Genomic DNA, 72,089 nt, shown 5'->3' with positions numbered 1-72,089 from the left:
CGGCTGATTGCCGCAGCCCCACTGTGACCCTCCTACACCTTGGGGATTGGCCCCTCGATGTGCTGCTAACACATATAACACATACGAAACAAACTCCGCTCTTGGTACCAATATTATATCATTCTAGGAATGTACCATTCCTCACTTACTTGTCCCCTTGGACCCACCGTCTAGACCTACAGCTTGGGTGCCTTACTCTCTCTCCAACGTGGGTCATTTATACTCCAACCAAGTGCTATGCATGCCAGGAATAGATACCATGTGTATAATTCATGCAATGGTGTATGATTTATTTTGTGCACAAACAATTATGGTTTAAAATCAGCCTATGTGTCGTGCAAAAATAGCCCTTTTAATGAATTTCCGCTAATACGCAATGCTTCATTATAGGAACCTAGCACCAAGGCAAACCTCGTGCTGCTAGATCCATTATTTTCTAATAAACCGCATCCTAAATGTTATGCATAAAGAGAACAATCAAAATTTTATTATTTCAGTGTTTAAACTATTGTATAACATTATCCTCCCCCTCACCGTTTAAATTTTGCTGCGGTGCATAGGTGTAGAGGGTTTTTTATTCATTTTTTGTATGTAAAACCAATAAATATGCACTTTAACAAAAAGGACAAGGCAAAATTGAGGCTTAACCTCATGCTTTAGCCCCGTCAGACATTCACATACACAAATCTTATTTTTCTATTTTTTTTAAAGCAAAAAATTCATTTTTTTCCCCTTTTTTCTATCTTTTCTATTTATTTTTAATGAAAAATTGATATTTTCTTGTTTTTTTAAATGATTGATAATTTGAAATGAAACTCAACATTTTCCCTTATCTTATCTCATGTCCACTCATTTTTTCCCACTCAAAATCAAAGAAATTATAAATTTTCATCAAAATTAGTGATTTTTTGGGTTTTGAAAATTTATAATTGCTGTAAATCAATACGGGTTTTGCATAACAGTGATTGCAGCCCTCAAACATAATGCAAGGAACATTCAAATAAAATTTCAACCCATATGCACACCATTTAGACCATGAATGATAAAAAACAAGCAAAATTCTTTCATAAAATAGAGCATACCATCTTTTTGCGTGTTTCGGGTTTTTTGAATATTTAATTGGGACTGTTTATCGACCAATCAGCCATGAATTTCAGCATAGATTTTTAGACTTCATCCTCCTCAGCCTCTTGGAACAATCCGGTGCCTCCCAGACAAGCATCCATCACTCGATTCTCTTTTTTATTCTTGCCACATGAAGTGCCTCTATGTAGGAGAGAGAAAGAGGAGAGAGAAATATTGAATTCTGATCTCCACAACCAGGCAGCCATTTGATGAGCGGTCTGGAGTGATGAGGAGTGAAGATAGAATGCATCTCAGCCATTCGGTCAATTGAGGGGTTGTTTACAGGCCCCATAGCCCCCTCCTTCAAGCATGGACATGATGGTGCCCTCTTCATCCTATCGCCTAAAAAAAATGGATCCCCCCCCACAATTTTTGAGTTTGCTGGGCTCCCAAAGGGAGCCCCCAAAATTCATGACTTTTGGGACTTCTTAAGTCCTTTCCCACTTGCCCTTTTGGGTCTTGGCCTCTCGTCTAGCCTATCTCCCATGTCCGATGTGCGAATTGAAGTTCGAAAAATCTTGGGCATCCGTCTTAAACTCCCATACTACTGGGCATCTCCCAGGGTCTTGTCTAACATGCCAAAAATTTATGAAAATTCACCAACTTTCATCTAGTGGGTCTTTTAAGCACTTTCGGGCATTGCTGCTTAAAATCATACTGATTGCAACCGCCACCTTTGACGAATTATATTTATTCCCTCAAATTCAGATTTTTTGGCTATTTTTAAGAACTTCTTGGCATCAAAAATCATATGTCTCATTGGCGACCCCATGGGATAGGGCGACTCAGCCCGTCGAATCCCATGAACAAATCTACACATAAACACAACCACAAAGAGCATCAATCTGATACAAAAAAGATACACATCAAATCACAACACAGCTCTCACCCTACCCCCTTGTCAAAACCAAGGCATGAAATCCACAAGGAGTAGGTCTAACATAATCTGACAAAAAGTCTAAAGCTAGTCGCTAACCAACCACTCCAACACAGTCAAACTAAAAAGAACAAGCAAAGAGGTCATCCTTAATGGTGGTCTAAACTATCTACCTAACTAAGGACAACTCAACTAGGAGCTTCCACTAGGTGAGAACTCCTATAGCCTGAACAGTAATAGTTCCTTTTAGCACATTGGGTCTATAGCCTCTTATTTTCTATACTCGGGCGTGTAAAAAGGAGGGAGCTGAGCGTAGTGACCCAAGAAGAACAGGGCATCGGCCTCAAGTCGTTCTGTCTCGGTACCCAAGAACCTACCAAGCCCTTGCAAGGTGACACTTAATCCTTTTCTAACACTCACTTTTATTTTCGCTCCAACCTTCTTGTATTCTTTGTTTTCTAGCTAGATGCCACCCCTAGGAAGACAAGGCATCGGCCACCCAGGTCTTGTCTCGTCCCCAAGAACCTACCAAGCCTTCGCAAGGCGATAAACAACTGCTCAAGGATTTTTCTTTCTGTCCTTTTCTATTTTTTTAGGGGTTAGAACCCCTTTTTGCACACCTCCGTATATTCATATATTGTCTTTCAAATATTTATGGTTTTGCCTCTTTCCATCATTATTTTAGTAGGCTTCTCTAACTGTCTCACAACTAACAGGAATTCCTAGAATGGCTGCCTAGCAGGTCAGCAAAATAGGGTCACTAGAATTGCCTTCTAAAACAAATCTTTTAATGCCTAACAATGTCTTTGCAAGAGGCAATGACTACTCAGACCTCCCCCAAACATATAGAGCCTAAACCTGGGACTTCATGCCTTGATTTTGCTGTCCCCAACAAACAAAAGAAAGTAACCCTTACCTGCACATATATCATTAATTGCTTAAGGGAAAAGAATCGGAAAGGGGACGAAACCACCTGGAATGGCCACAAGAAGCTCCTCCGTAGCAAAGACTCCCTCCAGGGACTTCATCAACCTATATGATGCAATCACTACAACAAAAACCATTAACTTTACCTGCACCAAATAGACATAGGGCTCTCTTGGCCTAAAGAAATAGCACATTTCACTGCAAACTAGCTGGCCCTCTTGGCCTAAAGAAATCAAACATGACATGACAAAATTAACTGGCCCTCCTGGCCTAAGGAAATAGATCATTAAGACCTAAAAACAATTGGCCGTCTTGGCCTAAAGAAATCAAGCAAACTAGCTCATATAAATCCCTCCTTGGAAGAAGGCAGATATACGAAAATACGCTCCCTTCCAAGGAAAAAAATAGGGCTCTCGGCCCTAAACTAAATGCATCAAGTTGTGACCCGTACCTCCTGCATATATAGCAAGAGGCATATGCATAACATGTCATTTGATCAACCTATGGGTCCAAGATAATAGTGGTAGATGGTCTTGGCCACTCTTCGCATTACCCATATCAACCATTGCTTGCCATATAACGCATGGTCTAATAACATTCCCCACAAGCAACCAGGTCCCATCTCATTATCAAGAGTGACATCTGGACTAGGACCATAGGTGAAGAAGAGATCCTCTTCATAAGAAAAATTAGCTTTCAGCTTATTACAGCCAAACAGCTCAAGAAAGAGTTCAAGAAATGCTCCCAAATTTTTGTGCTGCAATTAAATAAGGAAAATGCATATCAGTCCCGAAAAATACATTATAATTCAGCCCTTAAGGCTCTACTTGCAGAGTATGGTGACTTGTTTCAATTACCTACAACATTACCTCCCAAGAGAGCAGTTGATCATCCCATTGATTTGGAGCCCCACTCCAAGCCGGTCAATAAACCCCCTTACAGGTTGTCCAAATGTGAAAGAGAAGAAGTGGCCAAGCAAGTCAAGGATTTAGTAGATATGGGATTCATTGAGCCTAGCTCATCCCCTTTTGCATCACCTGTCTTGTTGGTCAATAAGAAAGATGGCACTTTCAGGATGTGCATAGATTACAGAGATCTGAATAAGATCACTATCAAGAATAGATAACCTATTTCTAGGTTGTATGACCTGTTAAATGAGTTGAAGGGAGCTAAGTATTTCACAAAGATTGATTTGAGATCCGGCTACCATCAGATACGCATGCGTGAAGGGGATGAGATAAAGACTACATTCAAGACTGGTCGTGGGCTCTATCACTTCTTGGTCATGCCCTTTGGCTTGACTAATGCACCAGCCACATTTCAGAGCCTCATGAAAAAAATACTTCAACCTTACTTATTCAAATTTTTATTGGTAATTTTGGATGACATCCTCATTTACAGTCGCTCAAAGGAAGCTCACCTTATGCACATGAGGCAAATATTTGATATACTTAGACAGCATAGACTCTTTGCTAAGGAGGCAAAGTGTTCATTCATATAGACTGAGGTTGAGTACTTGGGACACATTGTCAGTGAGGCAGGCATTAGAGTTGACCCAAAGAAAGTGCAGTGTGTCAGAGATTGGCCCACACCTGCAAATACTACCTCTTTGAGAGGATTCTTGGATCTCTCCTCATTTTACCTCAGATTCATTCAGCACTATGCCACTATTGCAGCCCCTCTCACTAATAGGCTGAAGAAAGAAGCATTTTTCTAGGATGCATTGGTAGATAGAAGCTTTAATCAGCTGAAACATTTGCTTACTTCAGCCCCTATCTTGGTGTGCCCTGATTTTTCTAGGGAATTCACCATTCAGTGTGATGCCAGTGGGAGAGGAATTGGTGCAGTCTTGCTGCAAGAACATGGGGTCATAGCTTTTGAGAGCCGAAAGCTGGCTGAAAATGAGAGGGTTATGAATATCTATGATCAGGAAATGCTGGCCATCCTTCATGCCATCAAGAAATGGCATCATTATTTGTATGGCAGTCGGTTTAGAGTGAAAAGCGACCATAGAGTACTCAAGTACTTCTTGTCTCAGTCAAATCTGACTCCGAAGCAGAGGAGATGGGTAGCCACCTTATAGAACTATGACTTTGACATCACCCACACTCGTGGGAAGGACAATGTAGTGGTTGATTCCCTATCAGGATGTGGGCATGTAAAGTCTCTGTTATCATGGAGTTACACAGTGATTGAATACATGAGCTTCAGGAGGCTTACCTGTTAGATGCTGATTTCAGCAATGTATTTTAAAAATTACAGCAAGGACAATGTGTGGAAAACTCTTTGTATCAGCTAAAAAATGGGCTTTTATGGTATAATGGCCGAATTGCCATCCCTCATGCTTCCCCATTCAAGCAAAAAATCATGCAGGAGATGCATTTAGCCCCTATAGCTGGTCATTTGGGAGTCTTTAAGACCTATGACAAAATTGCTAAAAGATTTTACTGGTAGGGCCTTTAGAGAGATGTGAAAGACTTTGTCTTAGACTGCATGCCTTGTCAGCAAAACAAGGACAACACCTTAAAACCGACTGGTTTACTTCAGCCATTGCCTATGCCTGAAGGCAAGTGGACACACATCACTATGGACTTCATTACCATCCTACCAGTGACCAAGAAAGGTTGGGACAGCATCTATGTAGTTGTGGATAGAATCACAAAGGTAGCCCATTTCATTCCACAAATACTCAGTATAATGCTTCTCAAGTAGCCAGCCAATTCATGGAATATGTTTTCAAATTACATGGCTTACCACAGGTCATTGTGTGTGACCGAGATGCTAAGTTTATGAGTAACTTTTGGCGGGCAGTTTTCAACTCTATGGGTGCTCAGTTAGCCCCTTCCGCTACTTACCATCCACACAGACAGATGGTCAAACAGAAAGGGTTAACAAATGGTTGGAAACTTACTTGAGGCATTTCTGTCATGATGTGCAGCATGCTTGGGACTCATGGTTGCATTTGGCTAAGTTTGCCTATAATAACTCTACACATGCTAGCATTGGAGTTTCACCTTTTGAGGCCCTGTATGGCTACAAGGTGCCCCTTCCTGTGGTTATCTTCAATGATAAAATAAATCCACAAAGCAATGCAGGCCTTACTTCAACAGTGTAAAGCTAACTTGAAGAGAGATCAAGATCAAATGAAGCTTTATGCTAATGACAAAAGACGGGATGTGGAGTTCCAAGGGGATTTGGTGCTCTTGAAAGTGCCTAAGTCTAGATATGCCTCCCTTAAAGATGGGTCCAGTAATAAGTTGGCACACAGGTTCTATGGACCATACCGAATTATCAAGAGAGTGGGAGACTTGGTATATCAATTGGCATTACCCCCATCTACGAAGATCCATAATGTCTTCCATGTGAGTCAGTTGAAGCCCTTCATTGGCTCAGCAGTGGACTATGTTGAGGAACTCCCACCGATAGATGAAGAAGACATCATTCAATACATACCCGAAAAAGTCATAGGACAAAGGGAAAAGAGGCTTCGCTCTCGCTCGATCATGGAATACTTGATTAAGTGGCAAGTTTTACCACTTGAGGAAGCTTCTTGGCGGCCAGCTTCAGTTTTGGAAGAGTTTCCATGTCTTTTAGAAGCAGATTTGGCTGAAATCTAGCTAACTATGGCCCTATTTTCTCCCAGACTGACTACAAATAGCACTTTATTTTAAATCATATTTTATTTTCTACTATGGATAGCAATGCACACCATACATGGGCTGAAAATACTTCTCAAGAGCTCCATTTTGATGTATAGCACACCCTGTTCGAAGTCTCCCATAGAAAGTTATGACAGATTCACTACAGCAAGGTCCTGTAGTAAAGAGCTTGTTGTCCACTATCTGCAGCCCGCATTTACTCCAGATATTTGGGTCAAAACTCATCTTTATAACTCCCCAATAAGGCCCATGTATCGTACATACCCCATGACCTATCATACACAATAATACGTCTCTATTCATCAGTATACCCTTATAATAATGCAGCAGAGTAGTACTCTGATCGGCCCCTCCTAGTTACCACACGTACCCAAATTGTTTTTTAGGGCAAAAACCTTCAGGTGGGGATGGAATGTAAGAGAGGGGGACTTAATAACAGGGAAATACTAGCTACATTGGCTAGTATATAAGGTGAGAGAGACTTAATTTTTCATTATCAGATAATTAATACAAGTCTTCTTTCTCCTTCACCTTGCTCTCCAAGCTTCCATGTCTTCTCTCTCTCTTCCTGCCTTTCTCTCTCCATTTCTAGTCTTTCTCTCTCCTCGTACTTGTCTTTCTCTCTCTTTTGCTCTTCTTCTTCTTCTTCTTCTCTGCAATCTTCTCTCTCTCCCAGTCCCTCTCCTTGACATGTAGAGGGTTTTTTATGTCATTTTTTGTATGTAAAAGCAATAAATACGCACTTTAACACAAAGGACAAGGCCAAACTGAAGCTTAACCTCAAGCTTCAGCCCCATCAGACATTCACATACACAAATCTTATTTTTCTATTTCTTTTAACACAAGAAACCCATTTTTTTTCTTTTTTTTCTATCTTTTCTATTTATTTTTAATGAAAAATAGGTATTTTCTAGTTTTTTTTATGATTGATCATTTGAGCTGAAACTTGGCATTTTTCCTTATTTTATCCCATGTCCACTCATTTTTCCCCACTCGAAATCAAAGAAACTATCAATTTCCATCAAAATTAGTGGTTTTCGGGTTTTGAAAATTTATAATTGTTGTAAATCAATACGGATTCTGCATAACAGTAATTGCAGCCCTCAAACATAATGCAAGGAATATTCAAATAAAATTTCAGCCCATATGCACACCATTTAGACCATGAACGATCAAAAACAAGTAAAATTCTTTCATAAAATAGAGGATACCGCCTTTTTGCGTGTTTTGGGTTTTTTGAATATTTAAATGGGACTCCGTATTGGCCGACCAGCCATGGATTTCAGCATAGATCTTCAGCCTTTAGCCTCCTCAACCTCTTGGAACAATCTGGTGCCTCCCGGACAAGCATCCATCACCCGATTCTCTTCTTGATTCTTGCCGCATGAAGTGCCTCTATGCAGGAGAGAGAAATACTGAATTCTGATCTCCACAACCAGTCAGCCATTTGACGAGTAGTCTGAGCAATGAGGAGTGAAGATAGAATGCATCTCAGCCATCCGATCAGTTGGGGGGGTTGTTTGTAGGCCCCATAGCCCCCTCCTTCAAGCGTGGACATGATGGTGCCCTCTTCATCCTGTCGCCCGAAAAAATGGAACCCCCCTCCCACAATTTTTGAGTTTGTTGGGCTCCCAAAGGGAGCCCCCAAAAGTCATGACTTTTGAGACTTCTTAAGTCCTTTCCCGCTTGCCCTTTTTGGTCTTGGCCTCTCATTCGGCCTATCTCCCACGTCTAGTGTCCGAATTGAAGTCCGAAAAATCCCAAGCGTCTGTCTTGAAGTCCCACACTATCAAGCATCTCCCAGGGTCTCATGTGACATGCCAAAAAATTTTAAACTTCACGAACTGTCGTCCAATCTTTTAAGCACTTTCGGGCTCTTTGCCGCTTAAAATCGTATTGATTGCAACCGCGGCCTTCGACAAAGTGTGTTTTTTCCCTAAATTTTAGACTTTTTGGCTATTTTTAAGCACTTCTCAACATCAAAAATCATGTGTCACTAAGTAACATTAATAACTAATTATTTTTATTTAATTAAAAATATGTATTTAAAAAATGAGTCATAAATCTGATATTTTTCTCAAATTGACAAGGACCGTAGCCACCCTTCATGGAAGTTACAACATGAACAAGACTTATGAGTCATATTAATAGCTCGTATTGATGTGTATAGTTTGGATGGTCCAAAAATATTAGATTTTGGGAAAAACTAGCATATTTTAGATATTATCCTAAAAAGATATGGAGATTTCTAGAACTAGATGTCATTTCAAATAAAAGACAAGTGATGTTTGAGTTAGTTTTGGAGATTTTATAAAAAGAAAAAAATAAAGAGAGAGACTAGCAAAATCGTGCACGCCGCGATCGTAGTCTACAAGCAATAGACAGCACTTCGAACAGAGAGAGAAAGAAGGAGTGATCAGAAAGATTTCTAAGCAAGTATCTTGGAGTTTTACCCCCCTTTTGGAGCCAATGGAACCATCAGATTTATTATTTGAGCATCAGATCACTAATTTTTCCAAGATCCCCCTCCACAAAGAGCTCCTCTTGTTAGCCACAACCCTTCTTCTCTAATTCACTGTAAATAGGAGGCATAGGAGACACAAGGGAGCATAAGAAAACTCTAAGAGGCTACGAAAGAGAGGTAGAGAGAAGGATACCCCTCCAAGAGATTGCGAGAAGGAGCTTGAGAGAGAGAGAGAGAGAAAGAGAGGAGTTATCCCAAGAGGCTACGAGGGAGAGAGTTAGCTCAATTCTCCCCTATATCGTTCTTCGACTAAGCCATCTTCTCTTGGGCGTGTTGGGAGATCCTATTCTAGATAAAGGATAGAATTTGTGGTGCCATGTGATTTGGACCACTTACTTCTGTTGGACATAAGGGATATATAATTTCTCCTGTATGGGCGGGAGACAAAGATTGACGTGAAGATAACTTAAGGAATTTGTTTGAACTTGTTTTGCTTGCTCTATTTTTGTGTTTGTGATGTAAGTTACACGAAAAAACCCTATTCCCTAAAATTCTTAATTAATGAAGCTGACTTTAAGTGTTGTACATAAATGTGGTAGGACCTAATTAGAAAACTAAAGCTATTGAGGGAAGTGGGTGGGCAGAACCCCCGATGGGTCCATCCTACGGCAGGGTGGTCCCAAAGAACTGGGAGGCTTCTCACAAGGTTTTATCGACGACCCCTCCTTAGAAATTGTTAGGATAGAACCCTGATTCATGTCATTTTAGGGGACCAAAATGGGACTAGGCCTAAGAGGTCGATCAATGCATCCCTCTCGTTTCCCATTCTCTTTGAACCAAGTGTGGCATGAGTCTACTTCAGCTTGGGTATCTCTGTGTAAAGTAGGATGTCCAGGATCCAAGGCTAAAATGATGTTAGAAGACCTTGGCCACTAGGAGCCTAGATTTCAGGTCGATCCTAGTGGGTTCGACAACGAACATTCCATTGCGAGGCGGACTCGGGAGACCCTAGGCGACAAACCCCAAACATTCCATGGGAGTGCTGGGTGATGACACTTAGATTCGTTTCTCGATAGACCGCTAAAAGCGTGCCTGGACTGTTGATATGTGGGCACGTTACAATTGATCATGTCAATTTGCAAAGTTTGAAGCAAATACAATCAAGACAGATAGTTTGTGTTCTACCGCATTTTGGATATGTGAATTTTGATCATGTATGTGAGTCTTGTCAATTTGGCAAGCAGTCCAGATTGCCATTTCCAAAGAGGGGGAGAATAAGCAACTATCCTTTGGAAATGGTACACTCAGATATTTGGGGCCCATGTCAGAATGATTCCATGAGCAGAAGATGTAGATTCTATATCACTTTCATTGATGATTTTAGTAGAATGACTTGGGTGTACTTTATGTAGCATAAAAGTGAAGCATTAGAAAAGTTCTTGGAATTTAAATCTATGGCTGAAAAGCAATTTGGATGCTACATAAAAATTTTGAGGTCAGATAATGGTGGAGAGTACATGTCATATGAGTTTTGTGACTTCTTGAGAGATCATGGTATCAAAAGGCAATTGACATGCAGGTACAAACCTCAGCAAAATGGTGTGGCTGAAAGGAAGAATCGAATCATTGTTGAGGTTGCAAAGGTAATGATGAACCAAATGAACATGCCATTGTCATATTGGGTAGAAACAGTGCATACTGCAGTTCACATTATGAATAGAACACCTATAGCCTTGACTCAGAATATGTCACCATATGAGAACCACTATTGCATACTTTAGAGTTTTTTGATGTGTTTATTATGTTCATGTTCCGGATAATTTGTGAAAGAAGATGGAACCAAAGGCTATAAAATGGTTTTTCCTTGGATATCCTGATGAGAAGAAGGGATACAAATGCTATGATCCAGTGAGTAAGGAAGTATACATAAGCACGGATGTCAAATTCAGTGAATATGAATCATGGTACAAGCCCAAAATTGCAATGGATGTTGATTCCTATGAAAGCAGTGATGATGATGGCTATGGAAGAAAAATTTCAGCAAACAACAAGGCTAAAAATTAGCATGATGAAGATGCTTCGAGGCCTCGAGAGAATGTGGAAAGCAATGGCAGGTACATTCCATGGAGTGGTAGGTTGAGAAGTGCACAAAGTAGTGCAGAAGTTGCGAAAGGAAAGAGACCTATGGATGAAAGTTCAGAATATGAATCTATAGATGATGAATATGGCATTCCGCATGTTAAAACACCTGTCACTAGAAGTGCATGAAAGTATGTTCCACCACATGCTAGATCAGTTGAGACAATGGTAGTGCACCTCAATTGAGAAGGTCAAAAGGATAAGGTATCCAGTTGATAGATTGACTTATAATGGGTTCATGAAGTTGCATTATGCATACATGGTTTCATATGTACAACATGTGGAGCCTACTTGTTTGAAGAAGCAGTAGAGAGCAAAGAGTGGAGACAAGCAATGGATGAAGAGATGGATGCATTAAGGAAAAACAAGACTTGGAATTTGGTGAAATTACCTCATGGCAAGAAATCCATTGGATGTAAATGGGTTTATAAGGTCAAACATAATGGTTCCCTTGAGAGATATAAAGCAAGTCTGGCTGCAAAAGGATATGCACAAACTTATGATTTGGACTATGCAGAAACATTCAATCCAGTAGCTAAAATGACGACAGTGAGATCCGCAATTGCCTTAGCTTCTATCTATGGTTGGAAGCTTTATTAAATGGATGTGAAAAATACATTTTTGAATGGCAATTTAGAAGAGAAAGTGTACATAGATCAGCTAGAGGGCTATGTAGATCCCAAATACCCACATTATGTATGCACATTGAAGAAGGCTTTATATGGATTGAAGCAAGCACCAAGAGCATGGTGTGATAGAATCAAAAAATTCTTATGCAGTATAGGATTTCAGTAGAGCAAAGAGATTATTCATTTTATGTGAGACATACAGAAGATGGTATGGTTGTTGTTGTCATCTATGTTGATGATCTCATTATTACATGTACACCTGAGAAGGAGATTGCTGAAGTCAAGCATGGGTTACATAAAGAGTTTAATATAAAGGACCTTGGTTTGTTGAGATACTTTTTGGGTATTGAGGTTATTAACACACCTCATGGTATATGACTGATACAAAGGCAATATGCATTGGAGATGTTGGAAAAATATGGCATGATAGGATGCAAACAGGTTGATACACCATTGGATCAAAATGTTAAGTTGATGGATGATGGACCTTATATTGAGAATGTCACTATGTTCAGAAATATGGTTGGTAGTCTTATCTACTTGACTATTACAAGACCAAACTTGAGTTATGCCGTTGGATTGATAAGTCAATTTATGCGGAAACCATGCAAATCACATTTAGTTGTAGTGATAAGAGTTCTTAGGTATGTGAAGAAGACAGTTGGCTATGGCTTGTTTTATGAAAAAGGAATCAAGCCTACATTGTTTCGATACTCAGATGCAAAGACTGGGCAAGTAGCTTTATGGATAGAAGATCTATTAGTGGCTATGCATTCTCATTTGGTTCAGCCATGGTAAGTTGGAGCAGTAAGACACAACCTACAATTGCTCTATCAAGCACTGAAGCAAAGTATAGAGCCATTGCATTGGCAACATGTGAGTAGACATGGCTGAGATTGATCTTATATGACATGGGGATAGAGATTGATGGTGGAGTCATTATGTATTGTGACAATGTTAGCAGCATTATGTTGGCAAAGAACCCAGTCTACCATGAAATAAAAAAACACATAAAAGTGCACTATCACTTCACTAGAGAAAAAGTCATTGATGGAGAGATTGACTCGGTCCATGTGAAAACAAATGACCAAGTTGCTGACATCTTTATTAAAGCATTAGGTAAAGATAAGTTTGAGTACTTTAGGAGTGCACTTGAAGTCTTTTGTGTGCAAGCTCATTATGAGCTTGGAGTGTTGATAAATATAACATATCCTAAGTCATATCCTATGGATATATGTATCTAAAGTAGAAGCATATGTAAAGTGCCCCTAAGTTGAGGGTATCTATCACTAGAGGATACCACTTGTAGTAGTCTATGAGAATGAAAGAAAGAAGAGAGATAGAAGAAGATGAACATGATAAATGGTAGAGCCTCCATATCCGATGTTGTCACTCTCCGTTGCGCATCTCTCCCCCTCTCTTTTCAATTAGGTGTTCCAATCTCATAAGTAGTATTATTGCGATCCATGTTTGCATCGCATGATCTTGTTGTTGTTGTTGGCCAATCTTGTGCCAAGAATTTTTTTATAAATGCCCTATTTTTAGAAAAAAAGTACAAAATGGAGGATGGTCAGACATTAATTGTGAAGACGTCAGGCATGCAGTAGCCACATAGCCATAACCATGGCACTTACTGCACCAAGTATTTGATCTAGGTGGGTTTGAGGTCGAACTGCTCTCAAAGACTGTTGCACATTAGCAGCTTCCATTGTTATTGAGTAAATTTCTTTCAATGGTTCTTGGACTGCACCCATTATTTTCTCTTTTAATTTTCCTAATGATTTTGCAATAATTTCTTCTAGTGTACCCTCATCTAAAGTGGATTGAGTCTGAGGCATAGAAGGCATGCATGTTTGCATCATGTAAGCCAGGATTTAGGTATATGGATTTAGAGGTCCACTTGCCACGTTGGAATTTGTCATTGCAGATGGATTCAAGGGAACGGTCACATAAGACACATTATTAGGCACCCCGCTTGAAGTACTGGCAAGGTATTCCATTTTAAGTTCTTTGAATAGATCCTTCCGCCGTTGTTGGCTAAGTTGCACTTCTTCCCACCATTTAGCATGTGTTTTAGCATCCGCTGGTGTAGTTGGCCTTTGTAGGCTAACATGCTGATGGACTTTAGGATTAAGCCCCTCAATAAATTTACACTTTTGTGTAAGCTCATCAAGGGCTGGATTCATCTTTTTGATAATCGTTTCCATATGCTCAATGCAATGCTCAACACTTTCAGCTACCCCTTGGGATAAATAGTCCAATTGAAGAGCAAACCGATCTTGGAAACCTTGCAATTGAAACTTTTCTAAAACATTGATAAGGCAGCATAGCTCCCTTTATTTTGAGCATCAAGGTTACCGTACCATCTAGATGATTCATCTTTTAGCATTGCTAGAAATATATGCAACTTTTGATCATCAAATTGAGTAAAATCAACTAGACTTACGAGACTACGAGCCATTGTCTCTTTAAATAACTCCCCTAGCCTGAATTCTTGAGTAGAGTCAACCCACGCGATTTCCTTAAACTCCTTGAATAGGGATCTCAACCCTAGATCAAGTATGTCTTGAAATGAATCTTCTTGGCAAGGAATCCTAAATAAGAATTGTAATACAAAATCTACTACTTGCTCTATCCACACGAAGCCTCCACTGGCTCTCTAAATAATTGGTGAAATCCAAAATTCGACTCTAAGTCCCAATCAATGGATGGCTTGTTACTTCCTATTGAAGCATTAGCTTCACTTTTAATACTTTTGCTACTTTGTTTACTCCCTTCTCCAGTGGGACTACTAGTACTCGAAATTGCCCAGTTCCATTGATATGAATCTTCTTCTCTTGCTTGTGACGGGGTCCTATCAAATGGTATGTTAGGACGAAGCAACTCCACGTTTGAGCTTGACACAACGTCTATTCCCAAATTCAACAAAGCATTCACCTTTTCTAACCTCTCTAGTAGCCAAGCCTCCTATCGAGTGGCTCGTTCCCTTGCACGTTGCTCTCGATATTTTGTTTGTTGTCTTCGTCTCTCCTCAAAAATCATCCACCACTAATTTAGTACCCACTAATGTGATTCTCTGCAAATTTCTTATGACTCATATGTTTTGCCGTAAGCTACAAAGTTAGGGTTTTTGTGGTTGCATATGCACTCAATAATTTGAGAATAGTCGACAATTCTGGATCTTCTTCTCCATATGGTAGTTTTTCCTTCTGCTCAGGAATTAAACCTAAAATTTTAGCTACCTCTCTCACGTCTTTTATGTCAAAAGAAATTTTTAAACCTCTGGATACACGTATCCAAGGCAATACATCACTCCACTCAATCCGTCTAAACGTCCGGATAAGCTATGCAATAATATCAATCATAGTGGTATGACACACTAATCATATTTATTTCAATTGTCTATCAGCCCAAAATGTGCCGCTAAGAGAACAATGGTTTGTGCACATTCATTATAGCCCCAACTCCAAGAAGATAACTATTCAACATCTACCATTAACTATGGACAAAAATATTTGCCACCCTCTACTAATTCTGTGTCTTTTGCCCAATCTAACACTTGCATTTGGCAATCCTCGAAAAAATTCATAAAATAGAGACTTTGAAATCACTCGTTAACTTCACAAAAATGTGCCTAGGATTTGAATACCTTAGGGAGATTCACCACCCATCTGAGTGCACTTGACTCCGAGAAAATGCATCAAAATAACCGGGTTGCCAAGACAACTCCTAAGAGTTGTTGCATTGGATAGGTGATTTTTGCCACTAACTGCAATAACTCTATCTAGCCTTCCATGATATTTAGATATTTACAACACTTGTTTGTAGTAGTCCAACTATTTCCATACAAATATCTAGACTTCAGTAAGCCTACTTAGACTTGCACTTCACTTTTTCAACCTTCACAATTGGGTCTCTATATTGGGCACTAGGATGCTGAACCTAAGATAACTATGGTTTCCCCCATGTTTCATGGGTGGCTCCTTATAATTTTCTCCTGTCATACTAGTGGTGATTTATCCAGGAAGTTTTGGTTTTTAACTTTAAGAAGATTGGTTTTAGGGTATAGATCCAATAGATCTATTAGCACACCTCCATTTAGGTTCCTTTTAGGTTATTTCTTCTCCGCTTTTATATAATTAATCTAATTTTCCTTTCCTTTTTAAATGTTTTCCCTCTCCGTATTGTGCATTCTGTCATTGCTATTAATGTTTAGATAATTACTTTTTTTTATTTTTTGATGGTAATGTCCTTTCTCTTCTCTTCTTTAACTGAACATCAATCATGACAAAAGCAAGTTCTTTCCACACTCTTACACGTCCACATACACATTTCATTTTAATCCCAGTGTCTCCCCTTAATTAACAAATTATCCTAGTGAGTCTCCACTCTTGATTCTTTTGATCGCTCAAGAATTTTTTATAGAAAAGAAAATATAGAGCTCTGGTTTAGATACTGAGGCTTCCCCTCATGCCATCATATAAATCAATTGTTAATTTCAATATTATTCATGAATTTTTACGATTGCAAGTATTCCTTGCTGCGTTATCTGTTTAATCAATCTTAACAAATTTATCAACCTTAGCAATAATCAAGAATACTCTTACGCTCCCCTTTTCCCAAATGATATAACTCATCACTTTTGTGAATACTATTAATTTGCATAAAACTGGAAACACCATATTTTATATGAATATTTTCTTAAATAAATAATATTAAATTAATTTTCTCTTCCTTTAACTTCAAGAAAATTTAATAAAACTTTAGAAACCATACTTTCAAATTTCCCTTAAAATATTTTAATTTTTTAAATATGATTTTTATCAATAAATATTATAATTTTCATTCAAAATAATATTTTTTTATTTTTAAAACATGTTAAATATCTTCCAAGAATTTTGAAAAAAAATCAAAAAACTTTGAGTAGTATAGAATTTATCAAAAAAACATTATATCTCATTATTATTTAACTGGATATTTTTAAAAATTTTATCTATGCCATGTTAAAGCCATTTTAAAGCATTTTTAGCTATTTTCAATTTTTAAAATATATAACCAAGTTATTTTTGTTATATGGGTCAGGTGCTTACTTGAAAACACACAAGTCAACATCCTATCTTTGGAGCCGTGCATCCCACAATCTATCTTGCCTTCCACCCAGTCATCTCGAACGCGAGCTCTTCACTTTTACTTATTCCAAAGACTACCAACTCGCCCATGTCTTTATTGCAATATGAATGGTCTTTTATGAGTTAGAATTAAGCTTTTTAATTAAGGCTTAATTACTATGGCTTCTCTCTTGAAAGAAATGGCGGCGTATGAAGGGGGAGGGGAGTAATTCAATATCTTAACAATCTAGGCACCAAACTACTGCACGCAAGATAGAGCGATTGAAAGCCGGAAATTCCTTCTATCAGTTTGCCACTTCAGTTTTCTTGGTTGTATTGAAGATCCATGTTGGAATTTATCACCAAGAGAAGACAATGGAAGAGAGGAAGAAAAATTGGGATCACATTGATGTCTATCATGATCTATGTGTCTTGTCTAAGCCTTCAAAGAGTTGATTCTGCATTCTTCTCCACCAATCGTTGAGCTTTTCAAGGCGCCTCTCTTCCTTGCTTTGATACAATTATCTTTTTTTTTTTTTGAATTTCTTCTTTATACAATTATACACTAGATACAAGACTCATCATCATGATCTACATTAGCAAGATTCTTTTGAACATAACCAGGCTTCTCTTTCCCTCTCCCTCTTCTCACCATTCGTTGGCTCTCTTCTCTTCTCCCCCCTTCTCCCAATGGACTGATTCCCCTCCATATTTGCGCCCCCTCTCATCACGCCCCTCATCCACCTCCTCGTTTGCAATGGTTTTTTTTCCTCTTTTTTATTATTTTCACTAACTCCCAACAATTCATTATTGATGGGAAAGGGTTGATACAATCCCAAAATGGTATAAGGAACAAGGATCCTATTAAGACTGATATTTCTCAATATGAATTTATTGCCACACTATTTCTCTTGCTTATGCTTAGGTCGGGACTTAGTCTTTCTTCTTTGTCTGTAAGACTTCCTCTCTCATTATCTAAGATCCTCATTGTCCAAATGTGGATAAGGAGTTGGTACTTAAAATCAAGTATCCTTTGTATATTGTTTTCAGTCAAGCAAAGAATATTTACAAAGTGAAGATCCCTTAATACTTTTTACTTTGATAATTTGACTATCTTATTGAAAGATCCTATATTGGTTGCAAAAATGTTAAAACTTTCCAATGATTCAAATTTCAATACCTCCCCAAAGGGATTTCAATAATAATCACTGATCTAATGATCACCCCTTAATCATTACGACAATTGAGGCTTCTTGTCAGGTAACTGCATATCATATCACATGATCATGATAATCATGATGTTGTATGTGGTCTTGAATTGTAGTACCCATATGCTCCTCCATGAGAACACCCCCCCTTTTTACTAACGTTAATTGAAACTTTTTTACTTCCCCCCTGTCATCGCCAACGACAAGTGGCAAGGGGGGAAGAGAATAAAAGGATGACATGGCCGAAGAAGACGATTGAGATCACAAAGAGAAGATAGTGTGGATGAGGAGGCCGCCAAAGATGACTGAGGGAGGGGAGGCCACGTGGCCAAGCACCCCCCCTTGGGCATAATGGCCTTGTTGGGTGGCTCCAAAAAGCCCCACCACCATGCAGAATGGGTGGTGGTCACCGCCACCACCACACCACCTTCTCCCCATGTTCCCCCCTAATAACACCCCCCCCCCCCCTTCCCACTATAAAACCCCACCCCCAATTGTAATGAAAAAGATATGAAGCCTTAGAGGAGGCCACGGCATGCTGAAGGAAGACGGGGAGAGGGTGATAGACAAGGTGAGAAAGAGAGAGAGAAAGAGAGGGTGAGGGTGATAGAGAGAAAGGGTGTGACAAAGAGGGAGAGAGTGAGAAAGAGAGAGAGAGAGAGAGAGAGAGAGAGAGAGAGAGAGAGAGAGAGAGAGAGAGAGAGAGAGAGAGAGAGAGAGAGAGAGAGAGAGAGAGAGAGAGAGAGAGAGAGAGAGAGAGAGAGAGAGTGTGTGTGTGTGTGTGTGTGTGTGTGTGTGTGTGTGTGTGTGTGTGTGTGTGTGTGTGTGTGTGTGTGTGTGTGTGTGTGTGTGTGTGTGTGTGTGTGTGTGTGTGTGTGTGTGTGTGTGTGTGTGTGTGTGTGTGTGTGTGTGTGTGTGTGTGTGTGTGTGTGTGTGTGTGTGTGTGTGTGTGTGTGTGTGTGTGTGTGTGTGTGTGTGTGTGTGTGTGTGTGTGTGTGTGTGTGTGTGTGTGTGTGTGTGTGTGTGTGTGTGTGTGTGTGTGTGTGTGTGTGTGTGTGTGTGTGTGTGTGTGTGTGTGTGTGTGTGTGTGTGTGTGTGTGTGTGTTGTCATTAGCAACAAGTGGATCTTCATTAAAAAATAATCAAGTTGCATGAGCTTTCATCCTAAAACTAGATGGGGTTGTGAGTAAGGTCTTCCCTATGTATTTATGAAACGAGTGTGAGACATGTGGGGGAGGGGGGGTGAGTGGACCAGCCCTTTCCTTCAAATAAAATAAGAGGTGAAATGTACAAATAATGAATGTTGTGTGTACAAGATAGGCACAATTCACCATCTATTTGCACATATTACTATGAGACTCATTGGCCTTATATTCCTTGCACTATATCCTGGCACTAGGTGGGATGCATGTTTGCATCATCAAATGCACATACGGCATACAAACTTTGCATAGACGATTGTGAGTATGAATCAATGTATGTAAGGAATCAGGTTTTCCCACAATATCTTCTCAATAGAGTGTGAGATCGATAATGGTGGTTGAGCATGACCAGTCCTCCTTTCAATCGATTGAGAGGTGAGGTTTGAGAAATGTTGCAACAATTGTAGTCGACTAGTTCTCATTTCCTATTGCATACAGAGGACGGGCCTCTTCAATCATGATATGATACTTTTATTCTATGCATTGTATTATAAGGCTTCTTGGCCTTCAATCTTGCGCCTATGCTAATTGGGTTGGATTATAATGGTATACCATCATATGTGCACACTAGCATACTCCTCTTATACCCTAGAGCTTATCAATTTCTTTTTCAAGTGTAAGAATAGATTTATGTCAAATTCCAAATTGAGTGTTGTTAGTAGTGGGTGGAGCAAATGAGTGTTCTATCATTCAATTTGAGTGATTAGTGAGGTTGAGATGTTTTCTTGTTGAAAAGGACAATGTGATCTCCTTTAACATGAACTATTCTCTTCGCTAGGCTTATGTAGTTCAATTTCTTATCTAAGTGCTCAAATTGGATCTAACACATAGGCACACAACTCATTAAGATCCTAGTTGATGTTATGTGGTCCCTCCCACACCTAGTGAACATTGTTGCACATTGATAGACACTTCATCTGTCTTTTGTAGTCATCATTGACAATTACCAAGCCAAGTTTTTCTAACCATGTTCCGTGCCATCTATGCATGTGTATGTCTATCATCTTTAAGTGTGGGGATGTATCACTATGCTTAACTTGTTATGGCTTATTCCATGGGGATGCCCCTTTTTCAAATGCTATTTTTGGGGGGCCTATGTGGCAGCCCAAAATAGCATCCATGGGAGGCGATGAAAAGAGGTCATCAACTTTGGCAACAGTGGTGTAGTAATACAAGGTGGCAGATTAGCCGAGGAATATGCTAGAAGGATTTTATGGTAGCAAGGGGACTACAAGCTATATAAGGATGAAGAACAAAGTGTTGTGTTTTGAGACATTCACTCTCTCGACTCTTCAGTTTATCACATTTCTCTTGGTTCATTGCATTTCTCTTTACTCTATGCCCCTGTGCCTCCCTTTGTTCTTCCTCTCTCAACACTTTGTTTGGGCCTAGACTCCCTCCAAGACCTAATAATTTCCCTAATATCTCCTACTTCTATATAATGTTACTGAGAGCAGCCAAGTCAATCCAATCCATTAAAATAACTATTTTTGAGTAGTTGTCTTACAAGATGTAATTTTGTGTTACAATGTTTGTAGTCTCACTTTTGTACACATGTTATCAGAATATATGAGCATATATTTTTAGCACAAGTTGACTATAGCTCAAAATGGTATTCATTACTATCAATATGCTTTGTAATTAAGTCAAAAAATGTCAACATACCCTTGTGTTGGGTCCAGTATGGAAAGGCTTTACTATTTTAGAAAGCTAGTGCAACAAGTTTGCATTAGGAAACCACACACAAAATATGGACCTGATTACACATGGTGACTACACTAATCTTTCCTACGCATGCTAGTTTGCATGTGCATGTGCTCGCAAAGGTCTATCAGATAACATCCACTCTATGTTCTAATGGTGATTTGGGTGTGAGCAAAAGTGTCAGATTCCATCTCCTACGGGACCTTGTTTTCATAGTGATGATGATTATTTTCGAGTGGAACAGTCCACTCTACAACCTATCAAACAATGCTCACTCTCTGTCCCTCAACCCCTCGGGATGTGCACCTTAGTCCACTAGTTTCCCCTATCATGCCATTAAAGCTAGCAAGGTGATTGCTTGTGTCAACTAACCCAATCATGGATTTATCTATTCTGCTATGTGATATCCTAGTTAATACTTGAATGGATACTTAGGGTGTAGGTTCCATTTTTGAAGTTTGTTGGCTCAATAGATGAGAAACCAAATGCCTTCCTTCAACAATTCAAAGTGCATACATGATAAATTTTCTCACGTGAGTGGATCCTACCCCACAAGTAGCCAAATTGGAGTCAAAAAGAGGCAGCAACTTGGCTTACTACGGAAAACAACTGGGCATTGTTTAACGATGCCCGAATGGCATTCCGTTCACAATTCCAGCCAAAATGGATGCATAGAAGCTTAAATGATTGCGTAGGCTAAGGAAAAATAGGGCACATTCTAGAGCTATACCACTTGATTTTGAGTCCCAAGAGGACCCATGTCCCCAATTTCCCAACCAGATGGCAAAATGTTGCACTCCTTGTATGTACAAGGATTGAATAGGGAAATCTGTAAGGCTTTAGCCACAAAAGACCTCTGTAGTCACACTTCACATAGAGATGTTTTTAGCCAAAGATAAAACCGAAAAAGGTAGAAAGTTGGCCAAACCCACCCCATCAAATGGAACCTAGTGACTCTGATATGGATTCAAACACAAAGGAAGTAAGTAGCATTAAGAAAGAGGACTCTTAGGAAGAGGAATGTTGGAAGTCAACAAAGTCCAAGAGAAAGGGCAAGGCCCACAAACCCTTAGAGGCCGCTCAAAAACTTGCCATCAAAACCCTCTAGTGTAACAAGTGTAGTAATGTGGGTCACTTGGCTACCGAATGCAGTCTCAATTAGTGGTGGTGTGGCATTTGCCACATATCTACCCACAATAGTGATGTCTGCTATTATAATGCCCACATTCAAACGGGTAATACATGGTCTTGGCATGGTGCCCAAGGAGTGCCATTCAGTTGGAATCACCTAGACCCTCTACTCTATTGTGACCCCAATCGTCTCCTATATACAACAAGATTATCCATCCCTTTACATAGATCATGGAGGATGAGGACAAAATCAAGGAGACTCGGGATGATATTATTGGTCCCCCAAATAAACAATATTTTTTTGCCACTAGAGATGTGAATGTCTCAAGGCCCCTAGCAATATGATGCCTAGAATTGGTAGAGTCAAGATCAAACTCAATTGCTAGCTATCAACATGATGGAAATCAAAGAGCTCCATGAGCTATAAGTCAACATGGCCACCAATTCTAGAAAGAGAACCAAAGGCAAAGTTGACAAGCCCACAGAAGCCTCTTGGAGTGAACAAGAGAAGGTCCATCACCAAGTGGTAGCGCAGATGGTAATAATGCTGCCACATTTATAGTCATTGCCAATACCCCCCTCCATACTTGTAGGAGCAAAAGGGGACTACAGGAACCTTAACATTGTAGCAAAACCTACAATTGGTTTCAGGCCTAACACCTTCACATTCAAAATAGGAAGCAACTACCAGAGTATTGGTTGTGATGCTGTGCTTTTTCCGCCAACTATTGATTCCCCAAAACCCACAAGGATGGAAGGGAACCAACCTATTCACCATGCCAAGGCTTTGACCTCCGCAAAGGAGGTTCTAAAGGCATCCAACACCCAGACTTCATGGGATCTTATTTCCATCAAAATACCACTAGGAGATTTGTTGAGTTTGGTCCCCGCATTCAAGGACCACCTACTAAAGATAATCCAACCAAATTGGCCTATTTTACTAGAGCCCAAAGTAGCAACAACTGACTACATTTGCATTAGAGGAAGAAGTTTGGAAGGAGGAGCCCATCCCTTCAAGACATTGTCTTGACCCTACCATTCCAATAATCTCTCTTAGATTCTAGAATCAAGTCATCAACAATGTCCTATTAGATAGTGGATCCAAACTCAACATCATTACAATGGCTAGTTGTGCAGAGATTTTGGGCCGATGAATTGGGAGTCAATCCCATTTTTGGTCCATATGGCCAAATAACAACAAGTGCGGCCAGTCGACATCATCCACTCAGTTCTAATCGAGGTTGCAATTGTGCCATTCCTCATTTCTCTAGTAGTTCTCAAAATGGGATATGCAAGTGAAGATTACCACCTTTTCTCGAATGACCCTTGTTGCGGCAAGTCGTTGACTATACACTGAGGTCATAATAAAATCCAAATCTTTTTTAACAAGATTCTGCCTTCATCAATAGCATACTAACTAGTGGTCATAGAGATTATCAATATGTTGGATGGCCTAGATGATGATGAGAAAGCTACATTCCTTACAACTAATGCCCATTTGGGACCATTTTTCCTATTGCATGTGATGTAGATTAGCCAGCAATACCTAGATGACTTGCACTCCCCACTCAATACTACCTAGGATTTTGTGACTCAATCCACAAGTGAAATCCTAATGACACATGCAGTCAAACTCTAGATTCCGAGGCAAAAGTGGCTCAGGCTAAGACTATAGACGATTCCAAAATTTTGGATGTGCTCTAATAAGAAAGAGAATATGAAGCCCAAACACAAAAAGTTATCCAAGTCAAGGAAGATGCCCTCAACACAATTTACCTTGGTTCAAATGAAACAAAACTAATCAAAATCAATGCCCACTAACTTCCACAACCAATTAGTTGCCCTGTTGGCCAATTCAAGGGTATTTTTCTGTGGGATTAGCTTGAAATGAAATGTTTCAATCCCAAATTCTAACAGCATTAGATTCCTCTTAAATCAAATGTTGTACCAACTTGCATGCAAAGAGATAGGATGAGTCCCCACATAGCAAAACTAGTGAAAGAAGAGTTGGACCGACTCCTTCGAGTTGGTTCATCACCCTAGTGGATTGGGAAAAATGGATATCATCCATTGTCATGGTTCCAAAGAAAAATAAGAAGCTTCAAATCTATGTAGATTACCGCAATCTCAATGTGGCAACAATTTTATATCCCTTTTCTATCCCATACCTTAATTGCATTCTTGATGAAGTTACTAGTCACAAGATGTACTCATTTTTGGATGGATTCAATGGCTACAGTCATGTTATGCTTACTCCAGAGGATCAAGCTAAAACAACATTCATTATAGCCTAGGGTGTCTACGTTTATACACTCATGTGTTTTGGGTCGTGAAAGATGCACCCCAGCTTTCAAGAAGATATGCTAGAACTTTTTGGCCCCTACCTTACCAACTTCATGCTAGTCTTATTAAATTACTTTAGTGTCTTTGGAGCACTCTTGCTCCACTTGCATCACCTCCAACTCTGTTTCACCACATGCTATGAACTCAGTCTCAGTTTGTATCTTATGAAGTGTGTCTTTGTAGTGAATGGTTGGGTCATATCATTTTCGACAATGGCATTGCTGTGGATCCTAGCAAGATAGCTACCATCATGCAAGCCCTGATTCCTAACACTTGGATTCTCATACTACACTTCCTAGGGAAAGTCCAATGGCATAAATGGAACTTGCACCTTCTAGCCCATGTAGCTATCCTCATGAATTAGCTCCCACACACTCCTAAGGCTAACTGGAATAGTTGATCTCACATGTCAAGCCTTTCGCTACTATTGTCTAAGGCCTCAATACTAATTCTCCAAGACTAGAACAAATCATTCCATGTCTTTGCCAATGCTTCTAGTATAGCAATCAGAAGTGTGCTTAGGCAATAGGATGCAAACAGCTAGTTTTGCCCCATTTTCTATCCCAACAAATGGTATCCTACTACTAAGAAGAAATACTCAATGAAAAAAAGACAATGCCTCGGAATGATCTATTCCATCAAAAAACTCCACCACTACTTACTTTTCCACTCTTTTGTCTTCCATGTGGATCACTCTGGTCTATCCGATTAAGCAACAAAATGTCACAAGTTGACTAGCCCACTGGATTCTATTACTACAAGAATTTGATTTCAAGGTCGTATAGCATCCTGGTACCCAACATGTGATCACACTAATTTCCTATCTCCACTTGATTTCAAAGAAGCTCTGATGGTCATAGATGATGGCTTTTCTTATGCTCACTTGTTTCATAAAAAATACTAAGAGTCTCCCAAATGTGACCCACCCCATCTATCCTAGACCTAGTATGAAGAATTGCTGATTTTCCTAGACTTAGGACAAGTCCCATATCAATTCCAATGGACCAATACAAGTGACTAGCTAACTAGAGTCAGTGCTGTCAATCCATCCTAGGCTAGCTCTACCATAGAACAATGTCCGAATTGATGCAACATGTGGTTCCACTCATGGAAAAGGATGTAGTCATGGAAGAAGCTATATTTATAAATAGACCTTGAACGCACCTGATGTAGAGGATATACATATAGTAACTTCCCCGATATCAAAAGCCATTGACTAATGAAGTTAGAGTAGAGCAATTTCATTCGCCTACCCAATTGAGCCTTGATCCTTCGTGCATTCCTTGAAAGAAAATAGCCTTGCACAAATAGTATTCTTCACCTTAAATATCTTCGACTCTCTCAGTGGATTATGGAAAGACCTATCTCATCTTAGGCAAATAATGGTTTATGATTCAGCGTTTCTTGGGTTTTTATGGTGTTTTTTATCAAGAGTTTGTTATCTTCTTTGTACTATTGCGAAGATTTTTTGAGATTCCCAAGAGTAGTTGAGTAAAATTCTGATAAGAGCTAGGTTCAAACTTTCAACTTAAATCTTAGTGGATTTTGAGAAGAGTATAGCAATGTATGAAGACTGTACTTATTTTTCATTAGTGGATACATTTGATTTTTATTTTCTATCTTTGCTCCTGCGTATTCTTGTGAACCCCTATAGTTAGTGGCTATTCATGAACCCCTTCGACAAGCAACACTTCTGGACTAAGATAGTTACTACTGCTCCCATTAATAGATTCCCATGCGCTACTCTTGGTGGTAGAGTCATAAAGGAGGTATGGTATAGTAAACCTCCCTCATGTTGTACACACTTTAAAGCAATTTGATGTGAGGTTTTCTTCCATATTCCCAAAGACAAGCACAATAATTTGGATCCAAAGTCCATCAAGTGAATCTTTCTTGGATATGGTGATATAGGAGAGAGGGGCTATTGCCTTTGGGATCCACACACTTGGAAAGTCATCCGCACCCAAGATGTTATATTCTATGAGGAAAAGATGCACATAAGACCAGAGTAGATGATTGAGATATTTAAATGCATGGGAACCTACATGAGGATATTTATATATAGCAACCTAAGAGCTTTGTGGACAAATACAAGGAACATCTAATATGCAAATGGAAAAAGAGTCTTTATGGGCTTAAGTAGGCACCTAGGGAATGGTACCATAATTTTAATACTTTCATGCATTCACAAGAATATTCATATAGTGATATGGATTCGTGTCTATACACACGAAGAAGGCCCATGATGGTAGCCTTTTTATCTTGGTGCTTTCTATCAATGGCATGCTTATTATGGGGAGTGCTCATGCTGAGGTGGATGCCTTAAAGACTTAGCTCAAGAAGGGCTTTAATAATATTAAGGGAATGGGGCAAGACTCACACATACTCGATATGTGCATTATGTGCAATCACTCTAAGAGACTTCTCTACTTGTCCCAAAAGTAGTACATTCACAAAGTACTTGAGTGATTCCATATGCAAGATGGTAAGCATATTGGTTGCCTGTTACTTCTAATCCTAATGTAGAATTTGCAATGGAAATTGTGGTACATTATATGGCTACACCTATTGGGCAACATTGGGATTTTATGAAGGATATCATGAGATACATTAAAGGCATTGTAGATGTGGGCATTTGCTATGGTTTCCAGGATATAAGAGTCGTGAGTTACACTAACTCAGACTATACAGGACATGTAGATAGTAGAAAGTCCACATCTAGGTATACCTTTACCTTTACTAGAGGTGCTATCTCTTGGATGTCCTAGGTGCAAAAATGCACAGCCTTGTCTACTACAAAGGATAAGTACATTACAACAATTGAGACTTGCAAGGAGGCCCTATGGTTAGGCCATCTAGTTATAGGTCTTGGTATGACTATGACTTCTACATTGCATTTGAATTTGATGAGTACCATTAAATTGGCCAATAATCCATTCTTTCATGCGAAGAAATAGTGCATTGAGATGTGCTATAACTTCATCAGAGAGGTGATAGAGGATGAGTCCATTGAGCTTGTCAAGATCCCTATGGATAAGAATCTTGTAGATCTTCTCACTACAAGTCTCCCAATGGAGTGTTATACCTCGTTAAGAAGATGATGGGCATAGGATGAGATTATGTTTATTCCGCATCCTATTGTACTTCTATGTACACTTTGTACTTCATCACTTCTTTCTTGTTTTCTCCACACTCATGCACATTCGTCTTTAAGTTAGAGGTTGCTAGGGGCTAAAGGCTGCAAGTGCCTAGCTATGATATTTACTTATACATTGTATCTGCTCACCTATACACTGCATGTCGTGGATGCCCATCATTGTCACTTAATTATTTATTCTTTCGATGGCAATAAAAAAAGGGAAGGCAGGTCACATATTGTGACTATTGGAGTTTGATGGGACCTAAAATGGGCCAGCACTAGCTCATGCACTAGCCGGATCTCTATCATGCGCTCAACAACCCCACGGCCTTACGGCCAGGAGCGTGGATGACACATATATCATCTTCCTAATCATCTTGCGTTTGTATCACGTCTCGTAGTCCAACTCTAACCCAATTAACACTCCTCAGAGGGAGTCCCTAGCACATTGCCAAATAGCACGAAGTACAAACATAGGAGGTCCTCCCACGGCTAACTGCCGCTACCTCACTGCGACTCTCCTACATCTTGGGGATTGGCCCCTCGATGCGTCACTAAACATATATAACACAATATCGCACATATTTCCACTCAAGGTACCAATTGATCGTATCCAGGAATGTACCATTTTCCTCACTTTTTTTCCCCTAGACCCAATGCCTAGCCTACAGCTTGGACAACCTTACTCACTCAATGTTGGTCATGTTCCTCTAGAAAACAATTGCCATGCATCCAAGAGGTATTGTCTGACACCCTTTAAATTTCTTTATGATTTATGAAAATTGTGAATGCCCACGTGCTCAAACAATTAAGACAATCATCATTGGTGCACATGTGGAAAACATTTCTTTCAATGAATTTGACTATTGCTCATATGCGGCGTTGCATGAACCTAGCACCGAGAAACCCTCGTGCTACTAGGTTCTTAATTTTTAAATATCGACCAACCTAAATGGTACGCATAAAACCAGCAAGCTTTTCATCATTTCATTCAGCATTTAAACACCTTTCATACACTCTACCCCCTCACCCGTTTAGGTTGTGCATCGTGCATAGGTTTAGGGTTCATTTTCCACATCTTTATTGTATAAAAAAGCCATAAAAACTCACTAGAACATAAAGGTAGGGCTGAACTGAGGCTAAACCTCATACTTCAAACCCCCCATACATCCACAAATATGAATCTTATTTTTCCTTAATTTTCGGCACTCAAAATCCATTTTTCCCCTATTTTTCCTATTTTTCTTGTATTTTTTCGCAATATTAAATGATTGAAAATACAAAATGAGTTGTGGGATGTGGCCCTTAGGTTCATTTGCAGCAAAAACACAAATTTAATTGGTGTGTCTTATTATATTTTTCATTTATATCTCAAAAACACCCAATTTCCCCATATTTCGCGTGTTTTACGGGTTTTACACTATTAATTTCATCCACAACACTTAAGATTTTCTGATTTTCTGATTTCAAACAGTTGGAAGACATTGCAAACAACATTATAATGCATAATCATCCCATGGGAACAAATATTCATGAAGCAAATTGCATAAAACATCAATTTCCTTTGTAAAAATGAGATTACCGTTCTTTGCGGGTTGCGGGTTGCGAGTTTTTATTTGTCATATCTCGGGACTGATTTCCAGCCACCATTAATGCTCATGACAGTCCACAATCAACAATCTTCCTTCCTCTTGCATCACGGAGCAATCCGGTCTTCATTGGACAAGCATCCATCATCCATTCTCATTCTTCTTCTTCACCACATGAATCTGCCTTTAGGGGAGAGAGAGGGAGGAGAGAGAAAGACTGAAATCAGAATTCTTCATAGAGACCACCATTTCTCGGGCGAGAGGCGGCGATATGATTGGCATCCAGGAGGGAAGCAAGGGCAATGATCAGTGATGTGGGTTGTTTGCAGGCTAGAGGTTGCCTCCTCCCATCCATGGTGTGATTTTCGGCGCCTGTTGTTGGTGCCCTCTCTCTCCACGATTTTTTGCATGCCCTTTGGTTGGGGGGTTAAAATTTTCCCAAAGGGCACCCCCCCTTTGGTCCATGTTGTGGCCACCCTTTCAAATCTTGACCATTTCTTGGCCATTTCCCCATCCGGACTCCGAATCGAGCTCTAAAAAATCCTGGGCGTCCGACTCGGCATCCCGCACTGGCCGATAACTCATGTCAACCCGCACGATAGTCTGAAAAATTATGAAAAATCAACAAGTGTTGCTTAGATGCCTTTAAAGCACTTTGGCGCTTAAAATCATCCTAGATCGAGCCGCCGCCTTCAACGTTGAATATTTTTTCCTTGATATTCATAATTTTTAGCTATTTTTAAAGCACTTCTCGGCACCAAAATTTCGCTCTCATTGGCGACCACGGGATAGGGCGACTCAACCTGCCGAATCCCACAGTAGATCTACACAAAAACAACCAAAGGAAGCATCAAGCTGATACAAAGTAGATACATACTAAACACAGCACAATGCTCACCCTACCCCCTGACAAAACCAAGGCATGACATCCCCAAGGAGTAGGCCTAGCATAATCTCATAAAAGATCCAAAGCTAGTTACTAACCAACTGCTCCAACACAGCCAAACTAAAAGGAACTATCAAAGAGGTTGCCCTAAGTGGTGGTCTGAACTACCTACCTAACTAAGGACAACACAACCAGGAGCTCCAAATAGGCAAGGACTCCTATAGCCTAATCAAGAGATATTTTCTTTTAGCACATTTCTTCTTCTTTTAGGGTTTTATTTTATTGACATACTCGGGCATGTAAAAAGGAGGGAGCTGAGCATAGTGACCCAAGGAGAACAGGGCATCGGCCTCAGGTCCTGTCTCGGTACCTAAGAACCTACCAAGCCCCCGCAAGGCGACACTTAATCCTTTTTTAACACCCAATTTTATTTTCGCTCCAGCCTTCCTTATTTTCTTTTTCCAGCAAGAAGCCACCCCTAGGAAGACAAGGTATCGGCCCCGGGTCTGGTTCGTCCCTAGGAACCTACCAGGCCTTCGCTAGGCAATGATCAATTGCATACATATTTTCATTTCTTTCCTTTTCTTTGCTAGGGGTTAGAACACCTTTTTACACACCTTTGTATTTATTTATTTTCTTTTAGGATATTCAGGGTTTCTTTTCTTTTATCCTCATTTTTCCTTTTTCAGCAGGCTTCTCTAACTGCCTCACAACTAACAAGAACTCCTGGAATAGCTGCCTAGCAGGCTAGCAGGACAGGGTCACTAGAACTCCCTTCTAAAACAGGTCTTTCGGTGTCTGACAATGTCTTTACAAGAGGCAATGACTACTTAGACCTCCCTCAAACATACTAAACCGAAACCTCGGAACTTCATGCCTTGGACGCCGGTCCCCAACAAGAAATGAAAAACCCCCTTAACAAGTACACAAACACATATAACATGAAAACCACAGTACTTATAAAGGAAAGATATCACCTGGATAAGGCCACAAGAAGCGTCAATGCCGTGACAAAGGCTCCCTCCAGCTCCATGGAATCTGTCAAGCACAGGACTCAAACAAGAAACCATTAACCGCACCTGCACTAAACAGACAACTGGCCCTCTTGGCCTAATGAAATAAAGCACTTCACTGCCAAACTGAATCGGCCCTCTTGGCCATATGAAGTAAAGCATTCAAAACCTCGCAACACTGGCCCTCTTGGCCTAACAAGAACAAACAAAATAGCACCTACACATCCCTCCTTGGAAGAATCCAAACATACAATAATAAGCTCCTTTCCAAGGAGAAAAAACAGGCTCGTAGCCCTAAACTAAATGCATAAGGTTATGACCCATCCCTCCTGCTTAAATAGTAAGAGGCGTATGTATAACATGGTGTCTAATCAACCTATGGGTCCCAGATAATAATGGTAGATTGGTCTCGGCTACTCTTTGCATCACCCATATCAACCATCGTCTACCATATATTGCATGTTCTGATAACATACCCCACAAGCGACTGGATCCTGTTTCATCATTGATGACAATATCCAAACTAGGACCACAATTGAAGAAGAGGTCTTCTTCATAAGAAAGATTTGCTAATGAATCGGAAAACTGATTCCAGTAATGTGGGATCAGCTGAAAAGACACTCTCTCAAACCCCTCTAGTAAGGTCATAGCAGTCCGATGATACATACAAAGAATGGGATTCCGCACTGTGTATATCCCATCTAGCTGATTTAGGATCAACTAGGAATCCCCTTTTACTAACAACCGATGGATACCACCTTGCTTGGCAATATACAGTCCCATAATCAAGGCTTTATACTCCGCCATATTGTTAGTGAATCCTACCCCGAGATAAGCAACTAACTTCATCGTCACTCTTTGTCGGGGATCCCGGATTACTACTCCCACACTTCCTTTTTTATTAGGGCCCCTGGACGCTCCTTCAAAATATACTGTATACGTCCACAATGGGGCCGGCCATCGGGAATTCCTCTATTCGTAATTATGGTAATCAAAGTTTAGCATGTTGAGAGGATGAACTGACGGCTCCATCCCACCTTCTTCATTGAACACAACAGGGATACTCGTCAACAGTTGTAAGCAGTGATGGTAGAAGACTTTGATCTCCCACACAAAGGTTCCGTATTCTTGCTCAATCACTTTATACCCTTTGCTCCACCAGATGAGTTTCCCCTAATGGTATCTTTGCTCCAGATATGGGTGCTCCAAATATAGGATTAACTGACCCATCAACCAACTTTAAGCTCTTTTCCGCAGGTCTCAGATCATCCCCAGCATGGACCTGCAATGCATTTCTTTGTATTAGAATACTTAGAAGTAATAAGGTTTAATCTTATTAAGATTAACCTTATTCTTAAACTCTACTCCCTGTAGATCAGCTAATAGAGCTGTAAACCTGTTCTTCCCTAACCTAACGATCTTGTAGGGGCCATCCCATTTAGGTTCCAATTTTCTTGGAAACAACTCCCTACGCGCATCATAATACAAAACCAATTGTCCTTTCTTAAATGTATACTTCTTCGCTTTTAGGTCATGCAACTACTTCATGCGACGTTTAGCCACCTCTTGATGTAACAAGCTTTGCAACTTAAGTTCATCAAGGTGTGCTAAGGTCGTAAATCGCTCTAATAGGGCGTCCTCATTACCCAAAGAATGGTTTATTGCAAATCTAATAGTCGGTAACTCAATTTCTAAGGGTAAAACACACTCCTCACCATAAACTAGTTTGAACGGCATGTGGCCAGTGGCTCGCTTGAACATGGTATTATATGCCCATACTGCCACATACAGCTTCTTGTCCCAGACGCGTTTCTTTTCAAATACGGCTTTCGATAGGATACCCACAAGCTGCTTGTTGGTACTTTCAACCTGTCCATTTGCCTGCGGATTATAAGGGGTCGTTTTATTGTGCTTGATTTGCCAAGCCTCAATCAAGCTTTTGATCACCTTATTCAGGAAATGGGTTCCACGATCTGACACTAATTCTTTTGGTGGACCAAAATGGCATATTATCTGCTCTAAAAGGAAACTAGCAGTTTCTTTAGCATCATCTTTCCTTGTTGCACGTGCTTCTGACCACTTTGTGAAGTAGTCAGTTGCTACAATAATATACCTCTTTTGCGCAGTCGACAACGGAGTAATAGGACCCATAAAGTCTATTCCCTACTTCTCAAATGGAAGTATCACCATAATAGGGGTGAGTGGTCTTTTCCTATTCTCTCGACTATCATGTCATTGACAAATATCGCATCTCTTAACATACGCGAACACATCCTGCAAAATGGTAGGCCACCAGTAACCTGCTCTTAAAGCCTTTTGTGTTGTAAGCCGTCCAGCAAAATGGCCTCCGCAAGCAGAATCATGGCACTCTTCCAAAATGAATGGCACCTCGTCAGGCATCACACATCGGCAATAGATGTCATTAACCCCTTGCCGATATAATGTACCTGCGATCAAGGCAAACTTTAATGCTTGCTACTTAATTTTCCTTCTCTCAGCTTTAGAAAGTTCGGGTCCAGCCTCTCCTGTCGATAAATAATGCGTTATTGCAGCATACCAGGAGGGAATAGACGTCGTATCTATCTTAAATAACGACTCCATGTCACTACCTTCAGCCACAGATTCTTTCGGCTCCCCAAAGTCCACAAGACATTCTACGATGCCTTGCAACCTCGGTGGCTTACTCTTAATCTCATAATCATAATCAAACTCCTGCAAAGTGATTAACCACTTCGCTAGACGATCAGGCGGCTGCAGCTTATTCATCAATAATCGAAGCCCCTCCGCCTTCGTATAAAGCACAACTTTCTCATAGAGAATATAGTGCCTGAATTTCTTGGTCCCAAAGACCATCGCAAAACACAATTTCTCCATGTAGGTATAATTGATCTCGAATACCCCCAGCTTCCGACTAGCAAAAGCAATCGGGTGATACCACTTTTCTTCCCAAATTTGGGCTAAACAGCAGCAAGCTGATACTACGCATGGTGGCTACTGAAAATATATAGAACACCTCACCTCTTTTAGGTGCTTTTAAAACGGGAGCTTTTACTAGCTCCTGCTTCGCATCCTCGAATGCTACCTGACAAGGGTCACCCCATACAAACAAACAGCTAAAGGAGAATAGATTTGTAAGCAGCAACGTTCTTTCTGCCAAGGCGTTTATGAATCTACGGTAATAACCAACCGAAGACAGAAAGCTATGAACTTCTTTCGGAGTGCATGATGGATCCATGGCAACTATGACTTTGACCTTCTCAGGATCTATCGCAATTCCTACCGAACTGACCACATGGCCCAGCAATAGCCCATAAGGTACACCGAAAACACACTTCCGTGTGTTTAGAGCGATACAAAATTGCCTGCAGTGCTCAAAGCATTTTCTTAAAATGATCAAATGCCTTTCCCTCACGGTGGCGGCCCCTGAGTCATCAATAAACACCTTCAACTCTTCAGGGGATATGTCGCCGAATGTCTTATCTGCTATTCGTTGCCACGAACCACGCGCATTGCATAAACCAAAGGCCATCACATGGTACGCAAAAGTACCAAAGACAGTAATAAAAGCTATTTTCAACTTGTCCTCTTTGGCAATTGCCATCTGGTTATATCCTGCAAAGCAATCCATAAACGAATATATCTCCCTACCCACTAATTGATCCAAAATTTGGTCAATAAACGGCAACGAGTAGTAGTCCTTAACCGTCTGCTTATTCAGCTCCCTAAAATCTACACATAATTGGATTTGATTATTTTTTTCTTTCTGATCACAACTGGCGAACACCATTCTGTGTGTTGCATAGGAAAGATCAAACCCGCTTTCCGAAGCTTCTGTAACTCCTCGAACAGCCCGTCCCTTAGTTCAAAAGGCATACACCTTATTTTTTGACGCACAGGACGACTGCCTTCTTTTACAAGAATAGTATGAACAGCCAGGCTAGGAGGGATGCCTCTCAGCTCATCATAACTCCAGGCAAAGATATCGCGGAATTCTTGAATTAGGAACACATAGTCCTCCCTTTCTACTGAACTGAGCATAGAACCTAATTTGATTGGTCGCGACTCATCAGGCGTACCAAGGTCTAGCTCGATAACATCTGCATCTCTTATACGATCTTGGGCCTCTATCGACTCGTTCAAAGTGATCTGATAGACGTCTTCCATGGTGGATCCCTCTTTGGACTCATCACTCGATGATGTCTCACTAGCGGATAAATCCTCTAATGTCTCCAATTCTGTGGAAGATGGAGGAGCTCTCTCCCTCTTGCGGGACTCAGGATAGGCATCAATTACCACGCGCTGAGCACCTCTGCCGAATATCAACCGACCGGCGGGTATATCCACTTGGCAGTCTGCTTGCAAGATCCAAGGTCGTCTAAGTAATACTTGATAACTTGGACGCCCTACAAAACGAATCACCCTAAAGTCCAACAGGCATTCTACATTTGCAACAGTGACATGGACCTTAGTAATGCAGCCTTCCGGCTATCTCAAACTATCATCCGCCATTCTGAGAATTGTGGAGGTATCTTTCTGGATCGCAAGACCCAACCTTTCCATCAGTTCAGAACTCATAATGTTAACAGATGATCCTGTGTCGACAATGGCATAATCTACTAATATCCCATCGACATAGGCTGCAACCCTTGGGCAATGCTTCTCAGCATGCTCGAACCAGTCATCACCAACTCGTGCAATACCCAAAGGTTCTACAATATACCCGATACGCAGGATCTTTCTAAATTCCTTGCGTACTCCTGGGGAAAGCTTAATAAGCTGTAAAAGATTCACATCTGGCTTGACTTCGCAAAGAGAGCTCGCCAAATCGAATTCATGATAGTTTGATAGAGTTCGCTTTTCACGCCAAACCATCCGCTCTTTAGGTCGCTGAACCGACTTTATTGCCTCTTTTTTAACTTTCACCTTCTTCCTCGGTGGTTCCTTATCCTTCTTAACATCAGCTTTACTCTCCACGGGCTTCAGAGGTCCCCCTTCCATGGCAGGATCCAGGAACTTGCGTTCCTTTGTCGCCTTGTTTAGGGTTTCCATCGACAGGCTTATCCTTGTCAGCCTCTCTACCCTTTTGACCTCTTGTAAGAACAGCTCGCAGATTAGAGGTTTCAGCGTCATTAACGTGCACAGCCTCAATCAAACTAACCCCACTACCACTAGGCAGCTCCTCTATTGTAGTCTTTGGTCGTAGGAGTATTTGCTTAGGCCCGTCTTCTCGTTGGGAATCATTTCCTTGCGCACGATGATTAACAGGCCCTGGTTGCCGACTACCTCGCTAGAGGGAACTAATCTTACTCCAGCAAGTGGCTGCTAAATGGCCGGATTTTCCACAGATGTCTTGACATTTGGGCAATTTCGTGGGTAATGTTGCCCACCACACCATTTGCAGCTAAACCTCGAAGGTGCACCCTCATCTGGGTATCTACTTCCTATCAAATTTTGTTGTTTTTCAAGGAAGTTGACATCAAAGGCTATTTGTTGATACTGCTCCGTAATCATGTCGGTATAATGCTTTATCATGTCCTTAACCTCGCCAAGAACATTGGAAGCGCTCGACTCGTAGCCTTGATCATTACCCTATCGTTCCATCGTCCTAACAATTCTATTAGGCACTGGTTGTTGAACCACATGCATGGTATTAGGATTAACTGCCTGGCCTCCACCATTTGGAGCCATTTGACTACCCATAGGCATTGTCATGCTAGGGGGAGCTGGTAATAAAGGCACATTCTGCATCATGTTCCCTCTCCCATTAGGATTAGCCATCGCTATCCCTTGGCTACCACTGCCTTGGCCGTCACCATATTATTTCCCAATGCTAGACCCATATTCGAATTGCCTCGAGATGCATAGGCTGCTTGTAGTCGGGATTCCACTTCTTGTGCTCGTGTAATGGTAGTATCTATATCCCCCAAAGGGACACTACTCAACTGCAACTGGATATTAAAGTCCAAACCATGTAGAAAATATTGCAATTGGGCAGCTACGGGGATAGGAATAGAGGTGTCCAACTTACGGAAAACCTCTTTTAGTTTCTTTGCATAAGCACGAATATCCTCATGTGGTTCTTGGCGGGTCACGTTAAGTACACGCAACCAATATTGCCCACCCCTTTTAGGGGCAAACTCCCTTCGAAAAGCTCCATAAAATGAATCAATATTCAATATGGTTCTGGCTTCTAAGCCATGATACAGCTCTTCCTTTGAGAGTCATGTTGAAGAACATCATTAAATGTCCTTCTTCTTGGATGCGATAGTTAAACATCAGCTTTTGAAACTCCCTGATGTGGAGTTCCGCATCTTCCTCAACTAGCCCATTAAAAATGGGTAGCGGGTAACCTAGAGCAGGCAAATCCATCGTTCCTGCAGGAATTGCAATAGGCTGCGCCATGACGGAAATTGGATTTGCACTAGAAATAGGGGACGGTGGGGTTACACCTCCCGCACTTGATGTAGACTGCCTTATGGAAGAAAGGGGAGCACTAAAGCTTCCACCTTATCCTAACTTACTGCTTGTGGCACCAAGACCACTAGATCCACTCCCTCGTAAGGGTTCAACACCGCTACACTTAGGGGAATACCTCCTAAAAATTTCAGCACGTCGCCTAGCTCTTTCGTCTCTCTCTTGCTTTTGGATTTCGGCTAGATGATGCTTATCGATGAATAACGGGTCAAAATCGGTATCCTTTGGCATAAACTGCTAACTGGTCTCTAGACAACCAAGATTCGACGACTGCCACTTCCAAGCGGCTCCCGACAGACGCACCACTGATGGGACCTAAAACGGACCGGCACTGGCTCATGCACTAGCCGGACCTCTATCATGCGCTCAACAACCCCACAGCCTTGCGGCCAGGAGCGTGGATGACACATACATCATCTTCCTAATCATCTTGTGTTTGTATCACGTCTCGTAGTCCAACTCTAACCCAATTAACACTCCTCAGAGGGAGTCCCTAGCACATTGCCAAATAGCACGAAGTACAAACATAGGAGGTCCTCCCACGGCTAACTGCCGCTACCTCACTACGACTCTCCTACATCTTGGGGATTGGCCCCTCGATGCGCCGCTAAACATATATAACACAATATCGCACATATTTCCACTCAAGGTACCAATTGATCATATCCAGGAATGTATCCTTTTCCTCACTTTCTTTGCCCTAGACCCAACGCCTAGCCTACAGCTTGGACAACTTTACTCACTCACCGTTGTTCATGTTCCTCTAGAAAAATATTGCCATGCATCCAGGAGGTATTGTCTGACACCCTTTAAATTTCTTTATGATTTATGAAAATTGTGAATGCCCACGTGCTCAAACAATTAAGACAATCATCATTGGTGCACATGTGGAAAACATTTCTTTCAATGAATTTGACTATTGCTCGTAAGCAGCGTTGCATGAACCTAGCACCGAGAAACCCTCGTGCTACTAGGTTCTTAATTTTTAAATATCGACCAACCTAAATGGTATTCATAAAACCAGCAAGCTTTTCATCATTCATTCAGCATTGAAACACCTTTCATACACTCTACCCCCTCACCCGTTTAGGTTGTGCATCGTGCATAGGTTTAGGGTTCATTTTCCACATCTTTATTGTATAAAAAAGCCATAAAAACTCACTAGAACATAAAGGTTGGGCTGAACTGAGGCTAAACCTCATACTTCAGACCCCCCATACATCCACAAACATGAATCTTATTTTTCCTTAATTTTCGGCACTCAAAATCCATTTTTCCCCTATTTTTTCCTATTTTTCCTATTTTTCTTGTATTTTTTCACAATATTAAATGACTAAAAATAAAAAATGAGTTGTGGGATGTGGCCCTTAGGTTCATTTGTAGCAAAAACACAAATTTAATTGGTGTGTCTTATTATATTTTTCATTTATATCTCAAAAACACCCAATTTCCCCATATTTCGCGTGTTTTACGGGTTTTACACTATTAATTTCATCCACAACACTTATGATTTTCTGATTTCAAACAGTTGAAAGACATTGCAAACAACATTATAATGCATAATCATCCCATGGGAACAAATATTCATGAAGCAAATTGCATAAAACATCAATTTCCTTTGTAAAAATGAGATTACCGTCCTTTGCGGGTTGTGGGTTGCGGGTTTTTATTTGTCATATCTCGGGACTGATTTCCAGCCACCATTAATTTTCATGACAGTCCACAATCAACAATCTTCCTTCCTCTTGTATCACGGAGCAATCCGGTCTTCATTGGACAAGCATCCATCATCCATTCTTCTTCTTCTTCTTCACCACATGAATCTGCCTTTAGGGGAGAGAGAGGGAGGAGAGAGAAATACTGAAATCAGAATTCTTCATAGAGACCACCATTTCTCGGGCGAGAGGCGGCGATATGATTGGCATCCAGGAGGGAAGCAAGGGCAATGATCAGTGATGTGGGTTGTTTGCAGGCTAGAGGTTGCCTCCTCCCATACATGGCGTGATTTTCGGCGCCTGTTGTTGGTGCCCTCTTCTCCTCTCTCTCCACGATTTTTTGCATGCCCTTTGGTTGGGGGGTTAAAATTTTCCCAAAGGGCACCCCCCCTTTGGTCCATGTTGTGGCCACCCTTTCAAATCTTGACCATTTCTTGGCCATTTCCCCGTCCGGACTCCGAATCGAGCTCTAAAAAATCCTGGGCGTCCGACTCGGCATCCCGCACTGGCCGGTAACTCGTGTCAACCCGCACGATAGTCTGAAAAATTATGAAAAATCAACAAGTGTTGCTCGGATGCCTTTAAAGCACTTTGGCGCTTAAAATCGTCCTAGATCGAGTCGCCGCCTTCGACGTTGAATATTTTTCCCTTGATATTCATAATTTTTAGCTATTTTTTAAGCACTTCTCGGCACCAAAATTTTTCTCTCAGAGTTCTTAAACACTGATCTCTCTCTTCTTGCTCGAACCTCCATAGCTCTTGCATCTCTTCTTGCTTTCACTTGTGCTTCCACTTCTACTCCATCTTTCACAAATATAGAGGTGCCAGAATATATGTATCTAGAATCATGGAAGGAGTGGGAGATCAACATGTGGGGGTACAAGGAGTGTGTGGCAACAGCTAGACTACCCACCTAACTATATGCGCCCCTCATAGCAAAATTTTGGGATGATGCATAATGGAAATGCATGCTTCATTATATGATGCATTCTTTTCCTTTCTTAGCTAACAATAAGCACTATTCTATGATGTAGAATTTATGTCGTCCCAACAAAGGCAAGAGGAGGAAGCACATGAGGAAGAGCGAGAGGGATAGGGAGAGGAAGAGGAAGAAGAAGAAAAATAGGAGTGAGGGGGTGCTGATATTATTAACTCAAACAGACCAACGCATATGAAGAAGCACTCTAGCAATAGTAAGAGAACAAAGGGGGTTATGTATGCATCAGGGTGAGAGTCATCAAAAAAGAGGTAGCTCGATGAGAGGGGCAACAACCAAGGTCAAGGAAGAAAGACTTTGAAGCCAAGACAAAGGTGATTATTGAGGACATAGCAACATTTGAGGACCAAGCTATCATGTAAGCATACAATATTATTTAGTCATCTCATGGCTATTTCCTACATGTACCTATATATTCTCATGTTTGTCATGATGCACAATATTTTCTATTACAAAGTCAATGATTTCTTGTTGGTTATGCATCATCATAAAGGTGAACCATATATGATTGTGGCCAAAGCTAGTGTGGGCAGTCTTTCCCACCAATATTCGTGTGGAGATGATGGAATCAGCAAAGTGTGTACATGGAACCATTTCTCAACTTCATTGTCAATTATGATTGTTACTACCTTTAGTAATCTTTATGTTGCAAATGAGGGATGGCCGTCACATGTAGTCTCATGGACCACTTGCCAATAGTTGTGAAGGACACAAAGAAGGGTTTACTCACTACCAAACCCTAATCTCGACACTAAAGTGTGGCTATATATACAAGAGTGAGAAAGAGGTGTGAAGCACATTCTTTTATGTTGAGTTTGACCTGTAATGTGTCCAGTTATGTGCCAATATGATTTGAACCCTATTTTGCAATGTTTAGGTGAGGAACTTGATGGTCTCTATCTTCTCAAGGAAGGGATATCCCAAATCCATCATGAGGAGGAATAGAGGCAAGAAAGTTTGCCATGTCCCCTTCAACGCAAAGTGCACAACATGATGTGGGAGCAAAACAAAAGTTTTGCATATAGTCTCTTCAAAGTGGGGGAAAAGTATCTACAAGAAGGGTTAGAGTGATCACCCCACTTTTATAGTAGGTTATATATATATATATATATATATATATATATATCGAAAAGTGTAAGTTAATGAGTATGTAGCACTTTATGGAATAGGTTTTTCAATATCTAATGGGAATTGTTTATGCAAGTGGCTACTAACCACATCCACTAAGAAGAGAGATACAATGATCAATGTGTTTGTTGTTGGATGCAGTGAGCTAGGTTGTCAATGCAAGGAGCTGGGTAGACACTACCTAGGCATTGAAAGTGACAATCATGTTGCTTTTCATGACTTGCAAGACATATACACTTTCTAAGTTCTTGTGAGGAGTCTTCATGTGCATGTGTGCTGACTTGGTAGCCTTATATATGATGGGTTTTTCTTTTCAAATTATGTCATTGCATATTTTGTACTTTTTCTATGGTTCGGTATATGACCATTACATGGCAAGATTATGGGTTTTTTTCAAATTTATCATTGTACAGTTTACATTTTTTTGTAGGGTACTTGTAGTCTAAGATAAATATATGTTCACCTATTTGGGAATCTTGGATTAAGATGAAGTGAAACCTCACCTTTTTACTTCCATTTCTCAAAGGTTCACCTAAGCAAGGTGATGGGACCTGAAATGGGCCAGCACTGGCTATAGCACTAGCCGGACCTCATGCTCATGACACACAAATACCCTCATGGCCTCGCGGACCAGGAGCGTCAATCTAATGCTAAAGGACAAGCTGTCCTAAAGCTTAATTCATGTGTTTATAGTTTATAGTCCAACATTTCCCTAAAACTCCTCAAAGGGAGAACCCTTATACATTGGCAATACCACGATCACACACATATGGAGGCACTCCACCGACTAATAGTTGGAGCCCCACTGCAGCTCTCCACATCTCAGGGATTGGCCCTTTGATGCGTTGCTAAACATATAACACAAACGAGCACAAACTCCTCTCAAGATACCAATATTTTATGTTCCAAGATGTACCATTTCTCACAACAATTTCCCTTTAGGACCCAACGACTAACCTATAGCTTGGGACGTCCTCTCACGCTCATCATTGGTCTCAACCTAAGGAAGACAAGTGCCATGCATCCAGGAGGTTTTTTTCTGATACCTTTTAATTATTATGCTTAATGCAAATTTTGTATAGCTATGTGCTCAGACAAAAGAAAGATCAGCATCGTGCATAATGTATAGAGCATTCTTTCCATGAATTTCACTAACGCGTGCTGCATTGAAAGGAGGCACCGAACCATATGCTCATGCTACCATCCTCTTTATTTAAACCATTTCCTATGTGCCAAGTGCAATGCATAAATCAAATCTTTTATTTATCTTTCAGTGTTTCAGTCCCTTTTCATCCAACTCTTAGCATTTTTCATCATTGATCAGTTAGATAGGGTTTCTATGCATTTTTCCCTTTTAAAAGAACAATAAATACGCACAAAACATAGAAACAGGGACAAACCGAGGCCAACCCCGTGCTTTTCCATCGCTATACATTGCACAAACATAGATATAATTTTCCCTAATTTTTCTTAGCCTGTTTTTCATTTTTCCCTATTTTTAAACCAATTTTTTCCATTTTTGGGTAATTTTTTCCTATTTTTATTTAATAAAAATTATTGAAAATGAAAGTTGATTGTGGGCTATGGCCCTTAGGTTCATTGATAGAAAAAAACTCAGATTTAGTTGGTGTGACATATCATATTTCTCATTTATATAGTAAAAAACCCAATTTTACCCTTAAAACGCATGTTTTTCATGTATTTTAACACTAATTCCGGCCATGTAGCCTTATATTTTCTGATTTTCAGGTTGCAAACAATTGAAAATCATGGCAAACAATGTCATAATGAACTTTCATCGCATATGAACAAGATTTCATAAAGCAAATAGCATAAAAAGATCATTTTTCTTCATAAAAATAGCATTACCGCTTATTTTCAGGCCTCGGTTTCTTGGTCTTGATGACGGGACTGATTTTTAGCATGCATTTAATGCTCAGCATCTTCAAGAACAGCACTCTTCATGTCTTCATCCATCTAGAAGCAATCCGGTCTCATCCGGACAAGCTTTCCTCCATCATTCTTCATTGTCTTCTTCCACACAAGAACAGCCCCTTAAGGGAGAGAGAGAGAGGAGAGACAAAGACTAGAAACAGAGATCTTCATCCAGGCCATCATTTGACAGGCGAAGGATGGCGATAGAGTCAACATACAGAGAGTAGGCAAGGGCCATTGTCAAATGGGTGGGTTGTTCACAGTCAGCATGATGCCTCCTCCCTCCATCAAGCGCAAATTTCGACGTCTGATGGCGCCCCCTTCTCCCACATTTTCTTCATCTTCTTTTTGTTCACTATATGATGTTCCATAAAATGCTACATCCCCCCCCAAGGGTCATGACCATTTGGCCAAACTTTGGTCCACCTTTTCAAATCTTGCCCATTTGTTGGCCATTTCCCCGTCCGATGTCCAAATCGAGTGCTGTAAATTTTTGCGTGTCCGGCTTGACATCTCGCATTGGCCGGCAACTCCTGACAACCCTCACGGCAGTCTAAAAAATTATCAAAAATCAACAAGTGTCGCTTGAGCACCTTTAAAGCACTTAACGCTTAAAATCGTCCTAGCTGGAGCCGCCGCCTTCGACGTTGAATATTTTTCCCTTGATATTCATAATTTTTAGCTATTTTTAAACACTTCTCAGCATCAAAAATCTGCTCTCACAAGGCTTGCTTAAAAAGTGCACCCCTTTCAATCAGGGTATAACTAGCAACTACACATTTCAATAATTTCATCAACCCCCGATCATCACCAACTATCGAGTACTATGCAACATTCCTCATCAACAAATTCCACCACTCCTACAAGGACAGCATCTAGACGTCCATCACCAACTACCAAGTTTCGTGCAACATTCCTCATTAACAAATTCCACCAGTCCTCCAAGGACAACATCTAGACATCCCAAGCATCCATGACTTCAATGCAAGTTGAAGCATGCTGCTTACAACGTTGAGTGCCATGGGACTTGCACTCATTTTGGAGGGAGGTAATGTTAATTGTTGCAAGTCACGAGGATATGAGTTGACCAAAAGCATAATATGCTAGAGTTAATTTGGAAAACTTGCATTTTTTGGACTACATTGTATCATCTTAGGCACCATTAACATAAGTGCCAATGACTTTGGATTGCATTATATTTGTAAAAACAAGCTCTTGGTTGTTTGCTTTCTTACTTGCTTGGGATAAGGAGGAGAGAGTAGATGACTATGAAATGAAGTGTGAGTTGACTATTTGAGGGGTAGTTAAGTCCAAGAACATTGAAACTTGCAAAATAATAGGAGTTCTATTCAAGTCCTACATGTCATGCGTTTTTAGCTCGACATATGGAAAGTTCCAGATGAAACTTTCTTTTGTATAAAACTACATTTCATACAAAACTTTCATTTGTATAATATATTGGTTATACTATATATGAAATACATGACTATATTGAATATACAAGGCAACCAAGTCACTTACATCATTTTTTGAGGAAGAATAGGGGGACTACAAGCTAAGCATGGTGGTCAAGGGATATCACCACTTGCGATACAAACAAATCCCATTACTTAAAAGAAGTGGCAATAAAATCTCCAGATGCTAAGGAGCTAGTGGACCATTGTGGATTAAATGAGTACATCAAAAAAAATGAGAGAGAAGTGAATCATTAGAAATGCACTAAATTTCTCGTGACCTATGACCCTGATAAGCATAGTGGATTAGTCATAGTGAATGATGATAATAGACAAAAAGAAGAGGAGATCCCTCTTAGTCTAGAAGTGATCCATAAAGCCCTAGGCCTACTAGATAAGAAGGAAAAGTAACCAAAAAGTATGCAATCCTTGGGATGGATAAATAAAAAGTGTTCACTAATGATGGCATCAACTTGGAGTACATCCCAAATTCTATAGTGAAAATCCAAGCTAAATAGATACATGCTCTGTTCTCTAGCAATAGTTATAATTCCATGATGAGTAGGATCCGAGTACGATTGATACATGCTCTGTTCTTTGGCAATAGGTTCAATTTCATGATGAGTAGGATGTCCCTCCATCTAGTCCCTAAAATGTAAACAAAGAGGATACCTCCTCATCATTTTCATGCATTAGATACTCATAAGTCTTCCTTGTTTCTAGAGGAACACTACCATCTCATTTTCCCTATTTCTTATTCTTGCGATTTCTCCTTATCTATGTATGCATTTGGAAATGGAAGCATTTTTCCTCCTTAGAAATCTTATTATGACATTTATTTGCTTAGACTAGGTTTTCCATAGTAGTTACAACTAATGAATTCCTTATTATTTGTCGTAGCATTCATAAGCCATGAATGCTAGACTTAAAGGAACACATATGGCTTCAAGCATTTTGAGCAACATGACCATGGCTACCTCTCACATAACCATTACAAACTCTCCAAGTGAATGTAGTGAACTCACATATTTGCCTTCTCATTGTAGCCTATCTGCAAAATAGCAATGGCTCCATGATTCTTGCAATGCGACTCAAGAAGAAGAAGATGATGATGATGATGATGATGATGATGATGAGGAGGAGGAGGAGGAGGAGGAGGAGGAGGAGGAGGAGGAAGCATCTCTCTCTCTCTCTCTCTCTCTCTCTCTCTCTCTCTCTCTCTCTCTCTCTCTCTCTCTCTCTCTCTCTCTCTCTCTCTCTCTCTCTCTCTCTCTCTCTCTCTCTCTCTCTCTCTCTCTCTCTCTCTCTCTCTCTCTCTCTCTCTCTCTCTCTCAAGAAGCAATAAGAGAGATCTCAAGTATTTTTTGACTTGTTAGGCCAAAATCCCTTGAGCTCATGCCTCGGTCAAATTTTACAATTTGCATGGGAGTGAACCCACTGCTCTCATCTACATAAATAGTTTCAAATAATTTTCTTATCAAAAAGTTTTATGTACTGGAGAGTCAATTTTTCAATTCTCATGTCCTACATATGTGTGACCAATGTTGGTTGGTAGTGTAGAGGATAACCACTAGTAACGTTGTGTTTTTAGGCCATTTTTGGTGGGAATGAAATTAGCTTTTGTTTATTCAGGGATCTACTTGTTGTTGAGGTAAAGAAGAGAGAGACAAGATGATGTGGGCCACCAATGTTGTTGGTTTAGTTGAGCTTATCTTCAAGTTGAATTCTCACATAGAAGAATGTGTGCACTTCCTAAGGGAGTGTTTACCTTACGGTGTTGTGACTACTACGCACATGCAAGTGTCATTGGGAGATGGGTCAAATCTTGGAGCATTGTCCCACACTTGAGTATGATGATGTGATGCCTTTATTGGCATGCTATGTTTGGACATTTAGATTATGATGTGTTGTTCTACTTGTTGCAGAAGAATGGCATGGTTCAAGGTTTAGGCAAAGTCCCATAGGAGTCCAATGCTTATAATCATACCATGTGATGCTTGCATTCATGGAAAGATGCATCGATTGACTTTCACTAAGCTAGAAACTAATTTAAATATGAGGAAAATCTTACTCTCAGGACATTGAAATGTGGTCAATCTCTATGGGTTAACTTTCATCAATGGTTGCTCATGATTTTTCGATCAATCATAAATCAAATGTGATGAGCATGTTCAAGGAATGGTTGGCTATGGTTGAGAATAAATTTAGAGCTAATCTAAAGATCTTGACATCTAACAAAAAGGGAAAATATATGTGAAACAAGATGCAAATATTTATGTGTGATAGATGCATAAAGCATGAGAAGACTATGCTATATAGTCGTTAACTAAATGGGATTGTCAAGAGGAAATCTAGGATAGTTATTGGCATGCCTCACACTATGCTCAAGGAATAGAATCTCACTACCAATTTGTGGTAGTAGGTATCATTACGGTAACCCTTATTGTATCTTGAAAATGGTTGGCACATTATCAATACACTATTTGTCAAATCATAGCCTAAATAACAATAAAGCTCCTCATCCCTCTCTAGCTACTCTAACAAATCAACTAACATCAATAATTTGCCCCCATATCCTACCATATTGAAAAACTTGATTGTATAACTTCTCTCCACCTTAATAATAAATAGTTTTATTTTAACATTTAACCCCTCAAGTCATCCTATGACAAACTCCTACATACTCATTGAACTATAATGGAGTTCCAAGATATGTATCTAGACAAACTTAATATTTTCACACAATTATGCTTTGATATGCTTGATCACCTATGCCTAACCCTTATATAATCTCTTAATTTATTTTTTGTTGTCAATGAGAATGAAAAATATAATCAAATATGTCATGAATAACAACACACACACACACACATAGAGATTGAGAGAGTTGCGTTAATGTCCTTTTAAATGTCTAAAAGGTAGATATGACAAAGAGACACACATTGTAGTTTTACTTACAGTCTATTTCAAGGTGCCAGTGGCACACAAAGTCTGAAATCTTGACTTCACCCACTCATTATGGATAGACACACACATAGAGAGAGTTGTGTTAACTTCCTTTTTGGATGCCTAAAGTGTAGATAGGACAAAGAGACACACATCATAATTTTACTTACAATCTATTTTGGGGTGCCATTGGCACACAAAGTCTTAAGTCTTGACTTCATAGTTTCATTGTAGATAGAGATCATTGAAGCATCCCTTTTTAACAATAAACGACTGCACTCTAGCCTAGAAGGAAAAGTCATGCATGGCCCTTTTGAGAAATAGGGTCAAATGACATGGCCAAGTAGTAACCTATTGCTCACTTCATGCCTTGTAATTAGTTGTGCTACCACAGTAAATTCAAAGAGACATATGATTGATGGAAAGATGATGGCTCCATTTATATTGATATATGTATGTAACCAGTAACTAGTGGTGGTTGGGTGATATATGTATATGTGAGTTGATGGCTAGTTTTGTCTACATGAGCTTGCCATGGATAGTCTCACAAATTTTTTTTTACTAGTACAAAATCTCTTAGTTGAGTAGTACCCAATCTCTTAGTCACATTTCCCTATTTCATTGAAAGTAAGCAATACATGTTGTAAAATTACTAGACTAGGTAAACCAAAACGATTTCAAAGTCACCACAAATTACATTTGAATTTCTCATCATTCCATAACCACTTGCGAGCATCAAAGCTGCCATCAAACAAAGGATAAGATTTTTTTACATGATTCATTGACACCAAAAATGTGTAATGTAGTAGTATTTTAAAAATGTATTACAGAGTGGCACGCACATTGGGGGATGAGGGAGGACCAACCCCTTGCTTTTCTTCTCAATTAGAAATATTTGCACCACCTCTCCACCCTACTTTTGGCATGGTACCCATGTAGATGAGCACAAGCCTTGCATGATGTACTATTTGATCTCAAGTTTACAATTTTTAAGAAATATGACAATCTAACGTCAAGATGTGGCTAGGCAATACATGCTTGTCATTCATCATCATCAAACTATGTCAAATTTTCTCTAATTTTTCTAGAGATAAGCCATTACCTTGGTTATAATGTTGTACAATTGCACTAAGACAAACAAGTTGCCATTCTAACAACTTGGTAACAATCTATACTTTCCACATCACCATGGAATGTACTCATTCATCTACACAATGTATAATAGTTTAACTTATATTAAAGATGTGTCTAATTTTTTAAAGGAGGAACAATCCCTTTGTGGGTTACTACGAAAACACCAAATAAAAATATCTTGTTTAAAATAGAAGTCAATAAAAGAAGACTGACAATTGTTCTTAGGCAATGCTAGCATCATTACAATGGGTCTTTGTTTAAGATTGAAGTGATGTGTGCCCTTTTGTTGCAAATAGCCCCAGAATAAGTTCAATTCCTTAAGATTCACATGTACCCCATTCCATCCTATGCATTCATTTGTACCTCTTTTGTTGAAGCTTCAGGCACCATTTGATTGACTGCATTCAAAACAAAGAAATTGCAAGCATGCTCACAAATACCAAAAAATTTCAGCATTGCTACTACAAAGGCTGGGACATGACTAATTGAAAATGTGAAATTAAGATGTGACAATAATACTAAAAGATTGAAATTTAGGGAAAGGCATTGAATAAAACCTAAATCGGGTGGTAATAACATACTTAAGCACTATACATAGTAGCAAGCACAAATCCAAATGTCACCACTTAATCTTAGACATTGGACATCGGATCGGCCCCAAAATTGGCACCCCTTCCAGTATTTATTTAACTTTATTTAACTTGTATTGGTAAATGTTAAAGCATACTAAGATCCAGTCTAATCTTACATCTTGTTATTCATAGCAACCAACAAGCCTTCAAACCAAACTTAATGTTGGTTGGTTCACCTCTTGAAATTATCTAAAATCCCCATATTTCAACTATTGGATTTGTAAATTATGAGCACTCTTCCTAGGGCGGCCAGTAAACCCTACTTTCTGTTGTAAATCAAGGCCCGGCACAGCAAAAATTCCTCAATTGCACCCTCTTGGGATTGAATTTGGCTAAGATATCTTAAGAGAATCTATGAATTAGCGAAAGGAATAGAGAAAAAGGTAGAGAGAGGGAAATTTCAAAGTTTCATCACCAAAATTTGGCTGAAATTTAATGATGCCATGTTGTGCATAGTTGATTGACTACAACCCACCATTAACAGGAGGCCCACATGCAATCACCCTTGTGGGCCCCAAAATTACTATCACCTGTCTAAAGACAACCTATAGGGGCTATCACCTACCTCCTATGGCCTTGAGCTAATCACCAAGGGCTAGAATATTGCAGCAACAACTCTCTCTTCCTCTTTCAACGTCCACCATGCTGAATTGAGATTCCACCAACCTCTAATAGTCTTTCCTTCTCTTGCATGGGTAAGTTTTGCGAAGTGGTAGCCTTCAAATTACAATTTTCAATAATTTTTAGCAAAATTAAAATAGATATCATTATTCTAAACATTGGTTTAGTTATTAATTCTTGCTCACAAAAATAATTGTGCTAAGTAGCAATTAAATTGGCTAGGGAAAAACTAATAAAATCTTCTATGCCAAAATGTACAACCATATACCATCTAATACCTACCAAGTACAACTATTACAACACTTATCTTTGACACCCACTAATATCTCTAAGTCCTTGGCCTGTCATTGTGAAATAACTAACTTGCACATCAAATATGCATCTCACATTTTCATATTTGATTAACACTCAATCAAATGCTAAGCAAAGCATCAAAATTTCATATCCTCATGACAAATCTCCCCATTGCATCCTTGGACTAACCCTCAATTACACTTAAATTTGTCAAAAGCATCCATTGCCACTACTAAAAATACATGTTGGTATCATAATCAAAAAAGCATGTGCACTTATTGCTTATCTCATGGCCTCTACATGTCTAAAATTCCAATCCACTAATTATAATTTACACATATGAATCATAAATACTATCAAAACCATAAGGGATGCATCCACATGCCAAATCCCAACATTGTTCTGCTAACCACTAAGGCAAAGTAATGCTTAGTTAAGCATAACCAATGTCTGATAGCAACAATGTACCACATGATGCTCATGTAAAAAAGCATGCATCAACTACAAACCACATGTAACTCATGCAAATATACTTCTCTTGCATGATCTATAAATGTACATTGCATACCATCCATATGTCCTATACATGCCTTGCAAATGTACATCACATCCAACTGTGCATTCCATGTATCCCATGTACTTCATACAAATCCACAGCCTTGCAAATGTATACCTTTCAGAACCTACGTGCAAACCGTATATGATATATATCTACATATCAAGTCATAGTAACTAGCACACTAAATAGCGATCCCAATGGCCAAAATACTATTAGCATACAATACTATGGATGCAACCAAGAACATTTGAGATTCACTACATAATTTAGCCGTCCGTCACTAGGCGAGTGGAGATGCAATCTCCCCCTTGAGCATTAGGCAATAGTCTAGAACTTCTATGCTTTGTTAAGCTTGAATGAGCCCAATCCAAAGTTGGCTCTAATTGAAACACATTAAGGTAACGTGCAACACTAAGGATGAGCTACCAAGTCACCCTCCTCCATCCATTTGCATCCTTCCGTAGGTGAAACAATGCTAAAAGTTCACCAAGTAGTACATGTTAACTTCACCTTCAACTTCACTTGCCCCAAAACATGTACTAAGTTTAAGGTATTTTTTCATTTGGATCACAAAGATCCTCATAACTTTCACATTACTACCAAAAAGGGTATATTGGTTGCATTTCCCTAATGACCAACATTATACAAAGCATTTGCATGACCAACCTCCCAAACATAATGGGTTACATATATGCATTGCTAAATTGGTGCCCCTACATAATGCCAACATTGCTCTACATTGAATTTTTCATTCCATTTTTCATACCCGAATACCTTAGGCCTTGCATACCATGCATAGGTGGCTACATACCAAATATATTTAATCCTTGCATCCCCATGGCTGAAGCATTATTAGCCATTGTTTGGAAAACTAAACCACCACCAAAGAATCCTAGCTCGCCCACATTAGCATGCATACCTTGCTATCCATAGCCAAATGGATTGGCACTTCCAAGTTGGCCTTGCATATACATCAATTGCCCCACTAACATCATTTGTTTATGCAGATTACTCGCATTTGGAACATCATGTTGCTATATTGACTCTTCCTTTAATACATCTTGTCCCGAAGCTCTTAAAGGTAATTTCCTCTATTTGTCTTTATTGCCCTCCTTTGGGGTGTTTCAAAAACGCATAAGTTAAGGACCATTTGCCAAATGCACAAACATTTCAACTACTATCCTCAACAATGGTCATTAAACCAATCATCGAATTCATCTTTACTCTTGCAAGTCATCAACTTTAAAAGGCCCAAAAGAACCCACCTCTTGTCCAATTCTCACATTCTCAGCTAGCAGCCCATAATTAGTGCCTTGTCCAAAACTAGGGATTAAATTTCTTCCTATACTTTGTGAATTTTTCAAATTGAGAGGCATCGTTTTTGTGTGATTCCATCTCACTATCTCAAGACATGCTTATTATAACACTCAATTGATCACAAATTCAACAAAATACAATCGCACTAGTTTACACATAAGTGCCTTGGATCCACCTACTCAAAAGTTTGTGGTATCCCAATAATGAAATCATGAAATGAAACTAGTAATTCTCCTTGACTAGGGTGGTAATAACTGGATTAAGCACTAATCATAGCAAGCATAAAATTCACACAAGCTGAATGTACAAATATTACCACTTAATCTTAGATTTTAGACACCCAATTGGTCCCAAAATTGACACCCCTTGCAATATCATTGTAACTTGTATTACTAAATATTAAAGCACACTGAGATTCAACATGATCTTTAATCTTCAATACATCTTACTATCCATAGCAACCAACAAGCCTTCAAACCAATCCATCCCTTAGTTTACTTGGTAATTGACCTTCAATCTGCTTCTTAGATAACAAATTATGTCCATTGGACTCTTAAAATTCTCCAAAAGCCTTATATTTCAATGGTTAAATTTTAAATACTAAGCCTTAATTTCTAAGCACTCTTCCTAAGACAGTTGATAAACTCTAATTTCTATTATAAATTAAGATTTAGCAATTGAAATTCTTCAATAGCATCCTCTCAAAATTAAGTTTGGTTGAGATCTCTTAAGAACTATAAATTGAGGAAGAAATTGAAAGAAAACTAAAGAGAGAAGTTTCAAAGCTTCATTGCTAAAACTTGCTAAAATTTAACATTGTCTCATGAATGGTTTGACTAAATACAATCCACCATTACCAAGAGCCCTACATACAATCACCTACCCTTTCTGCCAAAATTGCTATCATCTACCTATAGATAGCTTCTAAAGACTATTATCTACCTCTAATGGCCTCCTAATCACCTAAGAATAGCTCGTTGAGAGTCTCCAATGGTTTGGACTGGTCACCAGTAGTTAAAAATTTACAACAGCTCTCTCTCTTCTAATCTCCATCGTGTTAAAATAAGGCTCCACTAACCTCTGATAACATTTCCCTCAATTGTATGGGCAAGTTTTGCCAAGTGATACCCTTCTAAATATATTTTTTAGCAAATTTTAGTCTAATTGAATTTATTTTAAAATATTAATTATAAAATTTAACTTTTTAATTTTCTCAAAACATGATTATATCAAATTATAATTAAATTGACTAGAACAATTTACCATCCAAGTAAAATCTTGAGCACTTATTAGCCCTTGAACAAGCATTAAATAACTATTTATTAATCACTAACATTAATAGCTAATAAAACTTTCTAAGCCAAAATCTACAATCAAATACCACCTACTACCTATCAAGTACAGCTTATTACAACCTTTGTCTTTGATATCCATTGATATCTCAAGAGTCTTGTCCCATCATTGTGAAATAACCAGCTTACAAGTCAAATGTGCATCTCACATTTGCACATTTAATTAACATTTAATCAAATACTAAGCAAAGCATCAAAATTTTATGTCCTCTCGACACCTTACAACCAACCAACCATGGTCATGTAACTAATTTAAGATTAATCTCATTAACCTTAAAGACTTTGGATAATTTCTAGACACACCTTCCCCCTCACCATGCCTTTTTTGGCTGCTAGGACTAACAAACAAATTGTCATATACACCACAATATTACAATTAGGCATAGATGATCAATTATTGCATATTATCTACATTGGTCACAAAAATAAGCTCTTGAAGCTTGACGTTCTGAAGACAAAATATGTGCCAAATAATTAACTAGAGCTTGACTTTTGTTGTGCCATCATGATCATGCACTTGTATCTCACATACACTGTTATCTAGCAATCATTCACTATAACATCAGATGTCGAATTGCATCCTAGTACACATGCAAGAACGGAAGCTCCTGAAAATACAATATTGGAGACAGAGCTGGGAGTAATTATGAACTGTCCAGCTGAAAATACATGATCACTGAGAGAACTCAGGGTTGACTAGGTGTGCACTTATCGAACTAGACATTCTCATTTCTTCACTCCCAATGCAACACCCAAAAATAAAAAAGCTGGCTTTGATAAAGAACAGCTTTGCCTCGTGAGGTGCTCAACTAGGTCACTAATGCCTGATTCAGAAAATTTGTTTCAGTCTTGGGCTTGAAGACGATGTTCTGACGCCTGTAGAATGTATCCTTGATAATAGGCTTCTTTGCATATGCAGGCTTGGCATAGTTGTACTGCTTGGCTGTTCTTCCAATTTCTTCTGAAGCTGTTGCAAGGCCTCCTTTCTCCTGCAAGAAGAAATAGCATAGATCCACGACACCAAAAAGTTAGGCTACTGAGAACATTCATTAGGAACATCAAGTGTACAATCATTGAGCCACAGAACTATTTGCTGAGAACTATAAGTCTACATTTACCTTCTCCAGGTGAGGATTCCCTGTCCCATATGCAGTGCGATGCGGACAATAGTAAGTGTCTTTATGACACCTCATACAGTGTGGAGTAACAGCACTGCGGTTGATGTCATATAGATACTCTGGTCCATCAAACTGCACCAAACAACAGACACATAAAGAGAATACAAAAATAAATTGATCACAAAAGCGAATGTGATCCTCTTACAATAAACTCAAGCATTCCATGCCTTCGTGCGTCGTGGCTTGTCTAGCTCATACTTCTCCTTCAATTTTGCTAGCTTCTCTGCCGTTTGTTCAATGGTCCTCTTGGCATGTTTGTGTTCCATCTGGAAACAAATTACACAGATGTACTTTGTGGATGCAATTGAAGTAACAACAATGATTACCCACCTGAACATCAACTACCAAAAATGACTGCATATAGTGCTAAAAATTATCATATATGTAAATGATAAAGGCCTTGACCTTCTTCTTGAAACATTATGACAGTAAGTTTCCTCAATGTCATAGCAATTAACTGACACACAGATGGAAATGAAAAAAGAGCAGTAAGGGCCACAAAACAAACCCACATACAGGTCAGGTCAGTTAAGAATGGCCTATCATTTCCTATCTATCCAATATGTGGCATGAAAGAATGAAAGTCACAATATATGATTATACAGAGACTCTCTCACATTGTAAGCCCTGAAATTACGTCTTAGACATTCGTGCAGATTCCAAAAAAAGAAAGCTGCTAGCAACACCAGAACATGAAACTGATTCATAGATGAAACAAAGGCATTGGAAGGAAGCACAATAAAGAAAACAAGAAAGTTTTGATCAAAACCATGACGTGATCTGGGATAAAAAAAGTTCAAAACCTTCAGTGGAAGGTACATTCCTTAACACACCAGATTGTTTACATAAACCAGCTATGCAAATTGAGCCTGAGCATAGAAGTATGTGTAACCTAACCTTGAGCAACTCTCGGTACTGCTCAGTGCGACAGGTGTTTGAGAACTCATCTCTCTTAGAGAAATCTGAATCCAGGAATCCCTTGAATCTCTCAGGTTGTATGTCAACATACCTGATATGATCTGTATAGGTGTCACCCTGCAGTTACAACCAACAATATTGACACAAAGTCAGAAGAGCTGTATCAAAAAGTTTATCCTGATCAGCTGGCTTACATGGTTTCTTAAATTTAAATGAGCACATGTTGCATACCTAAACCATCTAAATATATAATGTGAATAAACCAAAGCTAAGGCCATTAATATGGCTGAGTGTAGCAGGTCAATATCTTACATCAGACACCCAAGGCCATTCCTTCTGAAATAGCACAGAGGGGAGTCTTCCATGTTTTAACACCTCTGTCCCAAATTGTTTCCCTCTCTCACTGGAGCGTACAGCTGTAAGAGTGAAAAACGAGATCTGTTTGAAACATTCAAATTGGAAGGTGTCTTCAAAAGAAACATAAGTAGAACTGCTCAAGTTTTGACGATACATGTTTCATATGCACCACAATAACAATGGAAGGAACTTTAAACACTACCATTGTTCAGTGTTAAACACAAAGCATCAAAATAACGTATGTTTAGCTGTTATCAAACCAAATGTGAATGTTAAAGTATAAACATTGAGTACATCTTACGTGGATTTAATCCATACTCTAAAGGAGCATCTGTTGTCCCAAAGTTGATGTAATCTGTTATTTCAAATACATCTCGCAAGGCTCTCTCAGTGACCAAGTTGTGATTCATGATTCCAATGTTCTGAAGTGGTGTGACATAGAACCCTCACAGTGTTAACAGATTGTTCATAAGATCCATAGCACATGCATGCAACAGTTTATTTAAATATAGGCTTCAAAGTAGATTACCATAACATTGAAGATGTCAAATTGCAGAAATTCTGATGAGATACTTCACTTTTTAAATTTATTTATTAATCTTCACATTTTATCCGTAAAAAATTTAATTATGATGTTAAGGAGTTTAGCTCTTACTAGTGTTTTTACAATTGAATGCAAGAAAAGCAGGAATTTTTTTGAGCAGGGCCAGATCTATAAAGACAGACCAGTTGTGGCAGGCCTGATGGTGTTGTGGCTGTTCAGGACCATATTGTGGCCGCTCTAATGGAAGCAAAGCTGAATGGCAGCAATTGCGTTGAATTGGCAGCAAGCATTGCTGGTTGGACAGCAATCATGGCAACTTCCTGGCTGTTGTAGGCGGTTCATGACTGTTTCGGCAGGGGGCACGCTACCTTGGCCAACATGAAGGCTACTTCTTACATTTCAAGAGCAAATCAACTGCATGTGGGCTGTTGTAAACTATGGGGCATTCGATCTAGGCCATGCACTACTGACCATACCAATACAACATATTTGTCCAACTCTTCAATGACTATGTAAACATTGCACCCAACTTGTCTTGGTGCCTAGGCGAAATTATGTAACTATGCAAGAGCACTATAGCTCCCGATCTCATGTTCATTGTTATTTAAAATGCTGAATTTGTTATAGAGTTTAAAGTTCTACTGTCATTTAAATTATTGAAGGATGGTTTTGTTGGTTCCATTGCTGGGATGCAGACCAAACAAAATTCAACATATTGGATAATGAAGAGAATCCTGACTCACCTAGGAGTCTTCCAAGAATAAAAGTCAAGCACGGCCACTTGCTTTAAAGTAACAACATAAGATTATTGATGAAAGGTGGCATGGGTCCTTTGTAAACAGCATGTCTTAGCAACATGAAACAAAAGTTTTGCTCTTATAATAAGAATGAAATATAGCTCATGGTAAACACTACTAGAGATGATGGTGTTGCATTTGAGGCTCCTGTATATGGTATTTTGGATACACTAGTGGGCATGTTCAAAGACGAAAGGTTTTCTACTACATTTAGGCTACAATTGATCACATAAAGGAAAAGAAACTTTGATTGCAAATCCAAATGGCGGCTTTGCTCATCCAAAAACACTAAAACCAACTTTCACTCATCCAAGTCATAGGATCTCTTTCTACAACTGATTGGAAGATCCATAGCATCTAGGTTACATTAGTGTTTTCTCTTTCATGCTACCGGTGGAGAGTAGCCTCAAGGAGATCCTACCAAGGAGACATAGGCATGCAACACTAGAGAATAATATGGGATACAAGGAAATATGCAAGTATGTATGGAGGCATGTAGCCAAGAACTCATGCAAAACACTACGGGAATTCAGAAACACATACTGGGCATACGCACAAAATACCGGCCTATTCCTTTGGAAATTTCTTGAGGCCTCTTTTTTATCATAACTCACCTCCTATGGTTGTCTCAATGCAAGAACTCATTGTTATAATTTGATTTCAGCAAAGGATTCTAAAGCATATCACCATCTTTCTGAAGGGGATGAGGCTTGTCTTGAGTGCAAATCCTTATGATAATGCCTAAGAAAACCTGAAATATCTTGAGGTCTCTTTCTTGTAATAACTCGCCTCCTATGGTTGTGTCAACTGCAAAAACTCATTGTTCTAATTTAATTTCACCAAAGGATTCTGAAACACATCACCATCTTTGGGGGGGGAAACCTTGACTTGAGTGCAAATAGCAATTGTTGTAACTTTAACAACATGTCTATTTCAATATCACATACTTTATTGTGTTGATGGTTAGCCACTAGACATGGACTCTTCAAGATCGTCGTATATGTAGAGTGATCATACACGAAATGGTTCTACTATTAGAAGGAACATATGGGAAAGTACATGACTAAAGCATATTTCAATACATTGAGTATATGTTTGGTGCAATGATTGCATATTCGTTTTCATTGAATCATTCTTTGTATTCATGATCTACCATCAACCTTGGCATTAGTGGGATAGCCATGGTTGTAAGGCTTATGAAGCTGTCCTTAGATTACAGTCGGATGGGTGATAAGAGAGAGAGAGAAGAGTAGAGAGAGAGAGAGAGAAAAAAGAGAGTCAAAGTAGTTGTCTCCTATCATACAAAGCCAATGCACTCATGGTCGACACTCCTCAAGTTCTTGGAGTTGTGGTGGCTGCAATTCTTGTGGAGGCAACAATGCTATCTCGCCATTGCAGCAGTGGCCCTCAGGTCAATGTAGCCCCCTCCCCTGTCATCACAAGCTGGATGGCTACCAGCATCCCATTTGATCCCTTTGTCCACTAGCCATCAAGGCCACCTGCGATATTCTCGGCTACCCACGCACAAACTAGGGGGACGACACCAACATCTTGAGAAGCATAGTACTTGTGAAAGCATATCTGTGTATGGCATATTGCATGTGAAAGCATACATACAGTATGTATATAGTATGTGATATGTGGGCCATATTGTGCATGATGATTGCTTCGTTCGATGGGTGCAATTGAGGGCTTATATTATTGTCATAGGAGGTAGCCATCCCGCAACTTTTATTTTTGCAATGGATATACAACTGATCTGGAAGGAGGCCGTAATGAATGGATACAGGCATCTACTCCTGTAACAATAAAAGAAGTTTGAAAACTGTCTTTATTCAGCTCTAATGCTGTAGACTTAAGAAATCCTTCCCGTAAGGAAGGCAAAAACAATTACAAGTGTTTTCTTTTGTAATAAGCAAGGCCCTGTTCATCATGATTTGGTTAGCAAATTATTCCTATGGTTGCTGTGACAGACTAAGGCTGGTATGGGCGAAAGCAGTCATCTTTAGGACTCCACGAGGATAATCGGTCGGTCTTAGTGACTCGCCGCTCGAATTCGTTGAAAGAGATGCAAAGATTAACATGCACTCCAAACGTGACACAGTTTTCGATGTACAGATAATGGCAACAGTTAACATTCCTATGTAATGTTTGCAGACATGCAGGAGGGGTAGGCAAAACTCAGAACGAACCTGTCAGCGGAGATGAGTTTCCTTTTCTTTTCTGTGTGTGATCCTTCTCTGCGCGCGCCTGCTGCTCGATGGAGGAGGATCCTCCTTCGCCTCCTCAGCTCAAACATTGACAGGAAGAAGATCACACAAAGCGAAGGTTCATAACGCTTCGCGCCCTCTCAAATCATACATTCAGTAACCCTCGTTATCGGCGCTTTCGTAAAATTATGGTTACGTATCGCCCCTCCCGCGAGATTAATGCTTAATTTAATGTGGTTAAATGGGGCAATGTGCACTCTTGTAAAATTATGGTTAAGATAATGATTAAGTAGAAGCAATGTTAATCACTATATAGGGTTCTGGTACTACTGGCAGATTATGGTTTATTCTCGACACTCTTGTAAGCTTCATGTGTATAAGATAATGTGGTTAAAAGCACTTGAAGGGAAGAGAGAGTGACTAGGTGGGAAACCTTGTATGTATGGTGGAAAACTCTATCGTCTATCGTGTGTTGTGCATGCAATAAGAGGAAACACTGAATGAGCAAGAATAGGAGCCTCATACAATGCCCAAAGTCATGAGGATCAATGAGGAGGGTCAAATAAACTTAGAGAGCTATATTACACAAGCCAGAGGTAAAGTTTTTTATGTACACGCTATGGTGCAAGTTATGGTCACAATCATGCCAAAAATCAATACTTCTAAAAGACAAACTTTGTTGGTATGATTATTGTAGGCTTGCTCCTCTATCTCACGGGGCAAGTCCCTTATGACAATGAGTTTAATAGGTGGCTCGTTAACACTTATCAAGCTCATTGTAATCGGTTATCCAAGCACTACCACCACATGACAAATAATGGGCATACTTAGAACCAACATAGGTGGACATTGACATCACTTTTGACAATCAATGTTTAGGTTACAAAATGAGGCAAAATCACAACAAGAGATCAAACACCAAATGCACTCAAAGTTTAATCCAAAATATATTGATGAAATAAGGGCAATACAAATATCAAGAACTAATATGGTCACAACATAGGACTTGAAGGATAGCTAGTACTCTTAGAAGACGGGCATAGAAACCCACTGTAAGCAAGGGAGTATAAGGGCATATGAGTGTGAATAGCCCTAGGGGCAGGGAAAACCCTAACCCTAGCTGGCAAGGGCTATATAAACAGCCTATGGGTCACTATCATGTGTGAGAGAGTGTACCCAAGTTGTACTCTAAGCAACTTAGTAAGCAAGATTTCATTCGTGTACTTTGAGCTCTCTTCTCCCTCTTGTGCACACATTCCAATGCTGCAAACTCTAATTCTCAACATGGTATCAGAGCCACCTCTCATCTCCTCAGCTTCCCTCAGCATCAGCTATCACTAAGTGCACATGAGCTATCATTTTCTTCATCTTATCCTTCTTTCCTCCATAGCTATCTGCAACCTACCTCCATTGGAGGACTTGGGGAGGACAAAGGAGACCATATCGGCCTATGCTTTCTTCTGGAGATCTCTTTCCCACATCAGGGCGCAGCTCCTCGCCAGGTCTACCCCTGACATTGTCCACGTGTGAGGCCAGCATTGCATGAATTGCAAAAACGGCGCAGTTTTCTGACAGCGCAGAAGTCAGTCTATTGTACACATAGCAGGCGGCGCAATCTGTACAGCTATCTTGGGGCTTTGATAGCCCCCAAGTGGGCTATCCTCAACTAAAAGGGTTCTTGGAAATTCCTCTCACAGAGAGAGATCACTGCCAAACCCTACCTGTGTTTTTTTTTTGGGCAGCCATAGCCAACAAGCTCCAAGCTTGACATTTTATCATGTTTTCACTCTGAGCTTCATTAACAGTGATTTTAATCACTGAAACAGAGTTCCTATTCCAGATTCTAAAGCTCTTGGGCATGCTCAATGTATCACGATTGTGGGAGAGAAGGAAGGAGTCTCACTTGAAGCTTTCTTGCTTGCACAATGGGGGAATACACACAAAGGTGGAGGCTGAAAACAGTTTTCCTCTTCTTAGTTGTGTAAGCCAAAAGAACTCTAGTACAAAGAAATAGAAGAACCCTATATATGGGTCTCAAACCAAACTCAACTAACTAAGGTGGCATACTAACTGAGCCAGGAACTAGAGTAGATAAGGATAGCTATCATGTAGCTATTATTCATGGGCGGTGTACCAACCGCGTCTGCAACTGACAAGTCGGTGACATAAATACACAACGGTCACCCTGGCGTATCACGAGTGGAGCTCGATATCTCAACACTCCCCCTCGAGCTCAATCCCAATTCCTGCACACTAAGCAGGTCTCTGAACTTGCGCAGCTTCTCTGCGCCCAATGCCTTCGTGAATATGTCAGCTACCTGATCCTCTGTGCTGACATAAACTAGATCAATAAGACCTAGTAAAACCCTCTCTCGCACATAGTGATAATGCACCTCAATGTGCTTTGTTCTAGCATGATAGACTGGGTTATTTACCAAGTGTATACTGCTCATATTGTCACAATAAATGACAACTGGCCCATCTGTAGACTGATGCATATCATAAAGTAGCTTATGCAACCAAGCTACCTCACATGCAGCCATTGCTGCACCCCTATACTCAGCCTCTATGCTCGACAAGGCAACTGTAGGCTGTTTCTTGCTGCTCCAAGTGACTGCAGCACTCCCAAAAGAGAACACGTATCCACTGGTAGATCGTCTATCAGAAATACTACCAGCCCAATCAGCATCAGTGTATCCATGCAACTGTATCTGAACCCCAGTCTCATAAAATAGTCCATACTGCAATGTGGACTTCACATACCTGAGTATGCGTCTAGCCGCATCCAAATGTGGTTTCCTTGGAGCCTGCATAAACTGACTTACCAATCCAACAGTATAGCTCAAATCTGGCCTGGTAATAGTCATATAAATCAAACTTCCTACTATGCGTCTGTACATAGTAGGGTCTTCTAGAAGCTCACCTGCATCTGTGCTCAGCTTCACATTCTACTCCAAAGGAACTGAAATAGGCTTACAGCCTGTCATCCCATATTTGGACAGCATGTTCAATCCATACTGCCTTTGCAAGAGCTGTATCCCACTTGGTGATCTAATCACCTCAATGCCCAAGAAATAACGCAGCTCTCCCAAATCCTTCATCTCAAACTTTTGCTTCAATAGCATTTTCACATGAAGGATATCTTCAGCACTGTCACCTGTCATAATCAAATCATCAACATAAATGACAAGCAGCATAATACCTTTCTCTATTTTTCTCACATAAAGTGAGAAATCTGCCTTGGAAATCTGAAAGCCAATAGTGACAAGATACTGTCCTATCTTGTCAGACCATGCTCTAGGTGCTTGCTTCAAGCCATACAAGGCTTTCTTCAACCTGCAAACAAACTCAGGATGAACAGCATGCACATAACCTGGTGGCTGCTCCATATAGACCTCTTCTTGCAAATCACCATGCAAGAAGGCATTCTTTACATCCATCTGATATAAAGACCATCCCTTTGATGCAGCCATAGAAATGACTGCTCTTACGGTTGCCATCCTTGCAACCGGACTAAATATTTCTTCATAGTCAATGCCATATGTTTGTGCATAGCCCTTGACTACTAATCTTGCCTTGTATCTGTTCACAGAACCATCTGCATTGTGCTTCACCTTATAAACCCACTTACAACCAATTGCATTTTTACCTTTAGGCAAAGGTACCAATTCCCATGTAGCATTTGCTTCCAAGGCATCCATTTCTTCATCCATGGCTTTCTCCCATTTTTCTTTTCCCATGGCTTCCTCAAAAGAAGTGGGTTCTGGTTCCTGTATCACTTTAACCATATATGCATAGTGAATGGCTGTAAATCCATCATATTTCAGCCTATCCACAGGATACCTAGCTCTCGTAGACCTGCGCAAAGTAGGTTCACTCCCAGGTGCTCTCAAAACATCCCTGGTCTTCCTTACTCCAGGTGTAACAATAGAAGGAATACCCAACTCATCATCAATGCTCTGTTCTGAGCCACTGGATTCACCATCCACATAAGAGTGACATGCATTCACATCAAACATGGGCTGATCAACCTTCTCTTTTCCTTTTCGTGATACCTGCATACCACTATCTGCATTGCTTTGAGAAGATTCTCTTGATCTCAATCTGCCTGTCCATGGCAAAGAATGTGAACCACTGCTAGAGGACGCTCCAGGTCCACTAATATTTTGTGACTACTGTTGTGAATTCTGTGCAGCATTACCATTTTGTGCATCTACATCATCAATCACATTTACTGGTTTATACCAGCTACTCATCTCATCAAAAACAACATCTCTACTCACTGTAAACTTACGAGTAGAAGGGTTATAGCATCTATACCCTTTTTACTGCAGAGAGTAACCAATAAAGATGCACTTCTCAGCTTTTGGATCCAACTTGGATCTCAACTCATTTGGCACATGTACATAGGCAATGCAACCAAAAATTTTCAAATGAGAAATATCTAGTTTCCTACCAGTATACCTCTCCTCTAGAGTCATTCCATGTATTGCTGCAGTGGGAGTCCTGTTCATTATGTAGACTGCTGTAGCAACTGCTTCAGCCCAACAAAAATCTGGCAAGTCTTTTTCATTGAGCATGGCACGAGATACCTCTCCAATATGCCTGTTTTTCCTTTCTGCAATTCCATTTTGTTGTGGGGTATGACTGCATGAATATTGTTGCTTTATGCCATGCTCCTGCAGGAACCTTGCAAACTCATTTGAGAGGTACTCTCCCCCTCCATCTGACCTTAGGCATTTTATCTGCAGGCCTGTTTCTTTTTCAACCATAGCTTTAAGAGTTTTGAAAAGCCCAAAAACTTCACTTTTCTTTTTCATAAAATAGACCCAAACTTTTCTGTTATAGTCATCAATAAAAGTGACAAAATAATGACAGTCTCCAAGAGATGCAGCTTTAGTAGTCCACACATCAGAGTGGATTAATTCCAATGGCTTCTCACTCTCTTGAACATGTCTAGGAAATGGTTTCCTTGCCTGTTTTCCAAACTGACAGGCTTCACATACCTTATGCATTTCTGCAACCTTGAATTTGGGCAATCCTGCAACAATATTTTGGGCCTGCATTGATTTAAGTCGCTGTACATTAACATGACCAATGCGTTTATGCCAGATATCAATATCTGCAACTACACTGGTCCCATGTGCAAACATTGCTGCACTCAATTCAGACACGTCTGCATCCAATGTAAACATTCTTCCCTTCTTCTTTCCTTTTGCTATCAAGCGACCTTTATTTTTCATATCCTCAACAAAGCATCCATGAGGATTAAATCTGACCTGCAAGCCCTACTCAACCATTTGACCAACAGAAACCAGATTCTTGGTGATATTCGGAACATGAAATACATCGGACAGGTATTTCTTTTTCCCATCCTGCATAGACAAAGGAATTTTTCCAATCTGCACAATAGGATGTGCAGTATCATCACCAGTCTCCACAAATCCTGGTTTTTCCATTTTCCTTGCACCCTCCATCCATTATGCATGACCTATCATGTGGTTTGATGCACCTGAGTCAACATACCATACATCATTGCTTTCTTAAGCACTTGTCACAGAATTGTTCATGTGCTGCACCATAAACAAATGCTCATTTCTGTCATCACCCTGTCTACTAGAAGATGCATAATTCCCTTGTTGCAGTTTTCCATTCATGATGTCATTCTGCTTTTTATAGCAGTCTTTAGCCATATGACCCATTTTACCACAATAGTAGCATTCAACATTACTGTTTGCATTTTGGCCTCTTTGCCATCCACCACGACCTCTTTGGCTCCCCCTGCCTCTAGAGTTACCACGTCCTCCTCCATAGGACTGGTTTTCTTGAGTTTGCTGCATATTCTGATTTCTACCACGGCCTCCAAATCGGCCTCCTCTACCTCTGCCTCTACCTCTTCCAGCATTTGAGTAGAAGACAACTTCCTTTGAAGTTCCTCCTGAAGAAGATACACCACCATTTCTCTGCTCCTCAGAAATTAGAAGAGCAATCAACTCCTCAAAATCAGGAAATCTTTCACGAATTGAAATGGATGTCCGAAACTGTGCATAATCCTTTCCTAGACCATTCAAGGTCACAGAAACTAAATCATCTTCCACTGGCGACCCAATGGAGGCAAGTGCATCTGCAATCTTCTTCACCTTCATGTGGTAGTCGTTGATGCTCATATTTTCTCTTTGCACATTGTGCAACTCTTGCTTGAGCTGCATTTTCCTGGCTTGCGTATTTGTGCTATACATTTTTGACAAAGTATCCCATGCCTCCTTTGGCGTACTTGCATCCTGAATATGCACAATCATAGAGTCTGAAATACTGATAGACAGCACATAACTTTCCTGGCTCTCTCATGCCATGCTTTGAATGCCTGCATTTGCTGTTGATTGGGAACATCAGGAAGAACTGGTTCTTCTTCATTTCCTGCAACAAATTCCCAATATCCTTTTCCCATAAGGAAATTCATCATTCTAAACTTCCATGCTTGGAAGTTGTTCTTGTCAAGCTTTTCAGTTACAATCTGTGAAAGAGAATCAGAAGCCATTACAGAATCTTGCAAAAAATTCTGTCACTACAGAGAACACAGCTTCAGCCTCACAAGGGCAAATCTGCAAAACTGGCAAAAGTGGTATTTGACCACACAGTCACTTCCTAGTGACGATTTTGCATAAACAGGAATCAAGGATGATTTTGTAACTCCCAATGTCTCTGCACATAAGCATACGATGCAATTTCTGTGGTAACTTTTCACCGACCTGTAGAACAGTGGTCGCACAGCATAAAACTGGGCCTTTTCTTGAGTGGGTGCAGAAAACTTCCACCTCCAAAACAGGCCTCGAAATGGCCTCAAATAAAAAAAACAAGGTCGCCAAGGGCTAAAGCCCTTGCCCACAGCATATACTACCCTCTTGCTTCACCGCGAAGGGCGTCTCAACCTGAGACAATGCACTCCTGCACTTTCCGGCTGTGCTACCTGCAGAGATCTGCTCCCAAAACAGAAAATGAAAGCAACAGTGCTCCTCATACCAGAACACCGCGAGCTTGGCTTGCTTTCTTGAGCTCCTTACCACGAACAAGGCTCTGATACCATGTCACGATTGTGGGAGAGAAGGAAGGAGTCTCACTTGAAGCTTTCTTGCTTGCACAATGGGGGAATACACACAGAGGTGGAGGCTAAAAACAATTTTCCTCTTCTTAGTTGTGTAAGCCAAAAGAACTCTAGTACAAAGAAATAGAAGAACCCTATATATGGGTCTCAAACCAAACTCAACTAACTAAGGTGGCATACTAACTGAGCCACGAACTAGAGTAGATAAGGATAGCTATCATGTAGCTATTATTCATGGGCGGTGTACCAACCGCGTCTGCAACTGACAAGTCAGTGACATAAATACACAACGGTCACCCTGGCGTATCACGAGTGGAGCTCGATATCTCAACACAATGGACATCACCAAGCATCGGGAAGCCGACTTCCAACCGGGTTCCATTCAAGCACTTCACTAAGCTTGACAATAGTGTTTTTTTTTTAACACTAATCATGAATCATCAGGTTATTTGCTTGTTGGGCATTCACTAAAACCCAGTGAGTTTTTTATTCCTCTTCATATATTGTTGTAAGGTTATGTGTAAAATTAGCACATAGACCATCATGCACTAGAAATGTATTGCATACCGTGAGTGACTTTGTCTCAAGTACATTGGTCAGTGAAATCAATAGCATGAGTGTCATCGTACTCTCCTCGGAAATCATCAGCAACAAGCATTGAGATCATAGACAAACCGTGTCCAACACAAGCTTCATCCACTAAGCCATACCACAAGGAGGAGCCGGAAGTCCAGTCTAGGTTCACTTCATTAAAACCTAAAAAGACTATTAAACCTCAGAAGAAGCTTGCACATAAGAAAGGACCACCAAAGTCATACTTCGAAATATTACACTTATATGCTTTTCAGCCTTTCTCTTCATTGCAACTTTGACTTCACATTGTCTAATTTGCTTCCGCATTCAATGAAAAGTTTGTAAGGGACTAGACACTCCCCTTGTCCTAACAAGTGGTAAGACCTTCCCAATGACCACAACATATGCTGATGTCCGTCCTCAAATTCGAAAGTTTGATGGTAAGGATTTCCACCCATGGCAGGTACTTATAAAATACAAAATGATGGAGAGAGGGTATTGGCCTCTCATTCAAGGCAGTAGAGCTGTAAACTCTGCAAATATGGTTGATATAGAGGATGACCAACGTGCTCAAGCAATCATAATGCTACACTTAGATGAATCCCTGATTCATCATGTTGATCAACTAAACACTGCTAAAGAAAAATGGGATGAGCTTGAAAAGCTCTATGGAGCCACTGGCAAAAATACTAAAATCTTCCTTAAAATTGAATTCTTTAGCTTGGAATATCGTTCAGGAGAAGATTTGGGAAAATTCATTTCTCATATGAAGGGACTTATGGCACAGCTTGCTTCTGTACGAGCTCCAATACATGAAGAAGATGCTATTGCTATTCTCCTAAAAGCTGTAAAATAGGTGTTTCCTACTTTTGTAACCACTCTCACCAACATTCCAAATCCTACTTTGGCAAGTACCATTCAATCCTATTTGGATGACGAAAAGAGGAACCACAAAGAAAGCAGCAATAGTCAGGCAACTTCAAATTCCCGTGAACAAGTATTGGTTCATACAGTTCTCACTAGATGTTCTTTCTGTAAGAAAAAAGGACATCTTGTAAACAACTGCTAGAAGAAGTATCTCAAGAAGATGAAATGTAACAAATGCAAGAAGACAGGGCATATCACTAGTAAATTCCCCAACACTCCTGAAATACCCAAAGAATTGGTGGCCAACTATGTCTCCAATTCATCTGAAGATCGACTATTTTGACTATTTAAATCATCTACCTAAAACAACCTTGTAAGCCTGATTTATAAAGGCATCCCAAAAAGGGGGGGAATCTCTTACATGCCTTGTAATCCAATGCCACCCTAGCATTGAGGGGGGGTGTTAGAAGACGGGCATAGAAACCCACTTTAAGCAAGGGAGTATAAGGGCATATGAGTGTGAATAGCCCTAGGGGCAGGGAAAACCCTAATCCTAGCTGGCAAGGGCTATATAAACAGCCTATGGGTCACTATCATGTGTGAGAGAGTGTACCCAAGTTGTACTCTAAGCAACTTAGTAAGCAAGATTTCATTCTTGTACTTTGAGCTCTCTTCTCCCTCTTGTGCACACATTCCAATGCTGAAAACTCTAATTCTCAACAAGTACTAGATCATAAGTATTAACAACAACTGCAAGATATAAGACCAAGGTAGTACTACTGCTGAATGTAATGACTAGGGACGACACAATATAGGCTCTACTGTTAGAGAGGACTTAGGATGCCAGTCAAGAGTGACTGGGTGGAAGGGAATCGAGAGGGATATGGCAGTGAAGCAAGCTAGGTAGTCTTTAGTGCTTCTGCACGTGTTAGCTCCTTCATGTGTCACTAGCAATTTCTATCTTTAAAGGCCACTAACGGCCGCTACTTTTAACACTCATTATTATTTGGTTTATTACAAGTCCATTTGTAAGGGCTTCTATCAAAGTCCACTTAGATCTCAACAAGAACATGAATGGGTATTATACTTTTTTGTTGGATTTAGAGGGAATTAGTGTGGATTGCTTACCTATGATGGCTGGATTCTCTCCAAATGATGTGCTCCTCACAGAGTATCCTAAGTGGATCACCTTGCTCAACCTACACACATTTTTTAAAACGGAAGTGTATAGCCTTTCCTCTAATCTAGGAATGTATGTGCTACTTCTCTCTTCAAATGCTAAAGGGAAAGGAAAGGTTGTATCCTTTGGGAATATTGAGTGGTTTTGAAATTACATAATAATAAAGCATTTAAACTTGTGTGCAAGGTTAAATGGCTTTCCTAGATGCATGTTACCTTTGTCATGAAAAATGTCACTTTTGTAGAGCTTGTTCCAAAAAGTTGCAACATCAAGCTAGTGAATAGAAAGTATACTGATACCAAGAGATTGAAAAGTAGAAGTGAGATCATTCTCTGGACATGCAACTGGAAAGTGGATGTATAAACAAAGGAGATCCATAAGCCTTTGGAGTAGGACCAAGGCAAAGTTGAGAAGAAGGCCTTGAAAGGCAAGGATCTATGGCATAACAAGGAGAACATTAGGCTTGTTAATACTCAAGCGAATATTAGCAAAGAAATAAAGAGAATAAGGGTGATCACAAAGTAAGAAATTGAGAATCTCTCTCAAGAAGTTGGCAAGAAGGACACATGGATTCACCAATATCTACACCCCTCCAGGAAGTTTAGATGTGAATGTCTAATTTTGCATCCAAGATGGAGAGAACCTTTAGAAGATTGCCATAATTAGTTAGAATACATGTGGCCTCTACTCTAAAAGGAAGCAACAACCATGCATGAGCATGTGAAGAAAGAGAGAGCCTAATATCTTATGCTTGTAGGAAGTGAAGGTAGACCTAGAGTTAGGAACCACTTTTGACATATATTGGATACAAGTGCTTTGTGAATGCTAACTACAAAGCGAAGGGCGCTACCTTAACTATAGCCAACATAATGTTGAAGCCTACACTACTTTGTGTTGATGAAGGTGGTAGCATAATTGCAATAAGGATTGGAGTTTATAGAGAGGAGCTTAATGTTTTCTCTATGTGTGCACTAAGCACCTCAAGCATTAGTGTGGCATGTTGGGAATGGCTAGGAAGGGAAGCTAACACATAAGAGACAATCCTATGTAGGGATTGAAATTTGATATGGACCCTTGTGATACAAAGTGAAAGGACACATTGGTAATCACTTATTGATAAGATGAGGCTAATGGATCTCGCTAGGCTAATAGGACAAGGTGCAAGAAGTATCACTTGGATATTAACACATGAATTGCACATGGAGAGTAGCTCAACTTGATCACTTCCGTGCATGTGGGTATGGAGAGTGGCTATCCCCTAATATCAAATACATTGCCCTTGGTTCTATCTTAGATTCATACCATGTCCCTATATATGGTGACATGCAAAATGGTTCATATGAGAAAATCATGTAAGGTACGCAAGAGTTAGTAGTTTTCAAAGTCCTATATAGGCTAGGGTTAGTTTTGATGTGGCCACACTACTAGACATGCCATTTACTAAACAAGAACTAGAGTATGCAATGAGTAATATGAGAAAAGTTCATGCACCAAGGCCTAATGGAATCCTTACAATCTTATTTAATGCTTTTTGGGGTTCTTTTGGAGATTATCTATATCAATTGATCAATTCATTCAAGACTTCTAGTATGCTACTTGATGATTGCATGCAAGAAGCAAGCTTTGGGAACGAGCTTTTTTTGGGAGCCTCCAATTTTATTCCAGTGCTACCTAGACCTCTATTTGATCATGTTATTTTGGGGATTCTGGTACAATGCTAGGGTCAAGTGATTGATTATGTACTGTTGGATAAAAATTTCAAATTCAATATCATAATTATGGCTACTTGTAAAGATGGAGTGGAAAACAACCCCATTTCTTGCTTGGATGATGATTAGCACATCAATGGGTTGACCATTGGGAATGCTTCAATTCATGCATATTGAAGTGGAAAATGTCCATTTCCTAGTATCCTTGGTAGTTTTAATATGGATCAAGTAGCTAAATATTATTGCCTCCTATTGGGATGCCCTTGGCTTCACCACCACCACCACCAACACTAGCACTACCATTGCCACTAGCACATCTTACTCTCCCCCTCCTCATCAGAACTGCAACCAATTCACCTCTCTCTTAGGAGAAAAGATTGGGAGACATTAATAGGCCTCGCGGAATTAAGCACATGCCACCAAGATACTTGAATAATTGTGCTACCATGAGAGATGCTAGTCTTTTCTATGAAAAATTTTGCAATATCTGACCAGGGATGACTCTCTACACATAGTGCCTACAAAAGTGCTAGTTTCGAAGCAGCCATATGCAAATTAAAATCCAATAAAGCTGCTCCTCCCATCCTTTTAGGAGTAGTCACATGTTGCCACAAAATCCACACCTGGGGCCCAAACAATTCCCTTTCTTTTTCCACAATATGAATCGGATAGGGTGAACCAATTCCAAAAGAGACTTCTTAGTCTAGGGAAGTAATGGCAAAAAAAAAGAGATCATATTGATCATGATGTATTAAGCAACTTTAAGTCTCACATGAAGAGGCCAACCTTGAGATTTCCTGTACATGAACCGATCATGAATACGGTATAACATCCAATCAAGTAAGGCACAAGGGGCTACATCCACACCAATATGATAACCCAAGTGTCGGGTCTCTCTCTCTCTCTCTCTCTCATATCTTAGGGACCCACAACATGCATCTCTCTCTCCTCCT

At 39.9% G+C, this 72,089-nt stretch overlaps 1 protein-coding gene across 4 annotated transcripts; it reads right to left on the bottom strand.

Annotated features, from left to right (window-relative positions):
• Positions 1-54,165: 54,165 nt before the first annotated feature.
• Positions 54,166-59,937, bottom strand: LOC148013657 (uncharacterized). Of its 4 annotated transcripts, XM_087668453.1 has the most exons (7): positions 59,688-59,929; positions 56,456-56,576; positions 56,110-56,213; positions 55,777-55,914; positions 55,047-55,145; positions 54,820-54,951; positions 54,166-54,690 (listed from the first exon to the last, which is right to left on the bottom strand). In XM_087668453.1, the coding sequence occupies exons 2-7, from the start codon at positions 56,562-56,564 to the stop codon at positions 54,511-54,513; spliced, it is 762 nt and encodes a 253-aa protein (XP_087524579.1). In that variant the 5' UTR covers positions 56,565-56,576; positions 59,688-59,929; the 3' UTR covers positions 54,166-54,510. The 4 variants fall into 4 exon arrangements, with proteins under 4 accessions (XP_087524579.1, XP_087524582.1, XP_087524581.1 ...); XM_087668456.1 differs by lacking the exon at positions 56,456-56,576 and having other exon boundaries at positions 55,047-55,209; positions 56,110-56,235; positions 59,688-59,937; XM_087668455.1 differs by lacking the exon at positions 56,456-56,576 and having other exon boundaries at positions 55,047-55,209; positions 59,688-59,936.
• Positions 59,938-72,089: the final 12,152 nt, after the last annotated feature.

The sequence above is a fragment of the Lygodium microphyllum genome, chromosome 26, assembly GCF_053477565.2.
Source record: "Lygodium microphyllum isolate KBCC chromosome 26, Lygodium_microphyllum_v1.1.10, whole genome shotgun sequence".
NCBI lineage: Eukaryota > Viridiplantae > Streptophyta > Polypodiopsida > Schizaeales > Lygodiaceae > Lygodium > Lygodium microphyllum.
The sequence above is the reverse complement of the archived record's forward strand: the minus strand, read 5'-3'. Positions and strand labels throughout refer to the sequence as shown.

Bases quoted from the DNA above. Each gene is read 5' to 3' on its own strand.
- LOC148013657 (XM_087668453.1), bottom strand. From the start codon at position 56,564: ATGAATCACAACTTGGTCACTGAGAGAGCCTTGCGAGATGTATTTGAA. The intron at 56,214-56,455 runs GTAAGATGTACT...TCACTCTTACAG, and splicing joins AGAGTATGGATTAAATCCAC to CTGTACGCTCCAGTGAGAGA. The intron at 54,952-55,046 runs GCATGGAATGCT...TGTTTGGTGCAG, and splicing joins ACAAGCCACGACGCACGAAG to TTTGATGGACCAGAGTATCT.